The 65,686-nt window shown below is 42.6% G+C and overlaps 2 protein-coding genes and 1 pseudogene across 2 annotated transcripts; 2 read left to right on the forward strand and 1 right to left on the reverse strand.

Moving 5' to 3' along the window:
• The first annotated feature begins 13,622 nt into the window (after positions 1 to 13,622).
• Positions 13,623 to 27,457, forward strand: LOC120045357 (transcription factor E2F8-like). Its single transcript, XM_038990239.1, has 14 exons — positions 13,623 to 14,112; positions 15,181 to 15,256; positions 15,450 to 15,698; positions 15,804 to 15,957; positions 16,216 to 16,521; positions 16,731 to 16,892; positions 17,165 to 17,302; positions 17,590 to 17,784; positions 17,886 to 17,973; positions 18,105 to 18,612; positions 18,800 to 19,072; positions 24,835 to 24,961; positions 25,161 to 25,513; positions 25,766 to 27,457. The coding sequence occupies exons 2-14, from the start codon at positions 15,188 to 15,190 to the stop codon at positions 25,922 to 25,924; spliced, it is 2,781 nt and encodes a 926-aa protein (XP_038846167.1). The 5' UTR covers positions 13,623 to 14,112; positions 15,181 to 15,187; the 3' UTR covers positions 25,925 to 27,457.
• A 2,905-nt stretch (positions 27,458 to 30,362) lies between these two features.
• LOC120052070 lies at positions 30,363 to 40,303 on the forward strand (annotated as a pseudogene).
• A 46-nt stretch (positions 40,304 to 40,349) lies between these two features.
• On the reverse strand, positions 40,350 to 60,622 carry LOC120045368 (putative palmitoyltransferase ZDHHC13). Its single transcript, XM_038990247.1, has 17 exons — positions 60,520 to 60,622; positions 57,538 to 57,755; positions 50,744 to 50,866; positions 50,479 to 50,556; positions 49,173 to 49,317; positions 48,975 to 49,039; positions 48,644 to 48,806; positions 47,988 to 48,113; positions 47,581 to 47,714; positions 47,080 to 47,180; positions 46,361 to 46,485; positions 46,106 to 46,168; positions 45,835 to 45,928; positions 45,471 to 45,554; positions 45,197 to 45,354; positions 43,189 to 43,286; positions 40,350 to 43,043 (listed from the first exon to the last, which is right to left on the reverse strand). The coding sequence occupies exons 1-17, from the start codon at positions 60,541 to 60,543 to the stop codon at positions 42,905 to 42,907; spliced, it is 1,938 nt and encodes a 645-aa protein (XP_038846175.1). The 5' UTR covers positions 60,544 to 60,622; the 3' UTR covers positions 40,350 to 42,904.
• Between the last annotated feature and the right edge of the window lie 5,064 nt (positions 60,623 to 65,686).

Raw genomic sequence — 65,686 nt, forward strand, 5'->3', positions numbered from 1 at the left:
CTGACGGAATGAGGTCAATATCCTTCCAGGATACCCGGGCCAGGTTGATTAGCATGGCCTGCTCGCTGAAGTGTTTTGGGGAGCGTTTGACAGTGATGAGGGGTGGTCGTTTCATCGCAGACCCATTACGGACGCAGGCAGGGATCGCTGAGATCCTGGTTGAAGACAGCAGAGGTGTATGTAGAGGGCAGGTTGGTCAGGTTTATATCTATGAGAGTGCCCGTGTTTACGGATTTGGGGTTGTACCTGGTGGGCTCATTGATAATTTGTGTGAGATTGAGGGCATCTAGCATAGATTGTAGGACGGCCGGGGTCTTAAGCATGTCCCAGTTTAGGTCACCTAACAGTACGAGGTCTGAAGATAGATGGGGGGCAATCAATTGACATATGGCGTCCAGGGCACAGCTGGGGACTGAAGGTGGTCTATAACAAGTGGCAACGGTGAGAGACTTGTTTCTGGAAAGGTGGATTTTTAGAAGTAGAAGCTTGAATTGTTTGGGCACAGACCTGGATAGTATGACAGAACTCTACAGGCTATCTCTGCAGTAGTTTGCAACACCGCCCCCTTTGGCAGTTCTATCTTGTCGGAAAATGTTATAGTTAGGGATGGAAATTTCAGGATTTTTGGTGGCCTTCCTAAGCCAGGATTCAGACACGGCTAGGACATCCGGGTTGGAAGAGTGTGCTAAAGCAGTGAATAAAACAAACTTAGGGATGATGCTCTAATGTTGAACATGCATGACACCAAGGCTTTTACGGTTACAGAAATCAACAAATGAGAGCGCCTGGGGAATGGGAGTGGAGCTAGGCGCTGCAGGGCCTGGATTAACCTCTACATCATCAGAGGAACAGAGGAGGAGTAGGATAAGGGTACGGCTAAAGGCTATAAGAACTGGTCGTCTAGTGCGTTCTGAACAGAGAGTAAAAGGAGCAGGTTTCTGGGTGCGGAAGAATATATTCGAGGCATAATCTATGGTAGGATGTGAATACAGTGGAGGTAAACCTAGGCATTGAGTGACGATGAGAGAGGTTTTATCTCTAGAGACACCATTTCAACCAGGTGAGGTCACCGCATGTGTGGGAGGTGGAACAAAAGGGCGAGCTAAGGCATATTGAGCAGGGCTGGAGGCTCTACAGTGAAATAAGATAATAATCACTAACCAAAACAGCAATGGACAAGACATATTGACATTAGGGGGAGGCATGCGTAGCCGAGTGATCATAGGGACCAGTGAGTAGCTAGGCGAGCTATGCCTATAGCTTACAATAGCATACTACACACTGGTAAAGCAAAGGGTACAGTGCACAAACACACACTGGTCTTCTGGAAGGGACCATTGACCCTTCACAGGAACTCAGGAAGTGAAGGAAGGTCATCTGAGCTGTCCTTTCTGTGACAGAGCAGATCCTTTCAAAGATCCAAAGACTGGATCGTATTGCCTTGTGTCCGTTGTAACATACTGGCCCGATTATTTATTACATGATCACTTACTCTAAAGCACTGTTATAGATAGGCATGTTTGCCAATTACCATGCATAACTATTTGGTTGTTGATATAAATGCCTGTGTGCTCTCTAAATGTATCTCAACATTAAGAGCCCAAGAGGCTCTTTAAAAGACCATCTAATAGGAGAATAAACACAAACATGTATGATGTAGGCTTCCCCTCCCATCTCGTCCATCCCCACATCTTAACTCATTAGGCTGCTATTACCCTTAACGATAGACCATACAGAAGCACATACGATCACAACAAACATGTCTCATTATCCTGGAAGAGAACACACACAAAACCCGTCTCAAACACGTTTAATGAGCAGCACAATCTAGCCTACAGAGCAGATGTCTTAGCAAACACAACCAAAGGGTTTGATTGGGCAATTAGGCTGTGTCTGAATACCCATACTTGCATTCAAAATAGTAGGCTTTTGGTGAGCAAAAATAAAAAGTTAGCCTAGAAACCATATCAGGATTTTGTGTGTGTTCATTCAAAAAGCTAGCCTGTATTCTGCTCTCAGAAGTCAGGGCTGCGATAGGGAAAGCCAGCCTAAACATCAGCTGTGGAAACTCTCAAAGCAAATATATTATTTAGCTTCCCTCTGTGATGTGAATAAAGCAACAAAAACATCACCCTTGTAGAGCAAGATCATTTACAATTTACAGTATGATCAAAATTACATTTTATTACTTTTACACCTGCATTTGTTTAATGGGGGTGTTTGGCTTCCCATGCTCCTCCATCAAAATGTCTCACTCTAAAGTGCCACCAATATGAAACCATTATACTGTGTCTTGGTTTGCACTATCGGTGAACTAAAGTCAACACCTCAACAGCATATGTGCTTTTTTCCTTGGTATAACACTGATCCTGTAAATCAAACAGTTTCCACAGAAACCCTGTGTGAGGTCAGAATGTAAATCAAGAGAGACTTTTTTTAATAACCTTGAAGAAACAGGTTTGTAGAGCTCTCCCGAGAACTCATTGTGAGGCACAGAGGTAGACATGTTAGGAAATGCCAACGTATACTTCGAACCTCGTTAGTCAAAGATCAGCAAACAGTTCCTTCGACTGCTCTGGCAGTTCTCCAATAAATCCACCAGCCGAGTGCCTTGTTCAAACACTGAGCTCTCACAGGCGTTTGAACTTGCTTTTCAGACCTGAATTCACTCTGACTCAGACTCAATTCACAGGGGCTAAAAGCACAGTGAAAAGACCAGGGTGCATGACGCTGAAGTTGAATCTGTGATGACGCAGCTCGACACAGTTTAGCTCACTGCAGTAGCTGAGTATAGCAGGAAAGGCAGACTTGCACCATCCATGCTACTCTGAATAACTTTTAGAAGTCAAAGGGGGCTAAACAAACAAATGGTGTGCTTGGAGTTCCTTAAGTTCCATACCTTTCAAGGCCAAGCACAACATGGATATTACATTTAATCAAACTCTTGCCATGTCGGGGACCACACTTAATTACACAACCCACACGGATGCGCGTGGGCACCCAAACACACACTCACTCGGCACACTTTACCACGGTCTAGGAAAAAAAATGTCTTCCCTATATCTAGACTGCATCTTTGTTTTTCATTACTATATCCCAAGGACTCCCCCCTAATTCAATGAATGCCAATGCCCCACATTCCCAACGATCACCCCACAGGATCTCTTTGAGCATTGCTTCAGTTGATTAGATCAATGCACTCCCGGTCCTTTCTCGTGTAATACTCCGCTTTGCCATGTATCCAATGATTGCCACTCAATGAACATTAATATTCGGAGGGGTGAGACACATACGCCGAGGCAGAATTTACAAAGTGAACAGAATCCAATTACCTCAACCAGGGGGTAAGTATCTGGTTGTGGATCTGGAGCTCACACAGCCCAGGTAATTGGGGGGACACTGAGGCGTGCTACACAGGAACCTGAAGTAATTCTTCAACAATGGGATCCCACCTCTCACATCCCTACCTCGGTGCTTTAAATGTATTCAAGACCGTCAATGTCCATGAACCATCTGGCTCTATCTAGCAGGCTCCCAGTCTACCTAGCCTCCCCGGAGATACCAAAAAGTCTCCTCTCATGGCCGTCTCATCTTGCATTGATGATATCGCCAAGTTGGTGGCTGAGACAGGCTTAGAGGAAGTATCAGTTTTACAGACAGGACGTGACACATGTCGATACCACATCAGGCATTCAGGGGACAAAAACACCCATTATGAGCAGAATCACAGGGAATAGTGGTGTGGAGGCTGTGCTTTGGCAAAGTGTGTGGGGTTGTATCCTGCCTGGTTGGCCCTGTCCGGGGGTATCGTCGGACGTGGCCACAGTGTCTCCCGACCCCTCCTGTCTCAGCCTCCAGTATTTATGCTGCAATAGTTTATGTGTCGGGGGTCTAGGGTCAGTCTGTTATATCTGGAGTATTTCTCCTGTCTTATACTGTGTCCTATGTGAATTTAAAAACCTCTACGGGATCAGTGTCCCTATACCGGGACGGTTGAGCTAACGTGCCCTAATGCGAATAGCATGACGTTGTAAGTAACAAGAACATTTCCCAGGACATATACATGTCTTATATGGGCAGAAAACTTCAATTCTTGTTAATCTAACTGCACTGTCCAATTTACAGTAGCTATTACAGTGGAAAAACACCATGCTATTGTTTGAGGAGAGTGCACAACAACTGTAACGATCGTTGTTGGAAGGATGGTCGGACCAAGATGCAGCGTGGGGTAGGTTAATAATTTTTTATTTATGATAACCGGCACAAAACAAGAAAGAGTAACAAACAAAACGTACAGCTTTGTAGGGCTAAAAAGCAACAATACAAAATCAAGATCCCACACACAACAGGTGGAAAAAAAGGCTGCCTAAATATGATCCCCAATCAGAGACAACGATAGACAGCTGCCTCTGATTGGGAACCATACCAGGTCAACATAGAAATACAAAAACTAGAGTACCCACCCTAGTCACACCCTGACCTAACCAAAATAGAGAATAAAAAGGCTCTCTAAGGTCAGGGCATGACAACAACAAAAAACTTTTATCACGGCAAATGGTTTGATACATTCACCTCAAGGTAAATAATGTGCTTACATTCAGTAATCTTGCTCTGATTTGTCATCCTGAGGGTCCCAGAGATAAAATGTAGCATAGTTTCGTTTGACAAAATTAATTTTATATTCAAATGTAGGACCTGGCCATCTAGATGTGTGAAAGTTGGTGTATAAGCTAATAATCCATCATGTATGACATTCCTGGGAGTGTGTAAACTTAAATGTTGTATTACCATATCATTTTTGTATGTTCTCTATAGTTATGTACTTGAAAATGTATCAATTGACCAATTCAGCAGATTTGGGCAGACTTGATACAAAATATTGTCCAGTATTGCAATGCTTCACTGGACCAATCTGAAACTCTGCACACACACTCTAAATTGTGCCTAAACTGCAATATTATACTATGGCCTTTCTCTTGCATTTCAAAGATGATGGAACAAAAAAAAAAGTGAAAACGCATGTTTTTTTTGTTTGTATTATCGTTTACCAGATCTGATGCGTTATATTCTCCTACATTAATTTCACATTTCCACAAACTTCAAAAAGTGTTTCCTTTTAAATGGTATCAAGAATATGCATATCCTTGCTTCAGGTCCTGAGCTACAGGCAGTTAGATTTGGGAATGTCATTTTAGGCAAAAATTGAAAAAGCGTCAGATCCTTAAGAGGTTTTAAGTTTGCTCACTCTAATTATCTCTCTCTCCCTCCCCGAGGACCTGAGCCCTGGGACCATGCCTCAGGATTACCTGGCCTGATGACTCCTTGCTGTCCCCAGTCCACCTGGTCGTGCTGCTGCTCCAGTTTCAACTGTTCTGCCTGTGGCTATGGAACCCTGACCTGTTCAACGGACCTGCTGTTTTCGTCTCTCGCTCTCTACCGCACCTGCTGTATCTAACTCTGAATGCTCGGCTATGAAAAGTCAACTGACATTTACTCCTGAGGTGCTGACCTGTTGCACCCTCTACAACCACTGTGATTATTATTATTTGAACCTGCTGGTCATCTATGAACGTTTGAACATCAAAAAGAAAAAGTTTGGGACTTTCTAGGGAGTTTTTCCAAGCCACCGTGCTTCTACACCTGCATTGCTTGCTGTTTGGGGTTTTAGGCTGGGTTTCTGTACAGCACTTTGAGATATCAGCTGATGTGAGAAGGGCTATATAAATAGATTTGATTTTGAACGTTTGAAGATCTTGGCCTTGTACTGTTATAATCTCCACCCGTCACAGCCAGAAGAGGACTGGCCACCCTTCAGAGCCTGGTTCCTCTCTAGGTTTCTTCCTAGATTCCAGCCTTTCAAGGGAGTTTATCCTAGCCACCGTGCTTCTACATCTGCATTGCTTGCTGTTTGGGATTTTGTGCTGGGTCTCTGTATATCACTTTGTGACATCGGCTGATGTAAAAAGGGCTTTATAAATACATTTTATTGATTGGATTGCCATAGCAACAACACAGAAATCTAGGCCTCGTTTGCTAAAATAGACCAAATTAGTAACTTGTACTAATCCACAGTCCATCAGCGCTGTTTTTGTTTTCTTATGTGGTGCTCACTCTGTCACTTAGAATCTGAGAGATGCAGCAGTCTGGATAATTGGAAAACAGCAGCTGGGATTTCTGTCCCGTCAATTAATATTCATGCTCTAGAAAATCAGAGGTGATGAATTTAACACACTTGATCAAATCGATAATTTTGTAGACAGAGAGAAAGAGAATAAAGAAGAAAACACAAGAATATGCATTCATTTGAACCTAGCCAGTCCTCAGACTGCTGAAGAGATAATGCTGCTATTCCTCAAATATGAGAGCTTCATGATCTCTTGCATCCCTATTTTTGGCAAAGAACCCAATTTGCCTGTGATGGAACTCTTGCATGTAGTACCCTTCCACGGGCAGCCATCCTCTCCCGTCTCCACAGCTGCTCAGAGTATGTACCACACATTTAGGAAACCAGCCTTAACCAAATGAGAAAGGAAAAAGGCTTCCCCCAAATGACTTCCTGTTGAAAACAGAGAAGGACAAACACTGAAGAGGGTCTCGATGCCTCGAGACCATTAGTTCAGCATGCCAGAGTGTCTGAGGGTGGAGGGATGGAATTCAATCCAACTCCACATCCAGATGAAAAGTAATCTGAGTCAACACAGAGATGTATTTTGCCCACACATGATCAGTGATTGGGGCCTCCCATCCACCCTTCCAGGAGTCATTAGAAGGCGTTGGTGCAGGCATACATCACTACATCACAGGAGCTGGTGGTGAGAGACAGACAGGGGCTGTAGCAATAGGTGTATTACTGAGAAAAATAATGGGTCTTACTAGGAGTATTCCATACCGTACGTGACATGAGGGGTGTTGGACCCATTTGTCCCGTCCCACTCTCAACTACATGGTAGATGAAGATTGCTACCGGCTCCATACCCCAGTGAGTTCTACCCCCCCATCACCATCACCCTCTGTCAGAGGACAAAACAGATGGAGGATATGCTTCCCTCCCTCTCCCCTTCTACCTCAAAATGGACACAAAGCACACGCACGCACCCATGCATACTAATATCATTGTAGCTATCACAATACAAGTTCCTCTTATTAAACATGGGGGGCCCTTTCCTTGCTCTTGTTGGTTTTTCAAATAGCACTTATTCAGATGGGAGACCCCTCTGGCTTGGTGAGAAAGTCAATGATGCACCATAGGCATTCAAATGCATTCACTCACTGGCAGTTATACAGCCACTAATGTCTAACGTCAATTTTTTTCTGATGCTGGTGGTGCCCACATGCATTTCTAAGCAGCCATAAAAGACATACATGCATCAATACACAAGTCAATTAAGCCCCAGTTACAGCTGATGCCACCATTGGGCCAGATGGTATGGGACATCCTCTGCGACAGCCAATCATAAATGACAGCACTTAGGGGTGGGTGTGCCCCCACGGAAAGGCTCTGTAAGACTCTAACATTGTCTAAGTATAGTCACATAAGATAAATCTCAGATTGATATGTCATTGGATAGGGCTGGGAATTGCCAGGGACTTCACAATACGATATTATCACGATACTTACAGTGCCTTCAGAGAGTATTCACACCCCTTGACTTTTTCCACTTTTTGTTGTGTTACAAAGTGGGATTAAAATTGATTTGTAAAAATACTCAGAGTGGAAGAAAAATTCCAACATTTGTAAAGAATGAATCAAATAAAAAAATGAATACATCGTGATTAGATAAGTATTCAATACATGTTAGAATCACCGTTGGCAGCAATTACAGCTGTGAGTCTTTCTGGGTAAGTCTCTAAGAGCTTTCCACACCTGGATTGTGCAACATTTGCCCATTTTTCTTTTCAAAATTCTTCAACCTCTGTCAGATTAGTTGTTGATCATTGCTAGACAACCATTTTCAGGCCTTGCCATAGAGTTTCAAGCAGATTTAAGTCAAAACTGTAACTCGGCCACTCAGGAATATTCCCTGTCTTCTTGGTAAGCAACTCCGGTGTATATTTGGCCTTGTGTTTTAAGTTATTGTACTGCTGAAAGGTCAATTCATCTCCCAGTGTCTGAACCAGGTTTTCCTCTAAGATTTTGCCTGTGCTTAGGTGCATTCCGTTCCTTTTTTATCCTGAAAAACTTTGCAGTCCTTAACGATGACAAGCATACCCATAACATGATGCAGCCACCACTATGCTTAAAAATATAGAGAGTGGTATTGGATTTGCCTCAAAAATAACACTTTGTATTCAGGACAAAAAGTTAATTGCTTTGTCAAAGTTTTTGCAGTACTGAAGTACATCCGTGCTTCTACACCTGCATTACTAGCTGTTTGGGGTTTTAGGCTGGGTTTCTGTACAGCACTTCGAGATATTAGCTGATGTACGAAGGGCTATATAAAATAAAATTGATTGATTGATTGATTACTACTCTAGTGCCTTTTTGCAAACAGGATTATGTTATGGAATATTTTTTATTCTGTACAGGCTTCGTTCTTTTCACTCAGTCAATTAGGTTAGTATTGTGGAGTAACTACAATGTTGTTGATCCATCCTCAGGTTTCTCCTATTGTAGCCATTAAACTTGGTAACTGTTTTAAAGTCACCATTGGCCTCATGTGTCACGATCGTCTTCTTGAGAGAGATTGGACCAAGGCGCAGCGTGTGCAAAATACATCTTCTTTTATTGAGAAGAGAGAGAAAACACAAAACGAACACTATATACAAACTAACAAAACAACAAAACAACAAAACAACAAACGACCGTGAAGCTAAATAACGTAAGTGCACAGACAAGCAACAAACGTTCAACATAGACAACTACCCACCAACACATGATGCCCATGGCTGCCTTAAATATGGCTCCCAACCAGAGACAATCAACCACAGCTGTCTCTAATTGAGAACCAATCCAGGCAGCCATAGACATACAAACACCTAGACAAGACATTGCTCCATTAAACCTACAAACCCCTAGACAAACCAAAACACATACTTCCCCATGTCACACCCTGACCTAACTAAAATAATAATGAAAACAAAGATAACTAAGGCCAGGGTGTGACATCATGGTCAAATCATAGAGCGGTTTCCTTTCTCTCTGGCAACTGGGTTAATAAGGACGGACACCTGTAGCTTTGTAGTGACTGGATTTATTCATACACCATCCAAAGTGTAATTAATAACTTCACCATGCTCAAAGGGATATTCCATGTTTGCTTCTTTTCTTTTTTTACCCATCTACCAATAGATGCCCTTCTTTGCAAGGCATTGGAAAACCTCCCTGGTCTTTGTGGTTGAATCGTTGTTTGAAATTCACTGCTCGACTGCGGGACCTTACAGATAAGTGTATGTGTGGGGTACAGAGATGTCATAAAAAAATCATGTTAAACACTATTATTGTAACTTATTATGTGACTTAAGCACATTTTTACTCCTGAACTTATTTAGGCTTGCCATAACAATGGGGTTGAATACCTATTGACTCAAGACATTTCAGCTTTTCATTTTTAATTAATTTGTAAAAAATTCTAAAAACACAATTCCACTTTGACATTATGGGGTATTGTGTGTAGGCCATTGACAAAGAAAATCTACATTTAATCCATTTTAAATTAACACAAAAAATGTGGAAAAAGTCAAGGGGTGTGAATAGTTTCTGAAGGCACTGTAGTATTGCGATTCAATACTGTGATTTTATTGCGATTCCATGGTCCAAACATATTGCTCACCATATGTCTGCTGCAGAGATGAGAGAGCCATGAGATAACGAGTTTTGATCAGTCATGGAAATAAAAGTGCTGAAAACAAATTGTCTCCCTATTTAAAAAGAAGATGGAGAAAAAATTATGAAGGAAAAATACTGGAGTTTTGGTGCAGGTACAGCCAACTAGCAAAAACATTATATTGCGATATTGTCAAAACGATACGATACTATATATCGTCAAACATAATATCCCGACACGTAACTCTAATTATTTTCTCCCACATCACTATCATTGGATGATGTATCATTTTTCCTTTGCAGGATCAGGATACAAGCAACATTCAGGGCTGCAAACACCAACACTTTCAGAAGATTAACATGTGCCTGTTCAGACTCCAAATCACAATTTCTTCATGGGTTCTACCCAACAATGCACCTACTGAAATGTTTTTATTTATTTTTTAGAGATTTTCTCATATGACTTCCTCTGAGCTCAAGTCAAAGGTACAGACATTTAGCAGAGATCTGAAAGGGAGATTGGGAGAAAAGAGAGGTTTGGTCACTCACCCTTTTCTGGTCTTCCAGGCCGTGCATCACAGGTTTCCTCCTCTGGTGCTGCTGTGGGGATGCTTCTGCTCCTGATTCCATTTTCTCTTCCTTCTACAATATCCAATTGTCCCTTCTTTGTTCAAAAATATCCAATAAAATATCCTCTCCAAGAAACAAAAATACTTGCTTATTCCAAAGTCCTTCAAAACCCCCACTCTTTCATCCAAAATCGCTATTGGTCCAACAACTTTGTGTGAGAAAAAAAACACCCAACAAGCTATCTCATGGGGGTATGTCCTGGGTGGAGCTAGCTCAGTCAGTTATGTCGTCACTCCATGGCTCTTGGCTGCAGTTTTTAGCCCACTGAGGCTGACCTAGACTTAACATCAGGGGATAGGCAGGGGCCCTGAGATCCGGAGCCCCAGAACCATGGTGGCCCTCTCTCCTCAAGCCTTCACCCAGAGCGAAAACCTCTAATCTCCTCCCTGGTTATGATCATGGCTCCCTATTCCCACAGGGCCAACATTCCTCCATTGTAAAATCACTGGAGGGATTCCAGTTTCGAACCCCCCAGTTTGTAAAAACAAAAAAAAAGAGAATAGGAGAAAAATGGAATACCACTGATGCTGTTTCAAATTCACAGGCCCCTGAAGAGTCTGGTATCCTGATTGTGAGCAGGTGCGTGTGTGTGTTTTAGAAAAAGAAAACAGAGTTAAATTAAAGACACTTGCAGAGGTTACGGTGTCAAGAGGGGGTGAATTTTGGGGGCCAAGGCATCTCAAGAGCCCTGTAAAGTCTGCTGGATTAACCTGTGATACAGTCACCAAACTATAACCCTTTGCACAACTGGATGGGTCAAAAAAAAAGTTTAACCAGGCTGCCAATTAGACAACAGCATGGAACAATATTCTACAGCAGGGATGGGATGGCCCCCTTTTATTTAGGAACTCGGTCGGGGTCTCAGAATAGTAGAATACACAATGTGCCATTTTGAAATGTGGTTCTTTTTACGTCCATCACTGACCTTCATTCAATTAGCATGTCAGCAAAAAAAATGTAGATTGGTAAATTAGTCTAGCCAGCTATGTGAATGTGTAGTAATCATGATTGAATTGGCAAAATGAGTAGAATTGCATGAAAATAGTTATAAAATTGCAATATTTTCTCTCAGTCCCATGGCAAAATGTGTAGAATAGCAGAAAACTTGCTTTAAACGTGCAACATTTTCTCTACGCCCCATGGCTTAATGTGTAGAATTGCAGGAAATGAACTATAAAACTTCACATTGTTTTCTCTCTGTATGTGTGGGTATGGATGTCGGTACACAGACCGGTGAGCCACTGTGGACACTTGTGATTAGTTCAGCTGTTTTTGTGGCCACCACCCCATCAAAATTGCCCATTATGTTACTTGCAAATGTATAGGCTACATGCACTAAATTATTGATGAACGTTGGAATTTATCTTGAAGAATACACAATAATGTCAGACAATAAAGTGTCAATGATATGAATACTATACTTATACTACATTGATGTAACTGCATAAATTGCTGACAATAAATCAAATAAGGCTGGTAGGCTACTAACTGAGGTCTAGGCTGGCTACCTTAGAATGTTATAGAAAAATTACAAAACATAATGCATGAGTTTTCAGTTTTTCAGTATGAAATGGCAGGTTCTCGGGCTCGAGCTTCATATAAACCAAAAAGGAGAGTTGTATTGGGCATGTGCATAGTGCGTAGCATGAGCAGAATGCAATAGTTATATAGTGTATTAAACTAACGATTGTAGCTAAATCAGTTATGCAAAGCAAGTCCTCAACAATTTCTGCACAAACATTTCCAAATAATAAACACAAAACATACAAGAAGCATATGGATGATGGTATATCACCCTGCAGAAATCCTGCTAAGGCAGGTGCTGCATTTCCTTTACTCTGATATGGGGTCGCTCACCAAAATTAAAGGTGGAAAATAAACTATGGAAAGCTGTTGAAATAGAAGTAACCTAACTACAAATCATAAAAATAGATGGAATTTAAGTAAAATGTTAGGAGTATCTACTCACCCAACACATCAGCAGCGAATTTAATGTTTCCCTTCAAAGACGAACTGCTCCCTACAGCACGTCACTCGCTACCTTCCCTTCTTTCCCTTTCCTTCTTGAACAGCCAGTGCATGCTTCGCTTTGCTCAGCAAAGTCCCACTTTCTCCTCAATCGATAATATCACGTCGCGTCACTGGACCGCGCGCCCAATGCGCCCAGCGTTTTCTCCACCAGCTCCCCTGCCCCATCCGTTTCCATGGATACTTACAGATAGAATGATTTTGGTGACATCTAGCGACATTGTATCGAATGTCTCATGCCTAGAGCAAATCTGTGCAAATTGTATCACAAATTGTATCTCCCAATCTCCCTCTGAGTCAACGCACAAAATAAAACACCAATCCCAATTAATCGTTAAAAAATGACATTGGTGCCATAACGTTTTAGTATTTTATGGAGATATAGGTATGATACACTTTTTACTTCTATTTCGTTCATTTTTATCTGGCAGTGCTCATCCTTGCACAAAGGCGGAGGTAGCGGTCCTGCTGATGGGTTGTTGCCCTCCTACGGCCTCCTCCACGTCTCCTGATGTACTGGCCTGTCTCCTGGTAGCGCCTCCATGCTCTGGACACTACGCTGACAGACACAGCAAGCCTTCTTGCCACAGCTCGCATTGATGTGCCATCCTGGATGAGCTGCACTACCTGAGCCACTTGTGTGGGTTGTAGACTCCGTCTCATGCTACCACTAGAGTGAAAGCACCGCCAGCATTCAAAAGTGACCAAAACATCAGCCAGGAAGCATAGGAACTGAGAAGTGGTCTGTGGTCACCACCTGCAGAATCACTCCTTTATTGGGGGTGTCTTGCTAATTGCCTATAATTTCCACCTTTTGTCTATTCCATTTGCACAACAGCATGTTAAATTTATTGTCAATCAGTGTTGCTTCCTAAGTGGACAGTTTGATTTCACAGAAGTGTGATTGACTTGGAGTTACATTGTGTTGTTTAAGTGTTCCCTTTATTTTTTTGAGCAGTGTATAAGTCTATTGTGGGTACTTTATATCAGAGATTGGTGGGCTCATTGTAATGGCTGGAATTGAGCTTTGGAACGGAGTCAAACATGTGGTTTCTTTATGTCTGACGTGTTTGACTCCGTTTTAAAACACCATTCCAGCCATTACAATGAGCCCGTCCTGCTATAGCTCCTCCCACCAGCCACCTTTGCTGTATATTCGTGTTTTCTTCTTCGCCAAAATCAGAGGAAAAATAAACTATGGAAAGATGTTGAAATAGACGTAGCCCAATTTAATGGTTGCCAAAATTGAATTGGCTTTATGCCACGTTTCTGGCAAGATATCCGTGCAACGTTTAATGTAGACTCGTGGGATTAGGCGTTGTGTGAGTAGTTTCACATTGTGATGGTTGGCTCGATCCGGTGGAGGAAGTTCTGGGCGTTCTGTACGCGTGAAACTAGGCGGGACAAATGAAATGGTCCTCAAATCAACGTATTTTACTCACTTGGGTAGGACTACAGGGCAAAAGTCGTTTTGGCTCTCCTTGTATACCTTTAGTGTGAATTAGCCGATCGTCTGGTTCCGAAATTGCATGGGGACATTGACAACATTTCACATTTTTTCAAGATATGAGGATTGTTTTGTCAGCCAATAGCAAAGCACACGTTTATCACCAATACCTTTAGCTGCTTGACTTTGCAAGGGGATGCAAACAAGAATTTGAGAGGGGCACAAATGTAACCTGTGCTATAGGGTAAGTAACTACATATATTTGTGTTCTTAATTTCTCTTTATGGGACTGTGATTGTCAGTCAGATCTTATTCACCATCTTTAGCTAGCTAGCAACTGTACTTTACACCATTTGTTGGAGTTTAGTTAACCCGCGCCTTACTGTACGTAACTAGCTGGTCAACTAGCTATTGCTATCCAAATTGAATGGGATCTCATGTAAATAAATGTGCATTTGTAGTTTCTAACATATTTAATACACCTCTTATGAAATATTAATGCGCGTATTTGTGACTTATAGCTAGCAAAAATGTAGTTGTTTTTGGAAGACGTAGTTATAGCTAGCGAGACAGCTTTTTAGAAAAGGGTGCAATGGTGGCATTAACCCGCGCTCGCAATAGCTCATTAGCTGGCTAACAAACTAGTTGGAAAGCGATACAATTTGTTCTGCCAGCCGTTATTAACGTGTAACAACATTTTGTTACGGCAATTTATTCATGCTGACTTGCTTTCGTGCACTATAAGCTATGTAAAGTAGCACAAATGATCCGTGTGTGTCACCTTTCAATGTTCCGGGTGTGTCATTGGAATGTGTCTGCACATTCCGCGCCAAGATTTAAAAAAAATATTTACCTGCGCGGGACGGTCCGAATTCGATTGAGGTCATCGCCAGCTTCATTCTTACTGGTTACTTGCCGCAAAATAGGCGTGTCGTTGAAGCCGTTTTGCTTGATCATTCGATGGCGTGCATGTCAGTTACCGCCAAGCATTAACTGTGATATTTTGATTATATTCGATTTTTAATATTAATCTAGGTAAATCAACCGAGAGGCACGGTATTATTTGGTAAATGTGATTGAATTAGAAGCGTAGCTGCTAGCTATATCGTTAGTATGTTAACACCGAATAAATATAATGCAGTTAAGAAACGGTAACTAAGCCTATAACGTTTTGTGAAACTTGGATTAAGTGAATCAAATACGTTGATCTGCTTGCTAACGTTAACTGTTATTGATCTAACTAACTAGCTAGACACTGCTTTTTTGTTAGCAAATATCAGTCTTACATTCTTTGTTTTAAATTGAAATTTAGTTGGAAAATGTCGAGCACTTCACCGGAGTCCCATTATCTGAGACATACAAATCAAACCACCACCGCTAATCACAAGGTTAGTAATAGCTAGCTACTACGTACATGTTTCTGTTGATTTTTAAATCCAGGTTACTATCTTATTGTTTATATAGTAGTTAATATGCTGTATAGGTATGTTCAAGGGCATTTGACTGACTGTTACATAACTAACTCTAACCGTGACATCCAGTGATCCTTAAATAATCTTTGCTATCTACTTTGTCCAACAGGGGAATGTCTTTGCAGAGCCACAAGCACTGACAAAAACACCAAGGAAAGCATCTACCCAAGGCACTGTGCTAACAGAGATTCAATCCAACATGGGACCCCTTACGACCCCAACTAAAGGAAGGGAGACTGGGACTGGTGAGCCTTGGACCCCAACCTCCAATTTGAAAATGCTGATGAGCGCTGCCAGCCCTGAGATCAGGAACAGAGCGAAAGAGCTGTGTATGGACTCTGAGGGAGGGGATGCCATGGTAAAATAATACACACACACACACACACACACACAAATGAGTCTGCAGCTAAGACCTTAGAAATGTATTGATTGCCTGTTTGATCTTTTTCCTATTCACCCATAGGACCCTGAGCTTGGAGAGGAAGGGGAGAAACAGATCAGCAGAAAAGAGAAGAGTCTGGGTTTGCTCTGTCACAAGTTCCTGGCCCGCTACCCTGATTATCCCAACCTTGCCCTCAACAACGACATCAGTCTGGATGATGTTGCCACAGAGCTTAGTACGTCCTGTTTTACTTCTGTCTCTCCACTGTCTTTATTCCCATTTCATTTTTTTCTCAGAATAAAGCTATGTTACCCTTATAGTTTCACATTTAGTTTTTTGAAGAATGCAATAAATACAGCATGTATTCCCTAAGTTTAGGCCTATATGCTGATGCTGTAAATAAGCAGTTACAAACTATAGACAGACAGTATACACACAAGACCACTTTACTCCTGTTCATTTAACTCACATTCTCTCTTCTCTGTCCGAACAGATGTGGAGCGCAGGCGCATCTATGACATCATGAATGTGCTGGAGAGCTTGCACATGGTCAGCCGGCTGGCCAAGAATCGCTACACGTGGCACGGGCGCGCTAACCTACCACAGACCCTGGCCAAGTTGCGGCAGGTGGGCGAGGAGCATCGCTACGGGCAACAGATGCAGCAGATCCGCCAGCGCAGCCTGGAAAAGGAGTTTGACTCGGACGGTGAGGAGAAAGAGAACGAGGAGGTGGAGGGAGGAGAACAGGGCCAGAAGGAGATGTTCTTCGTGGAGCTTCCTGGGGTGGAGTTTAAAGCAGGTGAGAGGCCAGGATTAACCTCATTTGATTAAGAGATATTAATACAATTGTTCGTAATATGTAGCATGCAATTGATTGACCCTGTACGGCAAGGATTTTGTAGAAAAAAGTTTTCCCTGTAGATATTTCTTGTTTTAGTGGGCTGAACTGAGTGACCATGGTCTTGGCTATGTAATAACCGTGCTATTATTCCCCTGTGTTCTCTCCAGCCTCCGTGAACAGCAGGAAGGACAAGTCTCTGAGGGTGATGAGCCAGAAGTTTGTCATGTTGTTCCTGGTGTCCACACCTCGGGTGGTCAGTTTGGATGTGGCTGCCAGGATCCTCATTGGAGAGGACCAGGTGGCTGATCAGGACAAGAGCAAGTTCAAGAGTGAGTGTTGAGCCTATAAGGGCAAAACAGTCCTTCATGCCTCCGGCACAGCCTGTGGAAGTATGTATATAACAGAATTACTAACTAGCAAATCTGTTCTCTCAGCACATTTTTAGCTAGGATACACAAGCTTTATCATACAAGTTGAGTGTGTAGTTGACGCAATAAGTAAGATTCTGCACACTGAGATGCTCCCTCAAGTGTGTTAAGACCTTACGGTCTTCATCTAGTGATGATGAGTAATGTTTGAATGTGTGTCTGTGTGTTTGCAGCTAAGGTCCGCAGGCTGTATGATATAGCCAACGTGCTGCGGAGCCTGAAGCTGATAGAGAAGGTCCATGTGACAGAGGCGAAAGGGAGGAAGCCAGCCTTTGAATGGACCGGCACTGAGGACTTCCCCAATGTGAAGGGTAGGTACTCATCAGAACACACTGTCTTCCCAATAATACTTCACTTGAAGGGGTTACCATACATAATAACACTATCACAAGGCCTTTATAGGCATCACATGTCCTCAATTTCTACATGATATAGAAGTACCCTGTGCCATAGAAGCTGTGCTGAACTTTTGCTATTCAAGTTAGTGGTTTATATGAACTTTGTAAGTCAGACACTATGTTACCATTTAACCTGTAATGGTGTCCAACCTGCCTCTCCCATTCACCAGACGAAATCTTGTGTTTCAATTCACACATAGAGACCACTGCCACTACAGCGACTGCCAAGAGGAAACTTGAGTCTCGTACCTCCGTAGACAACTGTGCCAAAAATCTATTTTCCTCTCCGGGGAGCAAACGCAGCTTCACCCGCCACCCCTCCCTCATCAAACTGGCCAAGAGCATCCAGGAAGACCGGCGCAAGATCAACTCAGCCCCCACCAGCCCTGTCAAGAGTAAGTCCTGGGAGATATTTAGATAGAATCTGGGAGATGGAGTATTCAGATGTTTTCACTGAGAGTTGGGTGTCTAAATTAGCTTCTGTTTTTCTTTTCAGATGATTCCTCGAGCAGTGAGTTCTTTCCCACCAAAATGGCCCAACTAGCGGCCATCTGTAAGATCCAGCTTGACCAGCAATCAAACAAGTAAGTGCTTCCTGATTCTCATTGCGCTATCGTATCCTTTATTCTTCTAAATTAACCAGAAATGTTCTACGTTTCCTCGTTAACCTCAACTCAGACTGTCAGATGTTACAATGAGTCTTGTCTCGTTCTAGGGTTGTTGACAGGACACCTAAGCCTGCAGTTACCGTGACTGAGTCACTGCCAGCTCATCAACAGAAAGCTGCTAAAAAGCCAGGAACTCCCCAGCCCCCAGTATTAACACCCACAGAAGCCCGTGCCAGCACTGTCCACCTCACCCCACGGGCACAGTTCACCCCCCAACCTACTGGGGCAATGTCCTTCCACCCTGCCCAGTGTTCACCCCTCATCCCTATGCTGCTGCCCCAACACCAGGGAGGCGGTCCCTACGCCATCTACATGCACCCCTCCTCCTTCAGGCCACACCCCCTAACTAGGCCTCAGCCAACCAGCCTCGCTGTGCGCTCCATGACCTTCGAGGATAAGACGGGGCGGAGCCCAAGTGATGTCACAGTGCAAGGCCACTCGTCTGCTACGAACAAGCTGCCAACCAGCAGCCCCTCGGCACTAAAACGTGTGTGTTCAGAGAGAACCTCAGAGGAAAGCCCCTCCAAGGCCAAGAGGATTGACTCCAGCACCAGGGTAAGACCTGTTCTTTACTTCTAGCTGCCTCTACGCAGCTCAGTTGTACCTACTTTGACCAGAATGTGAGGTGACTTGTCACTAGTAGAGAACTTTGGCAATGACATACAAATAAAGAAGCCTGATAAATAGTTATAGCAACAGTCATACGAAGCTAACCCACCTCTCTTTCTCTGCTCTCCTCCAGGACACGTCTCCTAAGCTGTGTGAGATCCTCCAGGCTCGTCTAAAGGCGCGTCGCGGGGGTCTTGTCTCCAGCCGTCCCGAGCCCCGAGCCCTCCACCTGGACCCAGAGTTCGTCAACACCCCTGGGAGCTCAGTGGCCGTAGCAGCCAATCAGACACTGGAGCAGAACCTGGAGACCTTCCTGGAGGAGGAGAAGGTCGCGACCTCCGACAGCGAGGCAGGGCTCACGCCTGTCAGAGCTGTTCTACTGAACCCCCAACACCTACACACAGAGGTAAACACACAACACACACATAGCTAAAATACCGATACTGGTAATAACAGAAAACACTTGGCTTTAGATGTTATGTGTGTATAGTTTCTTTGGATGATGTATAGGGATGTGCATCTTTCCCTTTCAAGAATATTCGATACATGAGCTGCAATACGATACAGGAACGGTACGTTTTAGTTTGAAACGATTAGAGAACGAATCGATGCGATACGATTCAATGCACAAACATTTGTTGCATAAACACATTCATTTTTTTTAATTATATATATATATATATATATATATATATATATATATCTTTTTGTTTTTAATAAAGTTTGCCACCTGCTCCGAATACAACGGGTGTAGTCTTTACCGTGAAATGCTTGCTTACGAGCCCTTCCCAACAATGCAAAGTTTAAAAATAGTAACACAAGGAATAAAATACACAAAAATTGAGCAATACAGAGAGTACCGGTACCAGATCAAGTGTCTATAGGCCAGTGTGTATGTATAGTCTTGTGATTGTGCATAGAGTCAGTGCAAGATAGGGTCTGTGCCGATTGATCTGGTGACCATTTAATTAACAATTTAGCAGTCTTATTACTATTTAGTAGTCTTATGGCCTGTTGGTCCGTGAGCCGATGCCCCGGTACCATTTGCCGGACTGTAGCAGAGTGGTAAGTCTATAGCTTGGGTGGCTGTAGTCTTTGGCAATTTTTCTGGCCCTCCTCTGACACCACCTTATATAGATTACCTGGAGCTCTGCCCCAGCCAGTGGAAGCCTAAATTAAAATCTGATGATGATGAAGCTCATGGGCTGGGCTTCTCTGAGCTGGATCTGTCTGAGCTGACTTCTGAGTGTGTGTGTGTGATGTATGTCTCTGGTGTATGTACTATGTAGGCACCTGAGCTGAGCCATAAGCGAGACTAGGCATCTACCACCCCAGTACCACTATCAGATTAGTGGGCAACGTAGCCTGTTTGTTTTTTTTGTCCCCCCCACTTTGGTTCTGAAATTACCACCACCCACTAATTCACTTTTTAAACTAATTTATCAATATTTATTGTTTACAAATTAGCTATGACATAGTCAATGAATATATTTCACAACTTTGTAATATATTTCACCCCCATCTCAAAATCGAATGGTTTTGATCATTTGGACATTTTTATGGAGTGATCTTCTCTCGCTTTGGCCATGCAGTGCACCTCGCAAAAGGGATTGCTGTCCTCGTTATGAAATTAGCAACCTTATCCTGTGTGTATATATATATATAAATACCATATACACTGAGTATACAAGGGCTCCTGAGTGGCGCAGCGGTCTAAGGCCTACATCTCAGTGCTAGAGGCGTCACTACAGACCCTGGTTCACTACAGACCCTATGGGAGTCCCATAGGGCGGCGCACAATTGGCCCAGCGTCGTCCGGGTTAGGGTTTGGCCGGGGTAGGCCGTCATTGTAAATAAGAATTTGTTCAACTGACTTGCCTAGTTAAGTAAGGGTTAAATAAATACAAAACTTTAAGGACACCTGCTCTTTTCATGACATAGACTGATCAGGTGAAAGCTATGATCCCTTATTGATGTCACTTGTTAAATCCACTTCAATCAGTGTAGATGAACATGAGGAGACATGTTAAAGAAGGATATTGAAGCCTTGAGACATGGATTGTGTATGTGTGCCGCTCAGAGAGTGAATGGGCAAGACAAAAGATTTAAGTGCCTTCGAACGGGCTATGGTAGTTAGGTGCTTGGCGCACCTGTTTGTGTCAAGAACTGCAATGCTGCTGAGTTTTTCAAGCTCAACAGTTTCCCGTGTGTATCACCCAAAGGACATCCAGCCAACTTGACACAACTGTGGGATGCATTGGAGTCAACATGGGCCAGCATCCCTGTGGAATGCTTTCAACACCTTGTAGAGTCAATGCCCTGATGAATTGAGGCTGTTCTGATGGGAAAATGGGGGAGGTGCAACTCTATTGGGAAGGTGTTCCTAATGTTTGGCATACTGATTGTTTTAAAGCAAAACTACCAAAAGTATCGCTGATGGTGAACCTGAACGATCAAAATGAAGTCTATTGTAAGCCCCCTTCAACAGGTATAGCCAGGTGAGAGTTGTCTCTGGTAGCTTACTTTAATTCCGGTAAAACACAATTTTCAACAGCGCATACAGTTGAAGTCGGAAGGTTACATTAGAGGTGGATCGATTTAAATCGGCATGGACGATTTAATTGGGGCCGATTTCAAGTTTTCATAACAATCGGTAATCGGCATTTTTGGATGCCGATTATGGCTGATTACATTGCACTCCACGAGGAGACTGCGTGGCAGTCTGACCACCTGTTACGCGAGTGCAGCAATGAGCCACGGTAAGTTGCTAGCTAGCATTTAACTTATCTTATAAAAAACAATCAATCTTAACATAATCCCTAGTTAACTACACATGGTTGATAATATTACTAGTTTAACTAGCTTGTGCTGCGTTGCATATAATCGATGCGGTGCCTGTTAATTTATCATTGAATCACAGCCTACTTCGCCAAACGGGTGATGATTTAACAAGCGCATTCACGAAAAAAGCACTGTCGTTGCACCAATGTGTACCTACCCATAAACATCAATGCCTTTCTTAAAATCAATACACAAGTACATTTTTTAAAACCTGCATATTTAGTTAATATTGCCTGCTAACATGAATTTCTTTTACGAGATAAATTGTGTCACTTTTGCATTCTGTGCAAGCAGAGTCAGAGTATATGCAGCAGTTTGGGCCGACCTGGCTCGTTGCGAACTGTGTGAAGACCATTTCTTCCTAACAAAGACCGTAATTAATTTGCCCGAATTTTACATAATTATGACATAACATTGAAAGTTTTGCAATGTAACAGCAATATTTAGACTTAGGGTTGCCACCTGTTCGATAAAATACGGAACAGTTCCGTATTTCACTGAAAGAATAAACGTTTTGTTTTCGAAATTATAGTTTCCGGATTTGACCATATTAATGACATAAAGCTTGTATTTCTGTGTGTTTATTGTATTATAATTAAGTCTATGATTTGATATTTGATAGAGCAGTCTGACTGAGCGGTGGTAGGCACCAGCAGGCTCGTAAGCATATATTCAAATAGCACTTTCCTACGTTTGCCAGCAGCTCTTCACTGTGCTTCAAGCATTGCGCTGTTTATGACTTCAAGCCTATCAACTCCCGAGATTAGGCTGGCAATAGTATAGTGTTTATAAGAACATCCAATAGTCAAAGGTATATGAAATACAAATGGTATAATATAATACCTATAATTCCTATAATACCTACAACCTAAAACTTCTTAACTGTGAATATCGAAGACTCATTTTAAAAGGAACCACCAGCTTTCATATGTTCTCATGTTCTGAGCAAGGAACTTAAACGTTAACTTTTTTACATGGCACATATTGCACTTTTACTTTCTTCTCCAACACTGTGTTTTTGCATTATTTAAACCAAATTGAACATGTTTCATTATTTATTTGAGACTAAATTGATTTTATTTATGTATTATATTAAGTTAAAATAAAAGTGTTCATTCAGTATTGTTGTAATTGTCATTATTACATATATATATATATATATATATATATATATATAAAAATCGGCCGATTAATCGGTATCGGCTGTTTTTGGTTCCCCAATACTCGTTATCGGCGTTGAAAAATCATAATCGGTCGACCTCTAGTTTACATACACTTAGGTTGGGGTCATTAAAACTCGTTTTTCAACCACTCTGCAAATTTCTTGTTAACAAACTATAGTTTTGGTAAGTCGGTTAGGACATCTACTTTGTGCATGAAACAAGTAATTTTTCCAACAATTGTTTACAGACAGATTATTTCACTTATAATTCACTGTATCACAATTCCAGTGGGTTAAAAGTTACACTAAGTTGACTGCCTTTAAACAGCATGGAAAATTTCAGAAAATTTTGTCATGGCTTTAGAAGCTTCTGATAGGCCAATCATTCGAGTCAATTGGAGGTGGAGGTGTACCTGTGGATGTATTTCAAGGCCTACCTTCAAACTCAGTGCCTCTTTGCTTGACATCATGAAAAAATCAAAAGAAATCAGCCAAGACCTCAGAAAAAAAATTGTAGACCTCCACAAGTCTGGTTCATCCTTGGGAGCAATTTCCAAACGCCTGAAGGTACCATGTTCATCTGCACAAACAATAGTATGCCAGTATAAGCACCATGGGACCACGCAGCCGTCATACTGCTCAGGAAGGAGACGCGTTCTGTCTCCTAGAGATGAACGTACTTTGGTGCAAAAAGTGCAAATCAATCCCAGAAAAACAGCGAAGGACCTTGTGAAGATGCTGGAGAAAACAGGTACAAAAGTATCTATATCCACAGTAAAACTAGTCCTATATCGATATAACCTGATCGGCTGCTCAGCAAGGAAGAAGTCATGCTCCAAAACCGCCATATAAAACGGCAGACTATGGTTTGCAACTGCACATGGGGACAAAGATCGTACTTTTTGGAGAAATGTCCTCTGGTCTGATGAAACAAAAATAGAACTGTTATGTTTGGAGGAAAAAGAGGGAGGCTTGCAAGCCAAAGAACACCATCCCAACCGTGAAGCAGAGGGGTAGCAGCATCATGTTGTCGGGGTGCTTTGCTGCAGGATGGACTGGTGAACTTCATAAAATAGATGGCATCATGGGGTAGGGAAATTATGTGGATATATTGAAGCAACATCTCAAGACATCAGTCAGGAAGTTAAAGCTTGGTCGCAAATGGGTCTTCCAAATGGACAATGACCTCAAGCAAGCATTCTTCCAAAGCTGTGGCAAAATGGTTTAAGGACAACAAAGTCACGGTATTGGAGTGGCCCTCACAAAGCCCTGACCTCAATCCTATAGAAGATTTGTGGGCAGAACTGAAAAAGCATATGCGAGCAAGGAGGCCTACAAACCTGACTTAGTTACACCAGCTCTGTCAGGAGGAATGGGCCAGAATTCACCCAACTTATTGTGGGAAGCTTGTGGAAGGCTACCCGACACGTTTGACCCAAGTTAAACAATTTAAAGGCAATGCTACTAAATACTAATTGAGTGTATGTAAACTTCTGACCCACTGGGAATGTGATGAAATAAATCATTCTCTCAACTATTATTCTGACATTTCACATTCTTAAAATAAAGTGGGGATCCTAATTGACCTGAGATGGGGATTTTTTACTCGGATTAAATGTCAGGAATTGTGAAAAACAGAGTTTAAATGTATTTGGCTAAAGTGTATGTAAACTTCCTTCTTCAACTGTATATCAAAAACCTAGCAAATCATCATGATTTATAGTGATATTAAGATTGTGATTGTCACAATCTTAATTGCATGATATCTTAATATCATGCAAGCCATTTTAGTATTTGAATGTGCCACACAGATTTGGTAGACCAACTCGCGTTGGTCAGTATGTGAAGCTGCGCACAGTTTGACTAGGCTACTGATAAAATGACTTGTAGAGCAATGACTGTCAACAGAGTTATATGCAGTTCGATACAAAAGATAAGAGGTATTTTCGGATGTCGAAAGAAATGTATTGAACTTATGAACCAGTGACTCGTAATGTTTGAATCGATTTTCTGACCAATGCATGCTACATTTGGTTCTGGTCTGAGGACCAACGTACTTGTATCTTAAACATTTAAATCTGGGACCGATGCGTATCGGTGAATCGTTGCATCCATAATACTGTCTTAATGACTCTCTTTTCTCTCGGTCTGTCTCTGTGTTCCAGACTCTGATCCCCACTGGCTACATGATCCCCATCTCCCAGCAGTCCCTCTTCAGCTACAAAGACCACAACACAGAGAGCAGCAAAGCCTTCACACCCACCTACAACATCTACCACACACCCACCGCAGGTATACACACCTTTAACATTTATTCACAGTAAGTACACACACTAACGCAAATTTGAACTATGTCTTTTCGTCTTTATTATTTTCTGGGGACCATGAGTAAAGCGTACAAGCATTCGGTATCAGATGACTTAAACTCAATTAAAGTTGGAAATCTGTATCTTATGACTAATTAACAATATCTTCCCTCTCTCCTTCCCAGGCTCTAGACCTCCCCCGATCCAGGAGTTCACCCCCACCAGCCTCCCCCTCCACAGGCCTCCCCCGTCCTCGCCCTTCTCTGCCTTGGGACACCGCTTCCCCAGCCCTGCCATCCTCAACTTTACCCTGCAGAACCTGGGCCTCATCCCTGGGCCTGGCTCTGTGCCCGCTTGCAGCCCTGGCACTGCCCACACCCCGGAGCACCCCAGCTCCATGCCCAGCCCCCTGCCTCCCCACCTGGGCCTGCATCAGAGGGGCGGCATGGTGTTCGTTAAGCCCATGTCCCCCGTGCCAGTCCAACACCAGATGACCGGCCCAGGCGGGCAACCACTCACGCTAATCAGCCTACAGCAGGTGAGATGCATGCTTGCATACATACATCCACACAAACACTGTTACACATACACACACACTGGGTCACACACACACAGCATAATCTTATCACACACACAAACAGTCAAAGGCAAACCCCTCTTCCCTAATTGCTAATGGTGTGCTGCTGGTTCAGTGCTTGGGTAAATAACTTCACTGATTATATAAACGAGGTGTGATGTTGATTGTAAGCATCTGCTAAGTTCTCTGTCGTTGTCTTTCTCTCCTCTTCAGATGACCACGCCCAAAGGGACGGCCCTCCCCCAGCACAGTTTCTTCCACACCCCGCAGGCTACCGTGGTAACCACCAGCCATGGACACACGGCGCCGGCGGGCACCAGAACCGTTTACATCCCTCAGCGGAAGCTTGACGTCACCGCTGAAGACACCTAAAGTCTATGCTGCTACACATCCTGTGTGTGTGTGTCAGCCCTTCAACATGTGTGTGTCTGTGCATGTCTGCATGGTTTTCTATGGTCTGACTGTCGTATTTTTAAGGCGTACTGTAGGTTGAGTGGTTTTGTGTTTTAGGGTATGTGATGTCGCCATATGATTTCATCCAAAACTGGTCCATGGGTTATTTCAGCGTTTCCCAAACTCGGCGCACATTTAGTTTTTTGCGCTCGTACCACACAGCTGATTCCAATTATCAAAGCTTGATGATTAGTTGATTATTTGAATCAGCTGTGTAGTGCTAGGGCAAAAACCAAAACGTGCAGCCCTTGGGGTCCTGAGGACTGAGTTTCGGGAGCCCTGGTTTATTCCATTTCTACAGGGGAAGACAAAGTATGTGAACGTGGTGTGGAAACTCCATACAGAAACAGCTGCGTGTCACCATCATCACAGCTAGCTCCAAATATAACTGATGGAGAGACCAGCCATGGGAAATACTCTTAACCCTGGGGATTGATACACAATATGCTGAATATTACTGTGTAATACTATAATACTACAACATACTTTTGATACTGGTGTATATGTACGGAAATATGATTAGGGATCACCAGTAGGTATTAAACTGGTGAGAGGTGCTTTCTGTGTCTGAATACTAAATAGTGAAACTGTCTGTCTTATTTAGGTTTTAAAAAGTTGTTTGCCAAAATGTAATATGCTGGCTGAGTATTTCCACATTTCTCAACGAGAAGTTGTACTGAAGTCCCATTACATCATCAACGTGCCATAGAGAAGGACAACAACTTAACCTTAGTTCACTGGGATGACATTAATACGTGACAGCGGAACTTTAATGACTGAAATAGAAACATTTGATTGAAACGTATTGTAGATGAGCTGTTTTTGTACGTGTCAAATTGGTAAGATTACAATTTTGCACATTGTACATGCTAACTGTTACCCTTCGTAAGCTGAATTGTATGTGATTAAAATGTAAGGGGTGAATGTATGTGATGGGATTCCTACCTTAGGCAAATCAGGTAATTGAAATCGGATCTTAATGCATAAGGAATGGACTTAAAGCATCCTTGTATATAAAATGGTAAACTATTAATGTTGTTAAACCGGTGTCTGTCCTGTTCATGTATGCTTTACTGTCTCCCTCAGTTGATGAATACATGGTCGATGATATGTTGGTGTCCTATAGCATTAGTCTAGAGTAGAGTGTGAATATGATAAAGGTGGTTTCATATCCAACAGTAAATACAGTACATGCCTTCAATTCCAACCAATTAAAAATACAAACCCATATAGATTTATTTAATTCTGTGTACACACCCCTTTTAAAATCATGTGCCATTCCAATTACCATCAGCTAGACACATAATTCATTCCCCTTGGCTACTGTCACCCAGAAGTTTCAGGAAATCTCTCAATCATGCTTGTGTGTCACGTTCCTGACCTGTTTTCCTTTTTCTTGTATTTATTTAGTTGGTCAGGGCGTGAGTTGGGTGGGTTTGTCTATGTTTGATTTTCTATGTTGGGATGTTTGTGTTCGGCCGGGTATGATTCTCAATCAGAGACAGCTGTCAATCGTTGTCCCTGATTGAGAATCATACTTAGGCAGCCTGGGTTTCACGTGTGTTTTGTGGGTGTTTGTTTCCGTGTCTGTTTGTTGCACCACACGGTACTGTATCGGTTTATGCACTTCGTTTATTTGTTTTGTAATTCAGTATTCAGTTTCGTTTTAATAAATCATTATGAACACTAACCACTCTGCGTATTGGTCCGATCCGTCTCGCCTCTCCTCGTCCGAGGAGGAGGAAGAATATGACGACTACCGTAACAGAAACACCCACCACCAAAGGACCAAGCGGAGTGGAGAAGGGCGGCAACAGCAGCGGAAAAAAACCCAGGACTCCTGGACTTGGGAAGAGATTCTGGACGGCAAAGGACCCTGGGCTCAGCCAGGGGAATATCGCCGTCCCAAGGCGGAGTTGGAGGCAGCGAAGGCAGAGAGGCGCTGGTATGAGGAGGCAGCGCGGCGACGCGGTTAGGAGCCCGAGAGTCAGACCCAAAAATTTCTTGGGGGGGGGGCACACGTGGAGTGTGGCAAAGCCGGGTAGGATACCTGAGCCAACTCCCCGTGGTTACCGTGGAGTGAGAGGGCGTCGTACTGGTCAGACACCGTGTTATGCGGTAAAGCGCACGGTGTCTCCAGTACGCGTGCTTAGTCCAGTGCGGGCTATTCCACCTCGCCGCACTGGCAGGGCTACGGGGAACATTCAACCTGGCAGGGTTGGGGAGGCTCGGTGCTCAAGAGCGCGTGTCCTCCTTCACGGTCCGGTATACCCGGTGCCACCTCCACGTACCAGTCCTCCGGTGGCAGCCCCCCGCACCAGGCTGTCTCTCCGGGTTCTCTCTCCAGCTGCTCCCACCTGTCCAGCGCTGTCAGAGCCTTCCTCCTCTCCAGCGCAGCCAGAGTCTGAACTGCCTGCCTTCCCAGCGCTGTCTGAACTGCCTGCCTTCCCAGCGCTGTCTGAACTGCCTGCCTTCCCAGCGCTGTCTGAACTGCCTGCCTTCCCAGCGCTGTCTGAACTGCCAGCCTTCCCAGCGCTGTCTGAACTGCCTGCCTTCCCAGCGCTGTCTGAACTGCCTGCCTTCCCAGCGCTGTCTGAACTGCCTGCCTTCCCAGCGCTGTCTGAACTGCCTGCCTTCCCAGCGCTGTCTGAACTGCCTGCCTTCCCAGCGCTGTCTGAACTGTCTGCCTGCCCAGCGCTGTCCGTCTGTTCCGAGCCGTCAGAGCTGCCCGTCTGTACTGAGCCTTCAGAGCCGTCCAGCCAGGACCAGCCAGAGCCGTCCAGCCAGGAGCTGCCAGAGCCGTCCAGCTAGGAGCCGCCAGAGCCGTCCAGCCAGGAGCCGCCGGAGCCGGCCAGCCAGGATCCGCCGGAGCCGGCCAGCCAGGATCCGCCGGAGCCGGCCAGCCAGGATCCGCCGGAGCCGGCCAGCCAGGATCCGCCAGAGCCAGCCAGCCAGGATTCGCCAGAGCCAGCCAGCCAGGATTCGCCCCTCAGTCCGGTGCTGTCCCTCAGTCCGGAGCTGCCCCTCAGTCCGGTGCTGCCCTTTGGTATAGTGGGATTGACATGGAGGGTGGCCATTGGGAGGAGGCCACGGAAGCGGGGTTTGACTATGGTGGGGTGGGGACCACGACCAGCGCCAGAGCCGCCACCGTGGACAGACGCCCACCCAGACCCTCCCCTAGAGTTTATGCTGGTGCGCCCGGAGTTCGCACCTTAAGGGGGGGGTTATGTCACGTTCCTGACCTGTTTTCCTTTTTCTTGTATTTATTTAGTTGGTCAGGGCGTGAGTTGGGTGGGTTTGTCTATGTTTGATTTTCTATGTTGGGATGTTTGTGTTCGGCCGGGTATGATTCTCAATCAGAGACAGCTGTCAATCGTTGTCCCTGATTGAGAATCATACTTAGGCAGCCTGGGTTTCACGTGTGTTTTGTGGGTGTTTGTTTCCGTGTCTGTTTGTTGCACCACACGGTACTGTATCGGTTTATGCACTTCGTTTATTTGTTTTGTAATTCAGTATTCAGTTTCGTTTTAATAAATCATTATGAACACTAACCACTCTGCGTATTGGTCCGATCCGTCTCGCCTCTCCTCGTCCGAGGAAGAATATGACGACTACCGTAACATTGTGTAAGACCAGGACAAATGGTTGGTGAAAGCTGTGTTGTCAAAGGTGGGGTGGGTGGCTACTGTAGGTCTTGAGTGTTTGTCAGAAGTTATTTTAGGAGGATGCTTTCATTTGAGCGTCACAATTCAACTTTGGGTAATGAGAGAGATGGGCTGTGTTTCAGGACTTCCCTCTGTGGTGTTGGGGTGGTCGCACTCACAGATTTGAGACTGAACTGTGAGGGGAGAGATTGATACGAATTCATCCATAGACCTGTGCAGGTATAGTAGTAAAATATGTATGATTTGTGAGTGATATGTTTGATATTGATACATGTAAACACACAGGTTGAATCAACGTCGTTTCCACATCATTTCAATGACATTACATTGATCCAACATGGAATAGACATTGAATTGACTGAGACCGGGATTGACTGAGATTTTCAATTAAACCAATATCATACTGGCCAGTGTCCAACCAGTGCCATATTTTTTGAATATTTGGTCCAAGGGTCCATGGATCTGACTGATGATGAACTTGATCAAGCTATCTCTAAGTTGAAATGCATGAACATGATTTGAATTCATCCATCACGAAATTTCCATGTGAGGAAAGTGTTAGTGACCAGGCTGCTTCAAGCGGTCCAGGGTGGATACTGAAATATGTTCTTCCATGGTCCTAATGGGCTACATTCCTGGAGTCTTATCGCCACATACCAGCCCTATGAGGTAACGGACTACCTCTGAAATTAATGGGTGAGAATAGAGGAGAGTCAGGACTGGCTGAGATACCTTATCTCTGCTAGAATAACAGGCTCGACAACATCGCCGTCACTATAATATGATGGGTATCATCAAAGAGAAACCAAATGTAGACATTTGTGGGGGGGTTTTGTAGTCTGAACCAATCCCAATGCATGCATAGCCGCGGGAATTAGGGCTGCTGAGGGTTCTGCAGCACCTCCTGTTAAATCAGTATTAAAATAATAATATAAAAAAATATATATACAGTACCAGTTAAAAGTTGACACACCAACTCATTTGAGGGTTTTTCTTCAAAAAAAAATGCTCCATTGTAGAATAGTAGTGAAGACAGCAAAGCTATGACATAACACATATGGAATCATGAAAACTCAGCAAAAAAAAGAAACATCCCTTTTTCAGGACCCTGACTTTCAAAGATAATTTGTAAAACTCCAAATAACTTCACAGATCTTCATTGTAAAGGGTTTAAACACCGTTTCCCATGCTTGTTCAATGAACCATAAACAATTAATGAACATGCACATGTGGAACGGCCGTTAAGACACTAACAGCTTACAGACGGTAGGCAATTAAGGTCACAGTTATGAAAATGTAGGACACTAAAAAAGGCCTTTCTACTGACTCTGAAAAACACCAAAAGAAAGATGCCCAGAGTCCCTGCTCATCTGCGTGAATGTGCCTTAGGCATGCTGCAAGGAGGCATGAGGACTGCAGATGTGGCCAGGGCAATAAATTTCCATGTCTGTACTGTGAGAAGCCTAAGACAGCGCTACAGGGAGACAGGACGGACGACTGATCATCCTGCCAGTGGCAGACCACGTGTAACAACACCTGCACAGGATCGGTACATCCTAACATCACACCTGCGGGACAGGTACAGGATGGCAACAACAACTACCCGAGTTACACCAGGAACGCACAATCCCTCTATCAGTGCTCAGACTGTCCGCAATAGGCTGAGAGAGGCTGGACTGAGGGCTTGTAGGCCTGTTGTAAGGCAGGTCCTCACCAGACATCACCGGCAACAACGTTGCCTATGGGCACCGTCGCTGGACCAGACAGGACTGGCAAAAAGTGCTCTTCACTGACGAGTCGCGGTTTTGTCTCACCAGGGGTGATGGTGGGATTCGCATTTATCGTCGAAGGAATGAGCGTTACACCGAGGCCTGTACTCTGGAGCGGGATCGATTTGGAGGGGGAGGGTCCGTCATGGTCTGGGGCGGTGTGTCACAGCATCATCGGACTGAGCTTGTTGTCATTGCAGGCAATCTCAACGCTGTGTGTTACAGGGAAGACATCCTCCTCCCTCGTGTGGTACCCTTCCTGCAGGCTCATCCTGACATGACCCTCCAGCATGACAATGCCACCAGCCATACTGATCGTTCTGTGCGTGGTTTCCTGCAAGACGGGAATGTCAGTGTTCTGCCATGGCCAGCAGAGAGCTCGGATCTCAATCCCACTGAGCACATCTGGGACCTGTTGGATCGGAGGGTGAGGGCTAGGGCCATTCCCCCCCAGAAATGTCCGGGAACTTGCAGGTGTCTTGGTGGAAGAGTGGGGTAACATTTCACAGCAAGAACTGGCAAATCTGGTGCAGTCCATGAGGAGGAGATGCACTGCAGTACTTAACTTAGGGCTAGGCACCTTTTTTCTCCACTTCCTGTCTGAATGACGTGCACAAAGTAAACTGACTGTAGCTCAAGGCCCTGAAGCCAGGATATGCATATAATTGGTACCATTGGAAAGAAAACCGTTTTGTAGAAATGTTAAAATAATGTAGGAGAATAAGACAATAGATATGGTAGGAGAAAATCCAAAGAAAAACCAACCAGAATTGTTTTGAGAGACCATCCTCTTAGAAATGCAAGAGAAAGGTCATATTGAAAATTAGCTTCCTGGATGCAATTCCCATGTCTTCCACAGTGTCAGCAGTCTATGTTTAAGGTTTCAGGCTTGTAACTTCAAAAACGAATAAGAAATAACAGAGGGGATACAGTCTTGGAAATTTGTGTTTGCGCACGCCATGAAGATATTACGCACCTGCTAAAATCGTTTTCCTATTGAACATACTTCTTTCCTAAAGAAATATCATAGTTTGAATACATTTTAGGGTATATGAGGAGTAAATAGAAATGTATTTTGACTTGTTGAAACAAAGTTTAGGGGTAGATTTTTGGATTCCTTTCTCTGCAAGTTAAACGAGTGGATTACTCAAATCGATGGCGCCAACTAAACTGACATTTTGGGACATAAATAAGGATTTTATCTAACAAAACGACACTACATGTTTTTTTTGTTTTTTTTTAAATTTTATCCCCTTTTCTCCCCAATTTTTTGTGGTATCCAATCGCTAGTAATTACTATCTTGTCTCATCGCTACAACTCCCGTACGGGCTCGGGAGAGACGAAGGTCGAAAGCCATGCGTCCTCCGAAGCACAACCCAACCAAGCCGCACTGCTTCTTAACACAGCGCGCCTCCAACCCGGAAGCCAGCCGCACCAATGTGTCGGAGGAAACACCGTGCACCCGCCCCCCTCGGTTAGCGCACACTGCGCCCGGCCCGCCACAGGAGTCGCTGGAGCGCGATGAGACAAGGATTTTGACCCCCCCCCCCCCTTTGTTCAGGGACACATTATTACATTTCTGTTAGTCACATGTCTGTGGAACTTGTTCAGTTTATGTCTCAGTTGTTGAATCTTGTTATGTTCATACAAATACTTACACATGTTAAGTTTGCTGAAAATAAATGCAGTTGACAGTGAGAGGACGTTTATTTTTTTGCTGAGTTTAGATGATGATGTAGTAGATGAGAATGGTGAGAAATGGTGATGTCTTAGCTGACACCCCACACTCATGCGATACTCACAGTCAATAACGCATCTCTAATGGTCTGTGCTGGTTTGGTTGAAAGAGGACTAAATTACTGTAGGTGGGGCATTTAAGAGGTAGCCTCACCTCTTTCAGGTGGACATGATGGTTCTTAACAAGCTTTGATGGAGATGTGTGGGGCACAATGAGGTGGGGGGCTCCCCTCCAGGTAGGAAGGGAGTGGGAGGGGTTGTGTACAGTTACTGTTAGACCATTCCTGGTGAACAAGCAAGCCATTAGGCTACAGCACTTCTAATGTTATGGTTTAACAGTAACAGTAAGTCCCAAACACACACTGCATAGTGTTTTGCAATTGTAATGGTATAGGTTTGGGTTTAATGGTAAATATCACTAATCACAATACATATATAGAGCTGTTTCCTGATAATTGTACTGAAAAACATTTTATTTATATTTTATTATGGTTGTTGTGGAAATATTGAATCAAATATTTCTCAGATACCGGCGCTTGTGAATTCAAATAGACTTTATTACAAAAAGTAACAAAGCCGAGCAATTCCATGGAACAACTATATTCTCTTGCCACAGACCTCAGGCCTTACAGGTTTCCACCTTCAGATAACACACATGGTCACTCCCCTCTATGTAGATGATTAACACCCCTTGGCCTCTCGCCACCATTATCTTTCTGTCTCAATTCTTGCTTGTTTACAGATTCTATTGGTGGCGTATCCATAGCAACGATACAAAAAATAAGACACACACATAATGCAGGTGTCTGTCCAATGATACTCATAGGACTACACAATGGCTCGCCCCAAGCCTGTAATGGCACAGACATGCATATACAATACAACTACATGCCCTAAAGCCAGTCACAGGACCAGGTAATGACTTCCCTCAGGCCTATAACAGCACAGGCATACATTTTCTGCTTACGTTCTGTTTTTACATGTCTAGTGATTAACTCCATGTTGACCCAGCTCTGTTCATTCACCTGAGCTCAGCCTTTATTTTGCTTGCACATGTCTATTAATTAACCTTATGTTGATTCTGCTTACTACTTCTGAAGTGCATAATATATGTACTGGAAAATCACCCATAGTCATGAATTTTCTCCTACATTGTCACAACATTTGAGTTCCTAGCCCAAGTGGTGCAGCTGTCTAAGTCACTGCATCGCAGTGCTTGAGGCTTCACTACAGACACGGGTTTGATCCCAGGCTGTGTCACAACCGGCCGTGAGTCCCATAGGGCGGTGCACAATTGGCCCAGCGTCGTCGGGGTTAGGGGAAGGTTTGGCCGGGAGAGCTTTACTTGGCTTATTGCGCTATAGCGACTCCTTGTGGTGGGCCGGGCACCTGCAGGCTGACTTCGGTCGTCAGTTGAACGGGTGTTTCTTCCGACACAGTGCAGTTGACTTCCGGATTAAGCAGGTGGATGTTAAGGACGTATGACTCAACCTTTGCCTCTCCCGAGCCCGTTGTGGAGAAAAAGGGGGTAAAAAAGCAAAAAGGTTAAAACCACACTATTAATTTTCATAATGAGACAATGTTGGTAATGTTGGTCACAGTTAAGTTACAAAAAGGTAGGAGCGTGGATCAGAAAACCAGTCAGTATTTGGTGTGACCACCATTTGCCTCATGCAGTGTGACACATCTCCTTCTGCATAGAGTTGATCAGGCAGTTGATTGTGTCCTGTGGAATGTTGTCCCATTCTTCTTCAATGGCTGTGCGAAGTTGCTGGATATTGGCTGGAACCAGAACACGCTGTCATTGACGTCGGTCCAGAGCATCCCAAACATGCTCAATGGATGACATGTATGCAGGCCATGGAGGAACTGGAACATTTTCCGCTTCCAGGAATTGTGTATAGATCCTTCCGACATGGGCCTGTGCATTATCATGCGGAAACATGAGGTGATGGTAGCGGATGAATGGCACGACAATGGGTCTCAGGATCTCGTCACGGTACCTTTGTGCATTCAAATTGACATTGACAAAATGCAATTGTGTTCTTTGTCCGTAGCTTATGCCTGCCCATACCATAACCAAACTGCCACCATGGGGCACTCTGTTCACAACGTTGACAAGCTGGCTTCTGTTCTACAATGGCCATTGAAGATAAGCATCTTATTGCAGTTCAGAAGATACTGCAATAAGATGACACATTTGTGGCCTGCTGGAGGTCATTTTGCAGGGCTCTGGCAGTGCTCCTCCTTGCACAAAGGTGGAGGTAGCGGTCCTGCTGCTGGGTTGTTGCCCTCCTACGGCCTCCTCCACGTCTCCTGATGTACTGGCCTGTCTCCTGGTAGCGCCTCCATGCTCTGGACACTACGCTGACAGACACAGCAAACCTTCTTGCCACAGCTCGCATTGATGTGCCATCCTGGATGACCTGCACTACCTGAGCCACTTGTGTGGGTTGTAGACTCCGTCTCATGCTACCACTAGAGTGAGAGCACCGCCAGCATTCAAAAGTGACCAAAACATCAGCCAGGAAGCATAGGAACTGAGAAGTGGTCTGTGGTCACCACCTGCAGAATCACTCCTTTATTGGGGGTGTCTTGCTAATTGCCTATAATTTCCACCTTTTGTCTATTCCATTTGCACAACAGCATGTGCAATTTATTGTCAATCAGTGTTGCTTCCTAAGTGGACAGTTTGATTTCACAGAAGTGTGATTGACTTGGAGTTACATTGTGTTGTTTAAGTGTTCCCTTTATTTTTTTGAGCAGTGTATATATTTACAATTCAGAATTAGGCAAACCAGACATTTCTTTTATCTTTAATTTACAAATAGCCAGAGGCACACTCCAACATTCCAACATAATTTACAAATGAAGCATGTGTTTAGTGAGTCCGCCAGATCAGAAGCAGTACGGATGACCAGTGATGTTCTGCTGATAAGTGTGTGAATTTGACAATTTATGTAAAAAGTAAAAAATAAAAAGAATTCGGAATGTAGTGGAGTAAAAGTTGTCAAAAATATAAATAGTAAAGTAAAATACAGACACCCCAAAAAACTACAAGTAGTACTTTAAAGTGTTTTTACGTAAGTACTTTACACCACTGGTCCTAAACAACCTCTCCAGACTGTAGTCTTCAGAAAGACCAGGGACAGGGACAGCTGAAAGGGCTGTGTTGATTGACGTGGGTGGGACCATTGTTAGACTCCAGGCCCAGGCTTCTGCGGCCTAATAATATGAATAATGCCATTATCCACAGCCTGATATAGTCGCTTAATAGGTATCAGGGCATGAAGAAATATATTTTGGTATTAAAATAAAGGAACGGAATACTTCAGTTTTTTGCTGTCCAACCTCTATCCTGACAAACTGACGAAAGTTAGTCCATAGCTGTCATGGCCACAACATACTTTCTCCTGCAAACTGTGGTTCAGTGTAGACTGTGTTAATGTGTTGGTTTGGTTTTTCTCTTCACCCCAGTGGCCTGCAGGAAAGGGCTGGACAGTACAACAGCCGCGGCGCATGAGTCAGAGATCTACTGCAAGTCCTGCTACGGCAAGAAGTATGAGCCAAAAGGCTACAGCCAAGGTGCTGGAACCCTCAGCTCTGACCACCCTGGACCTGCACTCTCAAGAGTAGGTCCCTCTCGTGATTCTCTCTGACTTCCACACCCCCCATCTCTACCCCTCTCTCTTTTACATCTGAACAACCAATTTAAGGACTCGACACAACTAACGTTAAATAGGCTACTTAATTAAAAACACGGAGTTGTCCAGGACACTGCTGCAGTTAAATATCGATGAAAACATACATCAGTCATATTTTCAGTATCAAAAGAGAGACACGAATACAGCTTTCATAAAAAGCTTCCCAGACTTAAATGTTACCAAGGAAACATTTTAATTGACATATGGCAAAGCCTTTCTGTGAATATGGATGTTCGTTTTGGTCTCTTTGGAGATTTGTAATTTATTCTTTCCTCTTTATGAAGTTCTAAGCCTCACCCCACATCCACAAACTCCAACTCCAGTAAGTTTGCACAAAAGGTTTGGCAGTTAAGATTGCTGCCAAAGATGTCCGAAGGCTGTCTACACAGCAGAGACGATCATGGGGGCAGGAAAGGTAAAAGTCCTCTATATAAGCCTTGTTGCACCCTTTAGACCACAACAATACAAAGATAACCTAACTCTGATATACAGGTGCTTGTGTTTCTTGTTGCAACCTTGGCATAAATCCTGCTTCCGCTGTTTGGGAAGAGCCTGGAGTCTTCCCTTGAAAAATAGTTTGCCCTACAGCCAATTCTGTCGAATCAAAAGAATTTGCAAAAAACAATCAGATTTCGACAGAAATATGGCTGAGACGCAAAGAAAGTTCAAGGAGAGGGGGTACAAAAATGATCAGATTAATAATGCCATTGAGAAAATTCAAAACAAAACGAGACATGACCTTTTTCAAGGGCAGTCTCGCAAAAAGACGCATTCTTGCATTTTAACTACCCGCTATTCAAAGCGCTCTGAACAAATTAAGGGAATCGTTCACAAACATTGGCATATTCTTAAATCCGATGATAGTCTCGGTAATGTGTTTTCTGACCTTCCCTTGGTCGTATTTTCGCGGGGCAGAAATCTCCGAGACCAATTGGTACACTCTGATTTAACCCCCCAAGATATTCCTGAACAACGTCTATTTGCGCCCCTATTGGATGGTAATTATAAGTGTAATGGCTGTGCCCAATGCAATGGCACTTATAAATGCAGATCCTTCAAACATCCACAAACAGGGACATCGATCCCAATCAAAGGTGTTATTACGTGCTCCACTAAGGCAGTTATTTATCTCATAACTTGTCCTTGTGGTAAAAATTATGTGGGTAAAACAAAGCGTGAATTAAAAGTACGTATCTCAGAGCATCGTAGCACCATTAGGTGCAAAAACTTGACCTACCCAGTTGCGGCCCACTTTTTGGAGGCAGGCCACTCGATTTCATCTTTGCGTTATATTGGCATCGAACATGTCACCCTCCCTAGGAGAGGGGGTGACCTTGATAATTTATTGTTAAGACGAGAGGCTGCTTGGATATTTAATTTAAAGACCCTTGCTCCCTTCGGTCTTAATGTGGACTTTGATCTGAAGCCATTCTTGTGATTGTTGTGTTTGTTGTGACTTTGCCATTGTGGTTGTTTGTAGGCTTGTGTGGTCTTTAGTGAGTCTATGATCGTATGCTATCCATTTGTATTAATTGTATGTTGCTCATTCTATGCCGTTTTAATATGAGTAATTAACCAATGATATTAGGCCACTGTTGGCCATGATTACAGACACCTGTGTGTCTTGACACTATATATAAACGAGTCATCCCGCAGTGTCTGTGATTGTACCCTGATGAAGACAGCTTGCCTGTCGAAACGTTGGTAATTAAATATCTTTGCATCTGAGCTCCTAGAGTGTGCGGCTCTCCTTTATTTTCTAAGAGCCTGGAGTCTACCACAGTGACAGACAAGGATGGGGAACTCTACTGTAAAAGGTACACAAACACACAACAAAAACAAGCTCCCACCATGTACATGCTGTTAAGACCACAAAGCTAGCCAGCCCTACAGAGCTCCCTTAGATAAATGATACAGCGAGGCTTCAGTAGAAACCATTGGCAGTCGGTGACGTTTAAGATGAGAGGGTGAGAGCACGGCCTTATTTATATTACTGCATATTGATTACTGTCATATTCCATTCACCCAGCTCAATGTAACGTCGATGTGCTTCGGCTATTACATGATACTCACATTTTCCCTATACCCATCATGAAGTTGCTACAACCTAGCCAATGAATGAAAGTTTACAACTTAAAGAATTTTGAGTAATCAAGGTTACAGACAGTGACACATTCAATACCACCTTGCACACTCTTGCTCTCATCTAGCTGATCTAGGGAGTAAACGTTAGTCCAACAGTTGCAAATGTGAATTTCTATTGGACAAATTCAGATATTTTCATCCCTGTTTCGTTCCGTTTAAGAAACATTTTAACAGAATCGGTGGAATGAATACACCCTGATCTAACGTAAACACAGTTCACTTTCATAGAAGCATGATCACTTTGCTCGTTGTATAATTCCTTCTTGCATCTACGCGCTCTCCTCTTCTCACCTTTTCCCTTCGCTTCTGGACTTCAGTGCACAAACCATCAGTGACCAGGTGGAAAAAAACAATTTCCCAAGCCAAACCTTCATATGATAACCGCTAACCACAGTCTACATCGTTGTCACTATATTAATGTCATAGTTCTAGTAGATATGTTGACTAACACATTAGTAAACCCGCTATAATCATGCAGTAGTGTACAGCAAGCCGTTTGGCAGCGACACCAGGGGCAATATATTAATAAAACCAAGCTTACCTTGACTTGGAAGAGTTCCAGTGTTGGATAGCTATAGCCAGGTAACTAACATAGCATCCCTCTCTGTTTGAGCCGGGTGTTTGAGTAGGCTAAACTAGCTAGCTGCATCCACTAGCTAAGTGAAAAAAATACAACTAAATATAGCTCTCATGCTTCTTAATTTTTAAATAAATCAATTTGTTCAAAACTGTTCAACTATTGTCTTTCTCTCTCTTCGAGTCAATTACTCATGATATTTTATGCACTGCAGTGCATAAGCTACAGTTAGCTAGCTTTCAGTACTTGATTCATTCTCTGATCTTTTGACTGGGTGGACAAGTCAGTTCATGCTGCAAGAGCTCTGATAGGTTGGAGGACATCCTCCAGAAGTTGTCATAATTACTGTGAAAGTCCATGGAAGGGGGTGAGAACCATGAGCCTCCTTGGTTTTGTATTAAAGTCAATGTACCCAGAGGAGGACGGGAACTAGCTGTCCTCCGGCTACACCACGGCACTACCCTACAGTGTGCTGTTGAGGCTACTGCAGCCCTTCCTTGCAATTAATCAATTATTTGGTGATGTGAATATATTTTAGTATAGAAAAAAAATAAATCCCTATTCACTGAGTACTGTACTCAGTACTGTATCTTCCAGTGTTTCATTATTTCTTAGTTGGTTTCTTTGCTACGCCAAAAACTTTGGGCCGAAAGGAAAAGGGCTGGGGAACAGTGGAAGATGGAGAATGAATTCCTTGTAATAGTTTGTGTACATTTTATTTTCTTCAAATATAGAGCATTTTGAGCATTTTCACCATTAGCTTGTATACTACATTTCTTAAAACCTTGCCTTACCATTGTCGAGTCTCAGCTGGATTTGTACCCATAGGATTTTACGTCGCAGCATTTACCAACACACCAAACGATGGCGAGAGAAGCGATGTCTAGCTTGTATAAACTGCACATTCCTTTCTTGTGTTCAAGGCAATGGAAGAAACAGCACTGCTGCATTTGCATAAAAAGGACATTTTTGATCTAAGAGTCATCATATCAAAGCGAGCTGTACGTCAAACAACCTGGACCAGCACACACACCTGGTTACAATACAGACAGTCACCTATGAACGGTGTATAGGATGGGTAGACCTCAAATGGCATGAATCAATTATAACCAGATGATTCTCATCAAAATATATTGAAAGTGCAACACAATAGAACATAAGCGGACCTCAAAAGAAATAGGAAGCTTTGAGGCAAAAACATAAAGCGCCAAACAAAAGCCAACAAGCCGTTTAGCTTATAATCTCTCTCCACATTAAAAACAAATTAACATGAAAACAAGAGGGAAGGAAACACATAATTAAGTCATATTTCTGTTCTGTGTTAATGTGCTGCCTGGTGAAGACGGCTACACAAACATGCCTCCAGCTGTGTTTTTAATTCATTATTAATAGATTTCATCTGCGCTCATAAATATACCGGTGTAATTTAAATAAACAAGGCAACGCTAATTACCAAACACATTTGCGTTAATCTATCCAAAACTTATGTCTGGGCGCCCATGCGCAAGCTTTTTCTAATTAAAAGTGCATCAACTGCAGGAGGCTGATGAGGGTGTGTGTACATGGATTTAAACAATTTGTTTTACCTGCAATGAGATGGTGTGAAGTAAAGGAATGATGTCTTGACTGGTGTCTTTCTTTGGCTTCAATTAAAGAGGTCTTGGAATGCATCATTTGTTTCATTAAAACTGTCTCCTGTGGTGTGGATAACATAAGTAAAATTGGGAGCCTGACTTAGTACAGGCTTACCCAAATATGAAAATGAATACCAACATATCAATTATAAAAAAAGAGGTAAATAAGAGGATCATTACAGTTTTACTTACCATGTCTTCACATGGCTATGGAAGATCGATTGGAACACGAAGATACCACATCTCTCCATAAGCAGTCGTGGGGACATAAATCAAAGCTCACATACAGTATCGAACTCAAAAGGCTTTCTGACGCCATAGTAAAAACCAACTTGCAATGCTTTATTCTAATATCCAGTGCAGCGAGTTACAATGGCACATTACTTCATGTGGTTATGCAGAAAACAAGAAGAAGAAAAAAGCAACATAGCTTGGATGCTAATGTCCATCGCATGACATTTCAGGTCAAACATAATAAAACTGTCCAGTCTGATCAAAGCCACACCCTGTCGGACGTGCACACCATCAGTGTGACCTTCAACACAAAATGTAAACAGTGAATCAAATGCATCCCGTGACATTTTCACACGGAAATATCACTTGATTTCTATCCGTAGGAATGGTATTCCACGAGAACATTTTTCTTAGCATGACTTGAAGCCAAACGTTAGCATACAAAGTCCTAATATGATAACAAAAACATAACTAATGGAATAATAGGTCTTTCGTTTTGGTGACGATAACATAAGACAGTTGGTCATTAATCGAAATGACTGGAAATCTCAAGACAGTTGCGTTAAGGCTGAAAGAGAAGAGCATAGTTCGTAGGATGGTGGTTGGTGGTTGGATATTGGATTGTTGCGATATGGGTTGAGTTCCGATTCCTTGCCTTCTCTCAATAGTGGGCACTAGTTCACCCTTAATGGATGTAAAAGCACTCAATTTGTGTAACAGCTGCCAACAGTACACTGTCCACCATATTTCTTCCACCCGTTCATTCCTTCTAAATCCACAAGGGGGAGTGAACGAGTGCACACCTCTGGGAGAGGGAATCGGAAACAGCAATGGTGTGTGTCCACTGTCGAGAAAGGCTGGATAGAAAATGAGCATACTTAGGAGGTACAGTACCAGTATTAGAAAAACTGCTCGAGAGAAAATGTATGCACTGCATGCTCCAATAAAAAGAGTTCAGTGACTGACAAAGCAATGCTTTGCTTAAACTGTCTACGGTGTTGGTCCTTCAATCTAAAAACACTCACAGCCTCTTGCGAACACTGTAAAACAGACATTTAAAAGATCATTCTTTATAAAAAAAACACATTGATCAAAATATAACTATATTTATATTCATAAAAACACTGACTAACTTAATATACAATTTAAGCCATATTAAGGCTAATTTGACTTCACACAAATTATATTTCAAATTTTCCTTTTTTCCCCCTCATTAATATATACCAGCGTAAAGCAGCAGCAGTCTGTACAAAAAGCAAACGCATAAAAAAAAAAAAAAATCTGTACAACTTCTTCCATGCTATTTCCCTTTGTAGTGGTGTTTCTTCACAGGCTGTCCAAAATATACAAAAGATTAAAAAATAAACAAGATTAATCCGTTTGGTCCAGAACGACCGCGGACCCAGCCCTAGCTGCCCTCTGACCCCGTGGGGTCAGACGATGTCGGGGTGGCCGAACATCATGTGGTCTCGGCCGGGTGGGTACTGCTGGGTCCAGTCGACCATGGCGGGCTTGAACAGCCCACAGCAACGCAGCTGGAAGAACGACACCAGGTTACGCACCACACCCAAACTAGGGAGGGAGAGAAAAGAGAAGAATGGAGAAAGTGAAAGGGAAGCACTGGGCTACAATCCTAAATAGTGTGAGGGAACACTGCTTATTGCTTTTGTCACCAAGTAAACGGAATCGGCAGGTTAGCCTGATGAAGACCACTTACTTGTAAGGGTTCTGTCTGAGGGAGATGGATTGTGGGAGTTTCCTCTGACGAAGCATCAGGTTTGCCCTCTCTGCGGTGGTCAGGCCGTAGAACGCAATCTATTCAGACAGACACACGTCTAAGTAAAATAGAAATGCCACTATGCCTCCAAATTGTCACTTTGGCTTACAAGTCCCTGTCGTGAAAAAATTATGATAAAACAACGATAAATAATGCATCAGTTTAAATATTTCCTAAAAAAAGACAAAAGCAAATAGCAGTCCAGCTCTCCTCCCAGCCCGGCATCATTAAGGCAGTGAGAGACATCTCAGTGTGAGTGGGGCCCCAGCAGGGGGGACTGGCCCTGGGGAAGGCGCAGCAACAAGACGGCTTCAACACATCAATCATGAATAATACACGCAGCGTTTGATTCTGAGCAAATCAAAAGAAATACACAGCGAAAACAATGGCAGCTCGAGCAAAACGAGAAAAATCAAATAGTGTATGTAGCGCGAGTGCACATAGTAATGCATTAGTTCTTTAACAGCTCTGAGACAACAGCGGTTCAAGACGTTATTCAAATACAACATGCTTACAGTTGTAGCATTGGAGGTTTTATTGTAGCATCATATAGATACTACATAAACACACACACACACAGTAGAGGTCGACCGATTACCTTGGCAAGGAGCCAAGGTAAGGTGCTAGCTAGCATTAAACTTATCTTATAAAAAACAATCAATCTTAACATAATTACTAGTTAACTACACATGGTTGATGATTTTACTAGTTTAACTAGCTTGTCCTGCGTTGCATATAATCAATGCGGTGCCGGTTCATTTATCATCGAATCACAGCCTACTTCATCTTCGCCAAACGGGTGATGATTTAAAAAAAGCACAATTATTGCACCAATGTACCTAACCATAAACATCAATGCCTTTCTTAAAATCAATACACAAGTATATATTTTTTTAAACCTGCATATTTAGTTAAGAAATTCATGTTAGCAGGCAATATTAACTAGGGAAATTGTGTCACTTCTCTTGCGTTCTGTGCAAGCAGAGTCAGGGTACATGCAGCAGTTTGGGCCGCCTGGCTCGTTGCAAACGGTGTGAAGACCATTCCTTCCTAACAAAGACTAATTAATTTGCCAGAATTTTACATAATTATGACATAACATTGAATGTTGTGCAATGTAACAGCAATATTTAGACTTAGGGTGCCGCCCGTTCGATAAAATACGTAACAGTTCCATATTTCACTGAAAGAATAAACGTTTTGTTTTCGAAATTATAGTTTCCGGATTTGACCATATTAATGACATAAGGCTCGTATTTCTGTGTTTATATTATATCATAATTAAGTCTATGATTTGATATTTGATAGAGCAGTCTGACTGAGCGGTGGTAGGCAGCAGAATACTCGTAAGCATTCATTCAAACAGCAATTTCCTGAGTTTGCGAGCAGCTCTTAGCAATGCTCGAAGCACAGCGCTGTTCATGACTTCAAGCCTATAAACTCCCGAGATTAGGCTGGCAATACTATAGTGCCTATAAGAACATCCAATAGTCAAAGGTATATGAAATACAAATGGTAGAGAGAGAAATAGTCCTATAATTCCTATAATAACTATAACCTAAAACTTATTAACTGGGAATATTGAAGACTCATGTTAAAAGGAACCACCAGCTTTCATATGTTCTCATGCTCTGAGCAAGGAACTTAAACGTTAGCTTTTTTACATGGCACATATTGCACTTTCTTCTCCAACACTGTTTTTGCATTATTTAAACCAAATTGAACATGTTTCATTATTTATTTCAGACTAAATAGATTTTATTTATGTATTATATTAAGTTAAAATAAAAGTGTTCATTCAGTATTGTTGTAATTATTACAAATATATACAGTAAAAAAAAAAATTGGCCGATTAATCGGTATCGGCATTTTTTGGTCCTCTAATAATCGCTATCGGCGTTTAAAAATCATAAAATCGGTCGACCTCTAAAAACACACACACAGTTACCTGGTAGAGCTGTATGACCAGTAGTATGGAAGCCCAGGCGGTATGGAAGAAAGCTAGACAGAAGATGCCCAGTACCCAGGAAGAACAGCCCACCAGGGCAGAGATAACACCCCACACACCCTCCTCCTGGTAGTGCAGCGGACAGTGCTTTGACCAGTCTGGAAACACATACGAGAATGTCAGGCAAGAAGATAATGCATTTACTTAAGAATGTACACAAATAAAGTACAATAAAGTACTATTGTCTACGTGACTAATTGAGACTGTCACTCACACATGAGACATCCGTAGAACATCCACGCTCCCATCAGGCAGAGAGAGAGCAGGAAGAGAACAAAGAAGTGGTGATTCCTGGCACCTGAAGAAAGTAAGGATGGGTGGCAGAAAGACCGAAACTTTGTCATTAAAACGTAAAACACTGGTGCTGACAACGTGGCTAATGCTGGCTGTGTATCTGAGTCAGCTAATCTTAGAATACTGTATTTCCAAGTGTTCAAATACTAGTTGACTGCCACTACAATGATTGTATTCCACTACACAAACCTATTAGTGCGTATTGAGGCTTAGTGTAGATTATCCTACAAACTATATCTATAATATACAGTAGACAAATATATAAGCTCTGTGGTTTTAGTTACCTATGCAGCCATTGATCCAGATGGAGTGATGATCCTGTTTTGCCACGCAGGCGTCACAGGAGAAGCAGTGATTGGCCCTCATTGGCTTCTTCATCTGCATAACCAAAAAACAACAACCAATCAACATTTCTTCATATAACCACATTTCCTAACATGTGAAAGCTTGAGCAAACATATTTGTTAATTGGAAGTCTTCAGTATCCCGCTAATGGCTATGGTTTGAGTAAATGTGTTGGAATGTGACCGGTCTACTTTGGTCCTTGTGGCTTACCATACAGGAAGTGCAGAAGATCCTGGGGTCCAAGCAGCCCGCCTCTGCCAGCAACACCACATTCTGTTGGAGACACAGAAGACCAACCAAATCAAATCACATCCATGTCATTGAAGTAGATTGGCAGCCATGTCACATGCCAACTACCCCTCGAGCCTGACCAGGGTAAATGTTGTGACCTGTCCATAATGTTTTTATAGCTGTCTTTAAAAAACAGTGATGGAACAACGCCTCTCCCGATGTCCTGCTCCTTACCATCTTTTTCTCTTCCTCAGTTGCCTTGACGATGCCGGGGTCAGTCCTACAGGAGCGGAGGTAGTAGTAGAGCAGAGCTGTGGCGTTGAAAGTGAACAACACCTGTACCGTGGCACTGGGACCATGTAGGGAGACGGGTTAAGGACATAACGTCATGAAGTCATGTTCTACCTGATAATTCAATTGCACCCACCTAGTGTCCCAGGACTAAATAAGTCCCTGATTAGAGGGTATGAACGGAAAAAAACACAACGGACAGGTCCAGATTTGAATTTTATGGGTATGAAACACAGTATATTGCATTAACTACTTTAACACTTAAACCATGATACTGGACCGAGATGTACTTGGCGCAAAAGCGCAGCGAGTGCTGCAGCCTCTCAAGCACATATTGTCCAGAGCGGCATGGGTAGAAAATACCACCCGAACCCTATACTTTCGTGCCGTCTCCCCTGTATACACTGTACCCCGCCTACCTGCCATATGATCAAATATGCAAGGAGGAAGGAGCTCCGGTTCTCCTTAAGAGACGGACTTGGTTAGGCTGGACTAGAATGGGCTGGATTGAACTAGACCGAGATGGACTAGGACAGTCAATGACAGGGGAGCTGTTTAAGTGTTGATTCAGTACAGTGTTAGATGCTGGGCAAATACAGAATGTAGAGTGCTGTGCTGGGTTGGAGTGCGAGTGTCAGTAGAGGCCCTGTGTTAAAGGATATCAGGCAGGAACCACAGGCACCAGGTGACCAGCATCCAGAAGACTGACGCCATGAGAGCTGTAGCAGGAACCAGCGACTGCAGGGCCTGGCTCGCCAACTGCCTGTAAGTGCGCACACACACACTTATTGTATACGTTATAACAGCGTTTCAACTCACAGAAGTCTTGTGTGAAAATGAAAAATGAGTTGTGCCATAAATGCTCCTAGAGAGTACATTTTCTACTTAATGAGCAGCCGTGTCAGCAAACGATTGCCCGGGGAGATTTGACGGAACCAAGCGCGGACAGTATGAATAAAAGCAGGCTACTAGTCAGGATTAGAGCGCCATCTTGCGGGAGGTCCCTAGTAATACCAACAGAGCTCTAGACATGGGGTGCTCCGCGGATCTCTCAATGCGTCGCAGTTGAAGAACACTCATAACAGCTGATCAACCCTAACCGCTGTGATGGCGTGTGCTCTCGTCTACTGGATTGACCACGGGCGGCCAATGTGCTTTCTCACCGTTGGGCCAGGTTGACCACAGCCATCACACAGGCCAGCAGAACCCCTTTTAGCAGCCAGGATTCTGAGCTCAAGTCAGCTATCGCTCCCAAACTGCCCAGCACAGCAACGCTGAACATAAACTGAAGACACACCTAAAGAGAGAGACAAGGGCAGAGAGAAATAATCACGTAAATAATCTTTAAAAAGAGAAATGCTAATATTCATTTCAACCACAATGCGAGAAACACTGCAGCGTTGGGATCTCTATTTTAAGCAGAGGTTAATTATTGTTCTCCCTTATGCTGGAAAAATGGGTTAATAACATCTCTCACAGACATTTGTTGAGTATATGAAAGTGTAGTGCCCCACACCCTGTGTGTTGAAGTAACATAGGCAGAGGAAAAATGTGTTTGTGGTGTCCATACCCTGTATCGGTTAACTAGGCGCAGGCAGCGGGAGCTGGAGCGTATCCTCTCCTGCTTGATGTGGTTGAGCATGTGGATGAGCAGGGGGCTGTGCACCTGATGGGCCAGGTCTATGGGAGTGTGACCCTGAGAAGACAAACACAACACAGTCCCATCATCACACTCACAATCCTTAGTTAACCTCACACACTATAGTCACTACGACCATCGCTCATCCATATTTTTTATATGTACATATTCATCCCTTTACATTTGTGTGTATAAGGTAGTTGTTGTGAATTTGTTAGATTACTTGTTAGATATTACCACATTGTCGGAACTAGAAGCACAAGCATTTCGCTACACTCGCATTAACATCTGCTAACCATGTATATGTGACCAATAAAATGTGATTTGATTTACTATAGCAAATAAATATGCACATGTCCATCTTTCAAATAGGCCAACACATGCATCTCAGAGCCTTATATGTTAGTAACATCCTGAGTATGATGCATGCATCGATTTAGTCTATGAATTGATAACCCCCCCCAACCCGAGGTGTGTAACTGTGTGTGAAGACAACCCATCGCTATATGGCAGCCATAGTGTCCTCCAGGAGCTCACATTTACGATAGGATTAATTAGTGTGTGTGTGTGTGTGATCAGGTTCTCACGTTGGCGTTCTCGGCATCCACGCTAGCCCCGGCCTCCAGCAGGATGTGGGCGGCGTCTACGTTTCCCGCCAGCACGGCACAGTGCAGCGGAGAGTTCCTGTTCACTTTGTCCACCGCACTCACCGACGCATTGCATTTCATCAGGAAGTTAGTGGGCTCGGGCCTGCATTCAATTATTGGTTTATCGATTTCAGATCGCCCCACCCTAACCATGACCTTTCTTAGTAGTACATTACCAAAACAGCCTAATAGGCCAGTTATTGAGGACATATGTTATTGTAAGAATACATGGAAAAGAAACAAATAATCATTGGGTTGCAGGGAAACGTACCCAATGATTTTCTGTGCTGCCAACATCAGGGGTGTCTGCCCATTTGAGTCAGGAAGGTCAACTTCCTACAACAGAAAAAAAAATAACTAAACACTTGTTAGACTGAAGGGAGAATAAAAGAGAAAGTAAGGATGAGAAAGCACAAGAATGAGTGTGGCTGAGAGAGAAAAAGAGAGCAAGAGAGAAAGAGAGTCTCACCTGTCCCTTGGCCATGAGGTAGGCTGCTATGGGCATGTGTTGGAAGAGGATTGCCAGATGCAGGCTGCGGTAGCCCTCCCCGTCGGCCATAGATGGGTCGGCTCCGTACCGCAGCAGCTGGATCACCATGGAGAGGTGGCCCTGCCTGTCCACAGACAACCAAACATAAAATCACCAAACCATATTTATATGTACCCCATAACACAATTCATAACTCTGATTGAAAACCTTCTTAGCGCTATGTAGGTACAGATCCGGTGAAATATATTGGCACCCTTACACTTTTTCAATGGAGCAGAATGTTCTTTTTTTTTTTTTTTTTTTTTTTTTAAGTGGTTGAATGGCTATTTTTACCCTGTAAGCACCTGCAACTTACCATGATGAGATAAATAAAGCACCACGGTATGAGTCACAATACCCATAAAACCTTGGAGTCAAACAGGGAAATGGTTCCAATCTTTTTTCCAACATTCATTTTTCCCGTAGGGGATTTTAGAAACACTTAAAAGGGTCGTGTTTCGTGTAGGCTTACCCTGGCTTGACGTTTTGATAACCATGTAAATCTCTCTAGGACAAGGTGACTTATCAATATATTCACTTGTATTTTACCCCCCCCCCCAAAATGAAACGCTAATTAGTTGCTAATGTGGCTATCATAAAGGACTATAAATGCAATGATCTGGACGAGACTGCCGAATTGAGGCAAAGGTAAGAATCTCTGGATTAACAATCTAATGTTAGCTAAATGTAGTAATGAATAAATGGACAATTCTGTGAACAGTCTTGTGCAAGTTTTAAATTGACAATACCTGTTTGCAAAGGTGTCAGCTAGAGATGACGTGCAGGAGCTTGCAGGGATTTGTAGTCTTGCATGATGTCTACTTTGATGCTAATTAGCATTTTTTAATCTGAGAGTAAATAGAGGCAAATACATTTATAAAAGTCCCCTTGTCCGAGAGAGATTCACACGGTTATCAAAACGTCACGCCAGGGTAAGCCCTTATTTTAAGCTCTTCTAAAAATCCCCTATAAAAAAAATGATTGGAACCATTTCCCTGTTTGGCTCTATTACACAGTAAATGAGAACTTGCCTCCAACCAAATTCATTTGAATAATTTAGTCCAGGCCATTTTTTAGTTTGAAGTGAATCAAACAAATACACTTGTGAACAACGCAAGTTTTCCATTTAAAACGTATCTGAGAAGAAATAGTAAATCACGTAAGGGTGCCAATATATTTGACCGAAACTGTAAGGGTGGATAGAGAGGGAGAGAGGGGTGACCTTGCCTACCAACAAAGCAATTACCTTATGGCCCAATGCAGGGGTGTGGAGTTCAGGTCACCACCTAGCTGGTCTATGACGGCCCCTTTGGTTATATAATACCTATGAAAGAGCATTGAACGGACATATTAAAAATACACCTACCAATATCTTTGCACAGCAATCTTCCGCTTAGCATGGGCTCCTCTTTGGGAATGACATTGGATTGTTGTTTGTAAGAAAAAAACTCTACATTCAAAATCTAAATCTAAATTCCTAATCAGACACGTGTTTGATGTAGAGTCCTTACTTGACCACCTCTGCGCGGTTGTTAATGGCTGCCCAGTGTAAGAGGGAGACATTCTCCTTGTCAGGCTGCCTCACATCGTAACCGGCCTCCACCAGTTCCTTACATCGGTCCAGTATACCAAACCTAGAATCCAAGCACGGGGGAAAAGATATTGAAAATCGATCCACTCGCCCATAGAATACATCTTTCTATCCATCTATCTATCTCTGGTAAAATATTCTGGAAGGTGTACTGGAATATAAGCATGAATCAAAAGGAAAATCTGGTACACTAAATGAGGTTACCATTTTTCCAACTAGTGGTAAACTACAAGATTCTGTCATGTCATATCTATGTACTGACACTAGGGGTAAGTATTTAGTCATGTTCATAAATTGATGCCATGGCTTTTCTGCATTTGGTCAGAAAAGTTATGCTAGTTATTAGCATGCATGACTACATGGTTACATGGTCTGGTTGGAGAACAGAGATGTTGAGTTTGAGAGAGAAGTTGCCGGAAGGATGCAGGATTTTCACAGGAACAAAACCGAGCACGTGGTCCCGTGCGGCTCAGTTTGTAGAGCATGGTGCTTGCAACACCAGGGTCGTGGGTTCGATTCCCATGGGGGACCAGTATGGGGGGGAAAGTATGAAAATGTATGCACTCACCCCTGTAAGTCGCTCTGATTAAATGCATCTGATAAATGACTAAAATGTTGGCACCAACCAGAATTTAAGGAACACCAGAAATATTGATAGATTTGATTCCGATTTAGCTTAGAATTACATTGATAAGGCATATGCATCCCTGAGTAAGCCATCTATCAATTTTCAATTTTTCCTGTGCCATCCACATTTGTGCATAGCCAAGGTAACATGACTAAAGAAAATTGTTTGTTATCAAACCAAAAATTCACGGCTCGCTAGTAGTTTAAAACAGCCCGCAACATGGTTAATAAAATTCTATCAAATGTGCACCAACTCGCGTAGAAAGGGAAGAAGGTACAGTAGCTCCGGTAATATAGAGCATAACTTTTGAGTGGTTTGGGCTAGAAACTCACGGTTTTAAGTGATGTAAAAGCTCAAGCACGACTGTCACGGTGCTCCGTTTTTCCTCTTTGGCAGTGGAACTCAAGAGACCGCGTGACAGCGAAGTCAGACTGGCCCGTTTGGTCTTACAAACAAAATAAAAAAGTATCCACTTCGCGCAACCGCTCCAATAATTAAACAACAAAAGAAGAAACCCCATCACTCTCTGCACACCCCACTCATCATCACGGCTAAATAACATTTTAAAAACTGATGGATGCGCAGAAACAACAGACGGAGAAAAGCAGCTGAGTAGCCAGTGTGGTTAAGGGATGAATCTGGCTGCTCGAACAGCTGTCACACGTGATAATTTATGGAGAACTCATTCTGAATGACATCACTCTGAACTCGGTTTGATATTCTATTTGTAGAACGCATAGGGTTGCATTCTGTGCTCAGTCATTCATTTTGATATGAGAAACACCATTATTTGTTGGTATCAAGGAGGGGATTCGATTAAGCCGGCCCGGGCTGGCGTAGTTTGCACCGAGTGAAAAGTGACTGCATTTGTTTGGGAACCGGGCAGCCTGCCATGAGCCGGGTGCCCTATTCTGGCCAACGGCAAAGTCGGCTTAAAACAAAAGTGATGTAGGTTAAGCACTAGTATTCTGTGTAGTTTTCACATGCAAAAGTGATTGCTTTTGATTTTTTTTTAACTATCTGCCTTCCAAATAAAAACTACACTGAACAAAAAGATAAATGCACCATGTAAAGTGTTGGTCCCATGTTTCAGGTGTTGAAATAAAAGATCCCAGAATGTTCCATATACGCACAAATAACTTACGCACAAATGTGTTTACATCCCTGTTAGTGAGAATTTCTCCTTTGCCTAGATAATCCATTCACCTTACAGGTGTGATATTTCAAGAAGCTGATTAAACAGTGTAATTATTATACATGTGCACCTTGGTGCTGGGGACAAAAGGCCACTCTAAAATGTTCAGTTTTATCACACAACAAAGTTATGAGGGAGTGTGCAATTGGGATGCTGCCTGCAGGAATGTTCACCAGAGCTGTTGCCAGATAATTTAATGTTAATTACTCTACCATAAGCCGCCGCCAATGACATTTTAGAGAATTTGGTAGTACGTCCAACCGGCCTCACAACCGGCAACCACGTGTATGGCATCTTGTGGGCGAGCGGTTTGCTGATGTCAATGTTGTGAACAGAGTGCCCCATGGTGAAAGTGGGGTTTATGGTAGAAAATCGTGCAATCGAATAAGGTTTCTCAGTCCTGTCTCATCTGTGTCTGTGGGACTGAGTTGGGCCTCTGGGGCTTGGCACTGGCAATTGATTTATGATGACTTGGTGATAAAACCTGCATTCCATAGAATGAGTTGGTGTTTGTATACTGTGACGTACCAGGGAGATGTCTCTGGTGTGGACGGCTGATGGGAGGAACCTCGTCTTAGGGGCCAAACCCTGGTTTCTACACAATTGGAAGAGTCTTCACAGTAAACGCTATCTAGCTGGGTGAATACTCCTTTCTCACATACAAATCCTAACCTTTTGACCCATTTCAGACATCTGCAGTTTGTCACGTATTCAGGAGGATGTGTCTTAACTATAAAGATACTGTGGCTCAGTTCTGCTCGTTGGCCTCTCAGCGAACACTTAAGCGTGGTCATTGACCAGCTTCATTATTGCAATAATTAAAACGATATTAAAGAATGATTGTTTGAAGAAATAAAGTCTCTGTCGCTTGGTTAGAATTTCCACCACAGGTTATGGTATGGGCAGGCATAAGCTACGGACAACAAACTCAATTGCATTTTAAAAATCAATGGTAATTTGAATACACAGACGATGAGATCCTGAGGCCTGAGATCCTGATATCACTGTGACGAGATCCTGAGGCCCATTGTCGTGCCATTCACCAAAGATTAAGATAGGCAAAAGAACACTGATACTGGACAGAGGAACTCTGCCTAGAAGGCCAGCATCCCGGAGTCACCTCTTCAACTGTTGACGTTGAGACTTGGGTTTTGCGGGTACTATTTAATGAAGCTGCCAGTTGAGACTTGTGAGGCATCTGTTTCTCAAACTAGACACTAATGTACTTGTCCTCTTGCTCAGTTGTGCACCGAGGCCTCCCACTCTTTCTATTCTGGTTAGAGCCAGTTTGCACTGTTCTGTGAAGGGAGTAGTACACAGCGTTGTACCAGATCTTCAGTTTCTTGGCAATTTCTCGCATGGAATAGCCTTCAGTTCTTCGTTTCTGGCCATTTTGAGACTGTAAATCGAACCCACAAATGCTGATGCTCCAGATACTCAACTAGTCGAAGGCCATTTTTATTGCAACAGTTTTCAACTGTGCTAACAATTCCAAAAGGGTTTTCAAATAAACAATTAGCCTTTGAAATGATAAACTTGGATTAGCTAACACAACATGGCATTGGAACACATGAGTGATGGTTGCTGATAATGGGCCTCTGGAATATCTACGTATGCGTACATCAAAAATCAGCTACAATAGCCATTTAGAAAATGAATGTCTACACTGTATTTCTGATCAATTTGATGTTATTTTAAAAGACAACATTTTTGACTTTTCTTTCAAAAACAAGGACATTTCTAAGTGACCCCAAACCTTTAAATGGTAGTGTATATTTTATGGAAAAGTGATGTATGTTATCTGAACTATGCATCACGCTGCCTTGTTGACAACATGACTGAGTGCCACAGATTACTGTACGATTATTTCTTATTTCAAACAAGGTCTAGATTATGAACGACTCTTCACGGAATGCATTGCCTGACTAAACAGCCATCACGAGCACATCAGAGGCAGCTGCCTATAGACATAGATTAGGGATCACTGGCCACTTTAACAATGTTGCGTATCTAGCATTACTCGTCTCATATGTATAAACCACAAACCACACTATTCTACGGTATCTTTGTCACTTTTAAATTGTGTTTACATATTGCATCACCCATTTCAAATGTATATACTGTATTGTATTCTATACTACACCACTGAATGTTAAACAGCCATCTCCAGCACAACAGAGGCTGCTGCCTATAGACAGATTAGGAATCACTGGCCATTAAGGAAATGAAACACTAGCCACTTTGATAAATGTCTCCGTATCTTGCATTACTCTATACTATTCTACGGTATCGTAGTCACTTTAATCGTTTGTAAATATTACGTCACCCATCTCATATGTAAACTCAGCAAAAAAAGAAACGTCCCTTTTTCAGGACCCTGTCTTTCAAAGATCATTCGTAAAAATCCAAATAACTTCACAGATCTTCATTGTAAAGGGTTTAAACACTGTTTCCCATGCTTGTTCAATGAACCATAAACAATTAACATGCACCTGTGGAACGATCATTAAGACACTAACAGCTTACAGACGGTAGGCAATTAAGGTCAAAGTTATGAAAACTTAGGACACTAAAGAGGCCTTTCTACTGACTCTGAAAAACACCAAAAGAAAAATTGCCCAGGGTCCCTGCTCATCTGCGTGAATGTGACTTAGGCATGCTGCAAGGAGGCATGAGGACTGCAGATGTGGCCAGGGCAATAAATTGCAATGTCCGTACTGTGAGACGCCTAAGACAGCGCTACAGGGACACAGGGCGGGCAGCTGATCGTCCTCGCAGTGGCAGACCACATGTAACAACACTTGCACAAAATCGGTACATCCCAACATCACACCTGCGGGACAGGTACAGGATGGCAACAACAACTGCCCGAGTTACACCAGGAACGCACAATCCCTCCATCAGTGCTCAGGTTGTCCGCAATAAGCAGAGAGAGGCTGGACTGGGGGCTTGTAGGCCTGTTGTAAGGCAGGTCCTCACCAGATATCACCAGCAACAATGTCATCTATGGACACAAACCCACCGTCGCTGGACCAGACAGGACTAGCAAAAAGTTTCACCCCCCCAGCAATAAGACTGCTGAACAGTTAATCAAATGGCATTTTTGTTCCACTGCTGCTACTTGCTGTTTATTATCTATTCATAGTCACTTTACCCCTTACTTACATGTACATATTACCTACTAACCAGTAACCCCACACATTGACTCGGTACCAGTACCCCCCTGTATATAGCCTCATGTTATTTTTTTTATTTGTTTCAAACTTTAGTTTATTTCGGAAATATTTTCTTAACTCTTATTTTTCTTACAACTGCATTGTTGGTTAAGGGCTTGTAAGTAAGCATTTCACAGTAAGATCTACACTGGTTGTATTCAGCGCATGTGACTAATACATTTGTATTTAATTTGTTAAGCACATATTTACTCCTGTGCTTATTTAAGCTTGCCATAACAAAGGGGTTGAATACTTATTGAATCAAGACATTTCAGCTTTTCCTTTTTATTCTAAAAACATCATTCCACTTTGAAATTATGGGGGATTGTGTGTAGGCCAGTTACAAAAAAAAACTCAATGCAATCAATTTTAGATTCAGGTTGTAACCCAACAAAATTTGGAAAAAGTCAAGGGGTATGAATACTTTCTGAAGGCACTGTTGATGGGAGGGCATACAGGCTGTCGACTATTAACGCGTCATTTGTCTAAATGAGTAACGGTGTTTGAGCACTGCACAAGTTAATGGAAACCGCTGATGATTGAAATGACATCCACCCTGTATTCAAGAGCATGTGTCTCAAACGATAGCGGGCACAACACACAACCCTCAGATGATGTAAAGTAGGGTCTAAGCTACATGTTTACTCATTTTTTAAAATAATTATCTTAAAAAGGTTAATAAATGCCATAATTGTTATAATCCCCTCCCATTTATTTATTATAAAATAATGACAATCCTGTTTGGAAGCTTTTAAATTACAGCAAACTGTCTTTTCCAGTGATGAAGACATATCTCATGGTATGGTATGCAAAATGGATAAACTGAGCACCTTCATCTCCTGAATGTTTTGTCATTCAGGTCTAAAAAGTCACTTTCTGACCACTTCTTCCATCGGCAAACATGTATGGAAAGTTTTGTTTAAATCAGAAAAGGTATGTTGTCAAAAAGTGATTGAATTAAAAATGGATTTACCCTGAAGTTAATCCTGCGCCTCCTCCAATGCATATATGTGTTCTGTGGGTTATTACACACAGACGTGACGTAAGCTGAGGAAAAATGTAGTTAGCTGAGGCAAGCGAGTGTTAATGTTAGTTTGCCAACTTAAATGCTAACGTAGTTAGCTAGCTAAAGTCAGCTAATATCAGCTAGCTAACGTTAATAACTTCCGTGTGTAATAATTTGGCCTGTAGAAAACATACATGCAACTATAATTTGCATTATCAACTATAATTACAGCACAATTTTGAATACAGGTTGCACTCCAAAATTCCCAGTAAGGAAACAAGTTTGTTGCCTGGAGTGCATGCTGACAGTCTCCAGAGAAGGTAGTGATCACACAGGGAGAAGATCTGTTTGCGTGCGTCACCTCACCCCCAATAGTTTTCTTTACAGATCTACACGATTCACGTAGATGAATATCGCCAAAGAGTGACGAGTTTGCAATCCCTGAAAGCTATTCAGTCCTCAGTATTGCCATTTGACCCGAATGCAAAGTGTTATTCTTACTAATCTGATCACTACTGCTTTGTGGATCTCCAGGGATGATTTCAAATGAAAATATATTACCCATATTGTGCACTACTTTTGATCTGAGCTATGGGGTTGGGAGCAGAATAATCGCACTGTGTGGGCATTAATAGGGTTTAATATGAGACACAACAGTGGTGAATCTTACTGTGTTGCTTTGACAATGTCCCAGCTGCTGCTGTCATCCATATGCGACCGTTTCTTGGGCTGCTGAGTGGGGTCTATCTGGTCAGCTCGTGGGCCAAATTGGCCATGGAAAGCAGGCATGAACCCGTGCGCCAAACCAGCGCCGTGACCCCCGAATCCATGCACCGCAGGCCCATGCGAGTGACCCCCGTGGCCTTGGCAACTGTCATGGTTGTGAACCTGTCAAATACACAAAAAGAGAGAATGGGTACATTATCAACTATAGATCAATTTTGGTGAGTTTGCCTGACTTGCAAATAGATGGTACGCAGTGATTGACATTAAGGGTTGGCCTACTGCCTCGGGCAATTGAACTGAGCAGTCATGCAAGTTGAGCCTGCTCTGAGGTTGACCCATTGGGCAGGTGATAAAAAAAAAAAAAAAGGACAAAATTATGAAAACAACCAAACTGCAAAGAATTCCAGTAGCCTGATCTTTCTGGCTCCTCCCCATTATTTAAGTAAAAGACAGACAATTTATGGCATTTAGGCAATTATGTGGTAATGGAATTGCGGTGAGACTCAAATGTATGCCAAACAAAAAACATTGATTTCAAAGTTTAACAAACCATAAAAACTCCATGTACAAGGACTACTTTGAACAACATACACCGAAGATTTTACAAAAACCCATTTAATGCAAGTACTGTGCTAACAGAATTTCGGTAAAATCTCCCTCAGTTTTTTATCTGTCCACATTTTCCAAAAATTCAGTTAAATCCCCAAATTAAGATTCAACAATGTTTGCAGAATGAAATGGGGCACCAGCTATGACACATCTATTATTTTGGTTAACTACAGTAAGTGGATTTATACCCAGTAACGGAATTGCGATAACAGAATTTAATCATGGATCCCTGATCTGTACTCCACAGAAATGCATAATTATGGATATGAATGTCATTCTCTTCATGGTAATGTATCCTAAATAGGTACACAAAAGGTATAAATATGCAATATCCTCCTTTGCATATGTGGGTATTATTCTACACACTGGCAATTATGTTAATGAGCTTTGCCCCCAAACAAGACCAAATAGGTTGGTCCAGCAAAATCTGAACCAATTATAGATGTTTATTTTTCCCACGTTTGGACATCAAAGTACAGCACAATTTAGCACAGTATAGTTCAGTAATAGAGTATAGTACATTAATTTACTCAACTCATGTGCTCTACTGTGTACTGTACTATACTTTTCTTTAAAAAGTGACTAAGAAGCACTCATCATTTCAAATATAATATGTCGTATTAGACAGCATATAAACACTAAATAGGTCAGGAACCAGATAGATAGCCTAAGAAGGAACGAAGATTAATTATTTAGGCTATATTTTTGGCCTATTGCAATTATTTCAAGGCTATAGCCTACAGAGTGCGACACACTAGGCTGGCAGGAACATGATATTTTGGTACGCAATTTATTTTTGTAATAATTTACTTATTAAACTTGCATTTGGAATTTCTTGTAAAAAATAATTCTTACATAATCAAAATATGTTGTAGACAAAATAATGAAAAGGGCTGTGTGGTAGCTTCAATAATGACACAGACTTGTAGTTTTTTTAATGGACAACTTGGCCTTGACTCGACCCATTCTTCCTGGGACTCGACTTGAGAGACGGACCTAGTGACTCGAAAAATAGTTACAATGGCTGGGTATAATTTGTGTTACGTTCCAACAGGAATTTGTTACAAAAACTTCGCAAATAACAAGGTTGCCAACAAACAATGCATAAAAAGTTGTATAGCAGCATAATAAAATACCAGGTAGGGAGTGGGCTATTTAATTACGTTTTTCACTCACCATGTTTATTCCGAAAAATGTCTGTCCTCACTCTGGTAGCCTATGGACAAATATTAAAACTTCTTCGAGATCAGTGTCCCGTCCACAGGACGGTTAAGCTAACGTAGGCTAATGCAATTAGCATGAGGTTGTAAGTAACAAGAACATTTCCCAGGACATAGACATATCTGATATTGGCAGAAAGCTTAAATTCTTGTGAATCTAACTGCACTGTCCAATTTACAGTAGCTATTACAGTGAAAGAATACCACGCTATTGTTTGAGTGCGCACAATGTTGAACATGTTGTTATTAATAAACAAATTAGGCACATTTGGGCAGTCTTGAAATAAAACATAACATAAATGTAATGGTTCATTGGATCAGTCAAAAAAGTGTACATACACTGTTGCCATCTAGCGGCCAAAACCTAAATTACACCTGGGCTGGAATAATACATTATGGCCTTTTTCTTGCATTTCAAAGATGGTACAAAAAAAATACAAAAGAACAGTTTTTTTTTTTCTTTGGATGATCTTTTACCAGATCTATTCTGTTATATTCGCCTACATTTCCACAAACGTTAAAGTGTTTCCTTTCAAATGGTACCAAGAATATGCATATCCTTGCTTCAGGGCCTGAGATACAGGCAGTTAGATTTGGGTATGTTAGTTTAGGCGAAAATTGAAAAAAAGGGGCGGAACCTTAAGAGGTTTTTACCAGCTACGTGGTGAGTTGATGCCTATTCGGCAGTTAGTTAACTAGGTGAATTACAGCTTTGTTAGGACGTTAGCTACCTAATACAGTTTCCCAGTTCTACGACACACACATACAGCTACCTAACCAACCTAGCTACAGTAGCTATACTGAATAACGTCAGCTGCATAGACGATGACAGTTGTCTGAAATGTTGTTGGTAATCTGACATTACATACCTACTGATCAGTGCTAGTTTAGTTATTAGCTACCTATCTGCCTTGGCGTGCATGACTGCTACCTCTTCTCAATGGCATTTCCCCAAACTTGCTGCCAGTTCATGAAGCGTCTAACCTTAGGCTAACTAGCTATCTAGCTAGATATGCTGGCTATTTTAGCACCGCTCTAAATAGAGAGCAAGTATTCCCTTCCTCTTCAATCAAGAATCACTGTAAAGTTAAACTTACGCCGTTATCTCCCTTCCAATCCATTGTACAGCCAGAAATGTGACGAGAGGACAACGAAAATCGTTTAATTTTGCGCGAACTCCCTTCGGCCTCAACTTCCTTCTTCTTCTTCTTCAGTGATTTTATATGGCGCTTGGCAACCAACTTTAAGGTGCATTACCTCCGCCAACTGGACTGGAGTGTGGACAAAAGACAGTGGATGTCTAAATCCTACCCAATAATGTTGAGTCTTTGCCCGACAAAGTGATGTTAGGATATATACTGTAACGACCCTGGGCGCGCTTATAAACCCAGGGTCGTTACAATACGTTGTCCTGTACGAGCTTTTCTGCCGAATACATTACGTTGTTATAGGTGTCAAGCTTATGGGCATGTGACAGCAGTGTGTAGGAGGGAGGTTCTTAGGTGTGAGAAGTGTGCAAAGGTCATGAGACAAAGGAATGTGTAGCATTGGGGAAAGCATTGATATGTCTTAATTGTAGGGGTGCCCATGGGGCTGGGGACTAGAAATGTCCCGTGCGAGAGAGGGACATTTGGGTTGGAGGTACCTACATTCTCACTCTGTATTCCCAACCCTCTGTATTGCAACCGCCATCTACAGTCTTGAGTCATAATGCACTGGAAAACCAAGATCAATCACGGATTGCTCCTGCTGTTGAAGCCAGAAAGAATGTTCTAGTACAAGAGGAAATCAGGAAAGTGAATGCTGAGTTGGAGGTCAGGGAAGGGACTAGCATTGAGTCAAATCAGTGCAATTCAGTATCTACCACAGAATATGACAATAACTCTTATCCTCTCTGCAAGCAAATAGGATTTGACCTGGATTTGAAATCAAAGTCAACTGAAAAGAAAAAACATGACCCGCATGTGTTGACAAATGGCGTAATGTATGAAGTTCACAAATGTGCTAAAAAGGCAGGTGGAGTATACAGATATGCGATCCTAAGTATCTTCGAGTCCAATTTTGATATTTTTCTGGACAGTGAGCAACAGAAAATAGGCTATAGGAAGAGGAATATAGGAAGAGACGAAGGTCGAAAGCCACGCGTCCTCCGAAGCACAACCCAACCAAGCCGCACTGCTTCTTAACACAGCGCGCCTCCAACCCAGTTGGAAAATGCAGTTAAATTACTAGTTGAATTACATGTAGTTCACTACCGACCAACAAAGTACAGTTTAAATGATAGGCTACAATTTCAACACTTCGAGTCAAATGAAAATAATATAATTTGGTGCAAATGCACATGATAATATTGTGGTGGTTCACACTTCAAAACCATGATATTCACTGCTGAGAATAGTCAGTTTGAGTGAAGTTACAAAAGCAGAATACAAGTTAAGGGCTTAAAGTTGAGGGACGTGGGGAAACATTTATTTTTTAATGTAGGTGTAATTTCATTGAGAAGATATGCCCTTCTAATGAACAACCAAGACTTCTACTGAAGGGGATAATTATTAGTTTATAGGAAGAGAAGAACTGAGCGAGCTCCTTCAGCCTACTATTTACTCTTATGCCTACTGTTGTTGGTGGAAGGAATACCTGAGCGTAATACATTTTCTCTGGCACAGCATTATAATGGACACATTGAACCCAATAATTTTTGTTTTTTAATTTTGGCGAAACATGAGGATTCCCCCCTCCCAGGAATAACTTTTCTAGATCCTTATTGTTCTTATGGATATAATTCAGTTGGAGTTCTTTGTTTGTTTTATGATCCAAGTTCCACTGAACTGTGGAAGAAATATTTTTATTCTGTTAAGTCAGAGGTATGTCCCCAAGCCTGCAATCTGTTGTTTCATCCCCTGTGGACCAAAGAGGTATGCATTTCAGTTGTTTGAAATTTGTTACAACGCCATCAGTTTTTGTAAAAAAACAACTGTTTTTGTATCTCTTGGTTACTTAATAGACATTTCTTCCTAGTTGAGGCAGTGAGTTGTACCCCTAACCTACCAAACCATATGTTTTGCACAGGTGTATTCTGCTATCTTGGTTAATCACATTTAACACAAGTTAACTTCTGTTTTCAGATGTCAGACAAAAAAGGACTTTTGGAACCACTGGTGCCAGGGCTGTAACAGTGGACAACTGACACATTGACGAAGGGGAGGACATGGATGAGGAACCCTCAGTTTTGTGTCCCCAGCACTTCACCATGAACAGAAACTGTGCAACAACATACATTTGTTACTAGCGGCACTCTGCCCTTACGGGCGGTAAATCATTTTAGATGATTAATTAATTGAATGTAAATTTTTTCCCCCGTTTATTATCTCAATTTCTTTGGTTTCTGGATTCTGCTAATCTTCTCAACTACAGAGCATTTAAAACATTTCCTGTGGGATCATGCTTTTCTTTCAAAGTCAATGATTTTATGAGCCTACTAGATGAACCCATGATACCCTCAACTTAAAAATGCATGATGTAGGCCTGGGTCAAACACTGCAGTGTAATAATGACTGAGATTATGATTTATTGTAATTACTCATATTTAACTGTATTTACACTGTGGTGTTAGTTTACAATTACATTTACAAACAATGGAGTACATTTTTATTTTATTTTGGGTTGTAATGGGGTATGACAGTTGAAATAAGCTCATGAGGCATTTTATAAGTTACATCCTTCAAGAATCATTGGGTATACACTAGGGATGAATCGATATGACATTTTTGGCCGATATCTATATCAAATATTTTCCTTACAAAAAAAACCAATACTGATATTTAACATTTTAGCGGCCTTTTAATAATTCTAGTACAGTTAAATAGGTAACACGCACACACACACGGACGCTGCGGTCTAAGGCACTGCATCTCAGTGCAAAAGGCGTCACTACAGTCCCCAGTTCGAATCCAGGCTGTATCACATCTGGCCGTTATTGGGAGTCCCATAGGGCTGCGCACAATTGGCCCAGCGTCGTCCGGGTTTGGCCCGGGTAGGCCGTCATTGTAAATAATAATTTGTTCTAAACTGACTTGCTGACTTAAATAAAGGTTACACACACACCACACCACACTGACCAAAAGGTTATTTTGTTGGCATTTACGTATGTCCCAATTACCAGTAAAACATAATCAAAACCTATTTTTTTCACTTACTTGCTGTGCTGTTTCGTTGTTCATTTCTTCAGTCGATTCATTCTCAACCAGGATTTCATATTACATTCAGCAATGAAGTTTCAGCTCTGTCTGTCCGTGGCCTCTCTTCCTCGTTGCGCAGTCACTGTGTCCATTTCCATCTTGTCCAGCTGTGTATGTAACATTTCACGTAAACCCTGTTTCTTGTCTGCATTGAAGTAGCGGTCCTTGTACCTAGCATCAAGCATGGTGGCGACAGAGTAAAGAGGCTCAGAGAGAATGCCACCGAATCACTTGTTCACAGCTTCGAGTATATTTGTAAGTTTTAACTCCACGGTCTGTGTCTGCAGTTTTGTTGAGCAGGCGTTTCAATGCCATGACAGAGGGTATCACGTCTGCTGCAGACGCAGTTGATGAGCTTATTTCTCGAGTCAGTTGTTCGAATGGCGCTAGGAGTGTGTTCATGTTTCCAAGTTTCAAACATTTTCTCAAATGCCATTGAAATGGCAGCAGTGGTATGATAACCAGCACATTCTTGAGTATGCAATACGGCATTCCTCAGTACGAAATGCTCGTCGACCCACTGGGCTGTCAGACTCAGCATGCTCATAGGGCTGACATCGCTGGTCCAAATGTCAGCCGTGAAGCTAATAGCAGTGATGCCCATAGCAAGTATCTCATAGATGTACGGGAATATATGGGAATTAATGGAAATATATGCAAATTAATATTAATACCATTTAAGTGTAGATGTTTTTTGCATTGGATATATTTACCATATCATATGGAGACAGAAACATAAACCTTTTACCTTTTTCAACCCTTGTATTGGTCAGCCTGTTACGTGCTCTGGTGTGTGTGTTCCCAAACAAAGACCAGTGGCGCTCTGAGGCGGCTGATGTTGGTGGGATTTGGAGGATGATGGAGGCAACAGGGGAAAGAGCCTCAGATCCACAAAGTCCCTTCCACCAGGTGGCTGATGAGATATGTTGGCACGATTGCCATATTGCATCTCCATCCCAAAGCCCTTGCTTGGAAGTGTACTTCGCCAGACTGCCAAGAACCTTGCCCTCATCCAGACCAAGGTCGCGGTAGTGATGAAACCATAGGCCTTGTTGATCTCTGCACCAGACAGGATGCTCTTGCCAGCATACTTGGGGTCCAACATGTACGCTGCGGCGTGTGTGGGCTTCAGGCAGAAGTCTTCAAGCTTTTTGATGTATTTCAGAACTGCAGTTTCCTCTGCTTGGAGCAACAGTGAAGTGGGCAGGGCATTACGGATTTATTTTCTTACATCTGCAAGCAGAGTCTGAACATCAGACAGGATGGCATTGTCTCCCTCAATCCGTCGAACGGCTACTGCTATAGGTTTCAGGAGTTTCAGGCTGCTTACCACTCTATCCCAAAATACCTCATCCTGGAAGATCCTCTTGATGGGGCTGTCCTTATCAGCAGACTGTGATATGGCCATTTCTTGGAGAGACTCCCTCCCCTCCAGGAGACTGTTAAACATGATGAAAATACCACCCCAACAGGTGTTGCTGGGCAGCTTCAATGTTATTCTTCTCACTTTGCTTGGTGAGGTAGATTGCTGCTATATTTTGATGACCCTTCACATACCTAACCATTTCATTGGCTCTCTTGTAGAGTGTATCCATTGTTTTCAGTGCCATGATGTCCTTGAGGAGCAGATTCAATGCATGAGCAGCACAGCCAATGGGTGTGATGGTAGGATTCCTCCACTTTAGACCAAGCAGCCTTCATGTTCGCAGCATTGTCTGTCACCAGTGCAAATACCTTCTGTGGTCCAAGGTCATTGATGGCTGCCTTCAGCTCATCTGCAATGTAGAGACCGGTGTGTCTGTTGTCTCTTGTGTCTGTGCTCTTGTAGAATATTGGTTGAGGTGTGGCGATGATGTAGTTAATTATTCCTTGCCTACAAATATTCGACCGCCCATCAGAGATGATTGCAATACAGTCTGCTTTCTCTATGATTTGCTTGACCTTCACTTGAACTCTGTTGAACTCTGCATTCAGAAAATGAGTAGATAAAGCATGTCTGGTTGGAGGGGTGTATGCGGGGCGAAGA

Source organism: Salvelinus namaycush, chromosome 1 (assembly GCF_016432855.1).
Source record: "Salvelinus namaycush isolate Seneca chromosome 1, SaNama_1.0, whole genome shotgun sequence".
NCBI lineage: Eukaryota > Metazoa > Chordata > Actinopteri > Salmoniformes > Salmonidae > Salvelinus > Salvelinus namaycush.

Coding starts and splice junctions, on each gene's coding strand:
- LOC120045368 (XM_038990247.1), bottom strand. CDS start 60,543: ATGGATTGGAAGGGAGATAACGGC. Junction 57,756..60,519: donor ATTGGAAGGGAGATAACGGC/GTAAGTTTAACT, acceptor TGTATTTGACAG/GTTCACAACCATGACAGTTG. Junction 45,929..46,105: donor TCTTCTGCACTTCCTGTATG/GTAAGCCACAAG, acceptor TTGGTTATGCAG/ATGAAGAAGCCAATGAGGGC.
- LOC120045357 (XM_038990239.1), top strand. CDS start 15,188: ATGTCGAGCACTTCACCGGAGTCCCATTATCTGAGACATACAAATCAA. Junction 15,958..16,215: donor TGATGTTGCCACAGAGCTTA/GTACGTCCTGTT, acceptor CTGTCCGAACAG/ATGTGGAGCGCAGGCGCATC. Junction 19,073..24,834: donor CCCAACACCTACACACAGAG/GTAAACACACAA, acceptor TCTGTGTTCCAG/ACTCTGATCCCCACTGGCTA.